The sequence below is a fragment of the Lampetra fluviatilis genome, chromosome 42 (genome assembly GCF_964198595.1).
Source record: "Lampetra fluviatilis chromosome 42, kcLamFluv1.1, whole genome shotgun sequence".
Lineage (NCBI taxonomy): Eukaryota > Metazoa > Chordata > Hyperoartia > Petromyzontiformes > Petromyzontidae > Lampetra > Lampetra fluviatilis.
Window position 1 is genome coordinate 780,912 of NC_136316.1, and position 68,179 is coordinate 849,090.

General features: G+C 61.2%; 1 protein-coding gene across 2 annotated transcripts; it reads left to right on the top strand.

The window, feature by feature from the left end:
- The first annotated feature begins 22,201 nt into the window (after nucleotides 1-22,201).
- LOC144946771 (zinc finger protein ZFPM1-like) lies at nucleotides 22,202-56,813 on the top strand. 2 transcript variants are annotated; one of them, XM_078875936.1, is made up of 6 exons: nucleotides 22,202-22,256; nucleotides 27,952-28,035; nucleotides 44,507-44,609; nucleotides 48,256-48,513; nucleotides 49,706-50,428; nucleotides 51,685-56,813. In XM_078875936.1, exons 1-6 carry the CDS (start codon nucleotides 22,215-22,217, stop codon nucleotides 54,384-54,386), a joined length of 3,912 nt encoding a protein of 1,303 aa, XP_078732062.1. In that variant the 5' UTR covers nucleotides 22,202-22,214; the 3' UTR covers nucleotides 54,387-56,813. The 2 variants fall into 2 exon arrangements, with proteins under 2 accessions (XP_078732062.1, XP_078732061.1); XM_078875935.1 differs by lacking the exons at nucleotides 22,202-22,256; nucleotides 27,952-28,035 and adding an exon at nucleotides 40,227-40,285.
- The last annotated feature ends 11,366 nt before the right edge of the window (nucleotides 56,814-68,179 follow it).

The window sequence follows — 68,179 nt, forward strand, 5'->3', positions numbered from 1 at the left end:
GCGGTGAGTTGAGGGAAGGTGAGTTGAGAGGGCGGTGAGTTGAGGGAGCGGTGAGTTGAGAGGGCGGTGAGCTGAGAGGGCGGTGAGCTGAGAGGGGGGAGCTGAGAGGGTGGTGAGCTCGGAGAGAGGGGAGCTGAGAGGGTGGTGAGCTGAGAGGGTGGTGAGCTGAGAGGGAGGTGAGCTGAGAGGGTGGTGAGCTGAGAGGGCGGTGAGTTGAGGGAAGGTGAGTTGAGAGGGCGGTGAGTTGAGAGGGCGGTGAGCTGAGAGGGCGGTGAGCTGAGAGGGGGGAGCTGAGAGGGTGGTGATTTGAGAGGGCGGTGAGTTGAGAGGGCGGTGAGTTGAGAGGGCGGTGAGTTGAGAGGGCGGTGAGCTGAGAGGGTGGTGAGTTGAGGGAGCGGTGAGTTGAGAGGGCGGTGAGCTGAGAGGGCGGTGAGCTGAGAGCGCGGGACCTCTCACCGGGACCTCCGCCACCCCACCACGGCGAGTGGGAATGGAGAGTTTGTGAGCGTGCGGAGTGGTGGCGCAGCAGATAGCGCGCTGCCCTTTGAACCTGGTGGCCCGGATTCGATTCCCACTCACGGCCAACATCGGTCCTGGGCCTCCACTGGGTCGACTCAGCATTAAATTAGTACCTGATGCGGTACGTAAGGGAGAACAAGGCGCCATCACACAGTGTCAGTTTGCAGTGTCGGTCATCATAGGCGTTTTCTAACAAGCACTTGGCCCAACAGTTTGTGGAGGCTACATGGGGGAATTTTGTCTGAGTGAGTCTGTGTGCGGTGATTGCACATCCAGCCCCATGCCCAACGTGACTCCCCCCTCCTTTCACCCCCCTCGCCCCCCCCCCTCACCCCCCCATCACCCTGGGCCACTCATCCCGACGTGAGTTACAGTCGCATCCCCAACGCCTGTGGGAGCGGAGGGCGCGAGGGAGAGTGCGGAGGAGGATGTGAGAGTGTGAGAGAGCATTTGCGAGTGTGTGGGAGTGAGTGAGAGTGTGAGAGAGAGTGTGTGTGAGTGTGTGAGAGTGTGTGTGAGAGAGTGTGAGTGTGTGAGTGTGAGAGAGTTTGAGAGAGTGAGAGTGTGCGTGTGAGAGTGTGAGTGTGAGAGAGTGTGAGAGTGTGTGAGTTTGAGAGAGCGAGAGTGTGAGAGAGTGTGAGTGTGAGAGAGTGTGAGTGTGAGAGAGTGTGAGTGTGAGAGAGTGTGAGTGTGAGAGAGTGTGAGTGTGAGAGAGTGTGTGTGAGTGTGTGTGAGTGTGTGTGAGTATGTGAGAGTGTGAGAGTGTGAGAGTGTGAGAGTGTGAGTGTGTGTGATTGTGTGAGTCATGTGAAATTTTACTGACACAGTGCCACACACTGACACTGACACACTGACACACACAGACACACTGACACACACTGACACACTTACACACAGACACACTGGGACACTGACACACTGGGACACTGACACACTGACACACTTACACACACTTACACACACTGACACACTTACACACTGGGACACTGACACACTGGGACACTGACACACTGACTGTGTTTACCGTGTGTGTGTTTACCGTGTGTGTGTGTTTACCGTGTGTGTGTTTACCGTGTGTGTGTTTACCAGCTGTGTGTGTTTACCGTGTGTGTGTTTACCGTGTGTGTGTGTTTACCGTGTGTTTGTTTACCGTGTGTGTGTTTACCGTGTGTGTGTTTACCAGCTGTGTGTGTTTACCGTGTGTGTGTTTACCGTGTGTGTGTTTACCGTGTGTGTGTTTACCGTGTGTGTGTTTACCGTGTGTGTGTGTTTACCGTGTGTTTGTTTACCGTGTGTGTGTTTACCGTGTGTGTGTTTACCAGCTGTGTGTGTGTTTACCGTGTGTGTGTTTACCTTGTGTGTGTTTACCGTGTGTTTGTTTACCAGCTGTGTGTGTTTACCGTGTGTGTGTTTACCAGCTGTGTGTGTTTACCGTGTGTGTGTTTACCAGCTGTGTGTGTTTACCGTGTGTGTGTGTTTACCGTGTGTGTGTGTTTACCGTGTGTGTGTTTACCTTGTGTGTGTTTACCGTGTGTTTGTTTACCAGCTGTGTGTGTTTACCGTGTGTGTGTTTACCAGCTGTGTGTGTTTACCGTGTGTGTGTTTACCGTGTGTGTGTGTTTACCGTGTGTGTGTGTTTAGCGTGTGTGTGTTTACCGTGTGTGTGTTTACCGTGTGTGTGTTTACCAGCTGTGTGTGTTTACCGTGTGTGTGTTTACCGTGTGTTTACCGTGTGTGTGTTTACCGTGTGTGTGTTTACCGTGTGTGTGTTTAACAGCTGTGTGTGTTTACCGTGTGTGTGTTTACCGTGTGTTTACCGTGTGTGTGTTTACCGTGTGTGTGTTTACCGTGTGTTTGTTTACCGTGTGTGTGTTTACCTTGTGTGTGTTTACCGTGTGTGTGTTTACCGTGTGTGTGTTTACCGTGTGTTTGTTTACCGTGTGTGTGTTTACCGTGTGTGTGTTTACCGTGTGTGTGTTTACCAGCTGTGTGTGTTTACCGTGTGTGTGTTTACCGTGTGTGTGTGTTTACCGTGTGTGTGTGTTTAGCGTGTGTGTGTTTACCGTGTGTGTGTTTACCAGCTGTGTGTGTTTACCGTGTGTGTGTTTACCGTGTGTTTACCGTGTGTGTGTTTACCGTGTGTGTGTTTACCGTGTGTGTGTTTACCAGCTGTGTGTGTTTACCGTGTGTGTGTTTACCGTGTGTTTACCGTGTGTGTGTTTACCGTGTGTGTGTTTACCGTGTGTTTGTTTACCGTGTGTGTGTTTACCTTGTGTGTGTTTACCGTGTGTTTGTTTACCAGCTGTGTGTGTTTACCGTGTGTGTGTTTACCAGCTGTGTGTGTTTACCGTGTGTGTGTTTACCGTGTGTGTGTGTTTACCGTGTGTGTGTGTTTAGCGTGTGTGTGTTTACCGTGTGTGTGTTTACCAGCTGTGTGTGTTTACCGTGTGTGTGTTTACCGTGTGTTTACCGTGTGTGTGTTTACCGTGTGTGTGTTTACCGTGTGTGTGTTTACCAGCTGTGTGTGTTTACCGTGTGTGTGTTTACCGTGTGTTTACCGTGTGTGTGTTTACCGTGTGTGTGTTTACCGTGTGTGTGTTTACCGTGTGTTTGTTTACCGTGTGTGTGTTTACCTTGTGTGTGTTTACCGTGTGTTTGTTTACCAGCTGTGTGTGTTTACCGTGTGTGTGTTTACCAGCTGTGTGTGTTTACCGTGTGTGTGTTTACCGTGTGTGTGTGTTTACCGTGTGTGTGTGTTTAGCGTGTGTGTGTGTTTACCGTGTGTGTGTTTACCGTGTGTGTGTTTACCAGCTGTGTGTGTTTACCGTGTGTGTGTTTACCGTGTGTTTACCGTGTGTGTGTTTACCGTGTGTGTGTTTACCGTGTGTGTGTTTACCAGCTGTGTGTGTTTACCGTGTGTGTGTTTACCGTGTGTTTACCGTGTGTGTGTTTACCGTGTGTGTGTTTACCGTGTGTTTGTTTACCAGCTGTGTGTGTTTACCGTGTGTTTGTTTACCAGCTGTGTGTGTTTACCGTGTGTGTGTTTACCGTGTGTTTGTTTACCAGCTGTGTGCGCGTGCGGTCTCCTACCCATCGTACCCCCCCACCTCTCGCTTGCGCCCAACAAGGTCAAGAGAAACAAACACCAATCACTCACCAATCACTCACCAATCACTCACTCGCCACCGCACAGATCTCGCGATGAGATGGGCGATAGCGAGCTATGGAAGGAGGGAGGGAGGGCGAGGAAGGCAGCGAGGGAGATCTGGAGTCTGAGCAGATGTGGCGGGGAGATAGCGAGGGATGATGATGCTGCTGCTGATGATGTTTATGACGAGACGCAGGTGTCTGCGAGCCGCGGGGACGTCTCCTCGCCGCTTGTGCTTCGTCAGGGCGCACGCTGCCGCTGCCGCTGCTGCTGCTGCTGCTGCCACTGCCGCTGCTGCCGCTGCTGCTGCTGCCGCTGCTGCCGCTGCTGCTGCTGCTGCCGCTGCTGCCGCTGCTGCTGCTGCTGCCGCTGCTGCTGCCGCTGCCTGCGGAGTGATCGCGCGATTGGCACGGGCTGGGGCCGCTTGCTAGCGGCACAGGCTGGCGGGACGGGATGGTGGGGAATGTGGAAAATTCCACATTCCCCACTATCTGGAGCAGGGAATCACTCGGGACTCCGCTCGCTCTGTTCGCTCCGTGAGCCTCAGTGTCACAGCTGCAATCCCGCCACGAATCACGGGACAAGTCACCCTCGATGCGTGGTGATGCCGCGTGTCTTTCTCTGTGTGTTGAGTGTCTCTGTGTGTCTCTGTGTGTCTCTGTGTGTTGAGTATCTCTGTGTGTCTCTGTGTGTCTCTGTGTGTCTCTGTGTGTCTCTGTGTATCTCTGTGACTCTGTGTGTCTCTGTGTGTTGAGTATATCTGTGTGTCTCTGTGTGTCTGTGTGTGTCTCTGTGTGTTGAGTATCTCTGTGTGTCCCTGTGTGTCTCTGTGTGTCTGTGTGTGTCTCTGTGTGTTGAGTATCTCTGTGTGTCCCTGTGTGTCTCTGTGTGTCTGTGTGTGTCTCTGTGTGTTGAGTATCTCTGTGTGTCCCTGTGTGTCTCTGTGTGTCTGTGTGTGTCTCTGTGTGTTGAGTATCTCTGTGTGTCCCTGTGTGTCTCTGTGTGTCTGTGTGTGTCTCTGTGTGTTGAGTATCTCTGTGTGTCCCTGTGTGTCTCTGTGTGTCTCTGTGTATCTCTGTGTGTCCCTGTGTGTCTCTGTGTGTCTGTGTGTGTTTCTGTGTGTCTGTGTGTGTCTCTGTGTGTTGAGTATCTCTGTGTGTCTGTGTGTGTCTCTGTGTGTCTGTGTGTGTCTCTGTGTGTTGAGTATCTCTGTGTGTCCCTGTGTGTCTCTGTGTGTCTGTGTGTGTCTCTGTGTGTTGAGTATCTCTGTGTGTCCCTGTGTGTCTCTGTGTGTCTGTGTGTGTCTCTGTGTGTTGAGTATCTCTGTGTGTCCCTGTGTGTCTCTGTGTGTCTGTGTGTGTCTCTGTGTGTTGAGTATCTCTGTGTGTCCCTGTGTGTCTCTGTGTGTCTGTGTGTGTCTCTGTGTGTTGAGTATCTCTGTGTGTCCCTGTGTGTCTCTGTGTGTCTCTGTGTATCTCTGTGTGTCCCTGTGTGTCTCTGTGTGTCTGTGTGTGTCTCTGTGTGTCTGTGTGTGTCTCTGTGTGTTGAGTATCTCTGTGTGTCTGTGTGTGTCCCTGTGTGTCTCTGTGTGTCCCTGTGTGTCTCTGTGTGTGTCTGTGTGTGTGGAACGGTTGGCAAACCCGGCACCCGTTATTTGATTCCCGCTCAGGGCGAGCAACACCGGTAACGATTATCTGAACCGTTCCTGGGTCTCCCTTAAGTCGCTTCAGACTCCAACGAGTACCTGGTGCGGTGTGTAAACATCACCACTGCGGAGACAAAGGCGGCCGCGCGCGGTGTAGCCCACCCACCCCCTTGTTTTCCGTGCCAGCCTTAATAGGTGCTCCTCGCAAACAGCACTTGCTCCAACAACCTGTTAAAGGCACAGGGGGCGGGGATCTTTATCTTTGTTTGTCGTGTGTGCGTGTGTGTGACCAGAGTTGTGTAACCTTATTGACAGCGGTCACGCGAGCGCCGTGCAATCCGTTCATCATCATCACCGCCGCCCTTCGCCGCTCTCAGCCTGCGAGCGCTTCTCTGCCGGACGATGATCTCCTCATCGTCCGCCAGGAGAGCGCTCGCACGCTCCTCATTGTCCCCCAGGAGAGCGCTCGCACGCTCCTCATCGTGCGCCACAAGAGCGCTCGCACGCTCCTCATCGTGCGCAGGAAGAGCGCTCGCACGCTCCTCATCGTGCGCCACAAGAGCGCTCGCACGCTCCTCATCGTGCGCAGGAAGAGCGCTCGCACGCTCCTCATCGTGCGCAGGAAGAGCGCTCGCACGCTCCTCATCGTGCGCCACAAGAGCGCTCGCACGCTCCTCATCGTGCGCAGGAAGAGCGCTCGCACGCTCCTCATCGTGCGCCACAAGAGCGCTCGCACGCTCCTCATCGTGCGCAGGAAGAGCGCTCGCACGCTCCTCATCGTCCGCAGGAAGCGGTCGAGTCGGCGGAGCCGGAGCTGTGACGGGCGAGTTTGAGTCGTGCTCCCGAGCGATGGCACGCTCCGCTTCTCCCCGCTCGCCATCCCCCTCTCGCGAGGGGCCGCGTTGCCGATCCACCGCTGGATGGAGGCCTCCTCCTGCCATCGCCGTCCGTCGCTAAGGACGCCGGCGCAGTCAGCCGTCCGGCTCCGGCGCGCGAGCATATTCGCCGCTCCGTCTCCGTGCGTTGTCGAGAACGTGGCCTTCCCCCAAGGGCCCCGCTCGCTTCCCGGAAGTCTGCTGGCCCGCACGAGCCCAGCCCGCTCCTGTGATTGCGGGCGTGCGTCTCTCCCGCTCTCCGTGTTGGCGTGGCCCAGCAGTGCCTCGCGGAGCCTCTCGGTTCCGGTGGCCGCCGCCGGCTCCGACTGCGGCGTGCGGCCTTGACCGGAGCGCAACTCCGAGCCGCCTGCTGCACCCACAGCGGTGTGGACGATCCCCTGACGTCGAGCGCAAGAGTAGGCCGTTGTGTGCCGGTGCCGGGGTCGTCATTTTTGACGTGACAATGGCACCGTCACTCCGTCGGGATCCCACAGCGGCAGCGACAATCAGCGCCCCCCGACCAGCACGCTGATGCCCCCGGGTCGCTCTTGCAAACGAGACTCCACCCCGGGCAGCTCTCGAGGTCTCAGCCCACCCGGCGGTTCAACAAAATCAACGTGAACTCTCTCCGACCTTTGTTCCATGCCGCTCTTTTCGGCAGCGTCTGCATTTCTGCCCCACGCGTCCTGGCGATGGGTGATGATGCCGATCTCTCTCCTCGCGGGGGGGGGGGGGGGGTTTCGCTGCCTGATTTTCCCGAGCGCTGCTCCTCCCTGCGCTCCCTCCACCTCTCCGCGTCTCCGGCGGCGCGATGCCGTGGCTCGTGTCGACCCAGCGTCTCCCTCGTGCCGCGTTAAGACGTGAGCCACGGGGGGTGCGGAACCTGCAGCCCGCGGGTCAACCGCAGGTCAACCGCGGGTCAAACGCGGGTCGAACGTGACTTCATCTCGCACGGCCTGTGGCCAACGTGGGCACCGCCACTTCGAGTGCGGCACGCAGACGACGTCCATCCGTCACCGCACGAGCGCCGGAGCCACGTCGGAGCCGCCCGGAGTTGGGATGGGGGTGGAGATTGTCGACCTGGCAGCAGGGCCGCGTGTCGCGCCGTTGCCCTCTGCCCGCGTTGTGATCGCGTGGCGATGTTGGCGTTGTGATCGCGTGGCGATGTTGGCGTTCGTGCCAAACGTTCGAGCTCCGACGGTGGCGCCCGAAAGTCCTGACGCGGTGCGGGAGAGGTTCGACGCACGGCAGCGATTGGCAGCTGGCAGCAGAGCGCGCAAAGCAGGATCGAGAGGCAGGAAGAGGATTGGACAATGGCATGACCCTCGCTGTGAAGGGAAGTGAACGGGGGGGGGGGGACGCGATGGCCGAGGGTGGAGCGTGACAGCTGAGCTGCAGCCAAGGGATGGAGCGCACCCGAGACACGCGGAGAGAGAGGGAGCCGCACGTCCGGCGCGGAGACGGAGCGATGAGTGAAATCAGCTCGTCGAGCGCTTGGCGGAGGCCTTCATCCAGCAGTGGATTGACCGTGGCTGCTGCTGACGCCGATGACAGTGGCGAGGTGCTGGTGGTGTCTGTGCCGCCGTGGGCCCAGCGTGGTCCCTGCGTAACGGGACGCGCGCGGTAGCGGACGCGGTAGCGGACGCGGGGAGCCATCGCCGCGCGGGGTTTATGGCCCCAGCAGCGAACGCCGCTGCCGCCGCTGGGGCTGTAACTCCGTGACGACACCCGCCCGCCCGCCCGCGGTGCGCTACGCGGCATTCTCACAATGCGAGAGCAGAGTGTGTGCGGCGTGTGTGTGTATGTACGTGTGTGTGTGTGTCCACATGTGTGTGTGTGCGTGCGTGCGTGCGTGCGTGTGAGTCCATGTGTGTATGTGCGTGTGCGTGCGTGCATGTGAGTCCGTGTGTGTGTGTGTGCGTGCGTGTGTGCGTGTAGCGTGCGTGTGTGTACGGGGAGCGGTGGTGCTCTACGAACGTGGCGACCCGGGCTCGATTCCCGCTCAAGGTCAACACCGGTCACGATTATCTGAACCGGTCCTGGGCCTCCCCTAGGTCGACTAAGCCTCAACTGAGTACCTGGCGCGGTGTGTAGTAAACATCGCCACTGGGGAGACAAAGGCGGCCGGGCGTGGTATTGGCCACCCATTCCATCGTGTGCCGCACGTGCCGGCCTGTATAGGTGCTCGCGAACAGCACTTTCCCCTACAGTCTGCTAATGCTATACGGGGGGGGGGGTCTTTGTGTGTGCGTGCACACACACACGTGCACACACACGCGCACACACACACACGCACACACACACCGTGTACACGTAAGCACACACGTGGGGGGGGGCAAGCCGTTGTCACAGATTGCAACACGTGGCCTCGCTATCAGCGAACTCATCTGGGCGACTGAAAATAGTTTTGGCCGCGATAAGGAGGAGGGGAGAGCGGTGCTTCTGAGATAGTGGCGGGCGGCGTGGGTGCTGGGTGAGCGGCAGGGCGAGTGGAGCGAGTGGAGTGCGGAGCGGTGGGTGATGATTGGGAGCGGGGTGGGGGTGGTGAAGTGATGTGAGCTCTGGGTTGGCAAACAGTGCGAGTCACGCAAAGCACGCGGGGCGGGAGGAGGAGGTGGGGGGGGGCAGAGACACGATGGTGCGGGAGCTGCATCGGGGCGTCCCGTGTGTGTGTGTCAGCGTGTGTGTGTGTGTCAGCGTGTGTGTGTGTCAGTGTGTGTGTCAGCGTGTGTGTGTGTGTCTGCCTCGTTTCAGGTTGTACGCGCGTGCGTTGTAGTTTCAGGTTGTACGTGCGTGTGTGTGTGTCAGCGTGTGTGTCAGCGTGTGTGTGTGTCAGCGTGTGTGTGTGTGTGTCAGCGTGTGTGCGTGTCAGCGTGTGTGCGTGTCAGCGTGTGTGTCAGCGTGTGTGTGTGTCAGCGTGTCTGTGTGTCAGCGTGTCTGTGTGTCAGCTACCACGTGTCGCACGAGCGGCTCTCCCCTCGATGATGATGATGAGCGATGTTGACGATGGTGGTGATGGCAGCGATGTGATCTCGGTCAGAATACTATCTCACGGGGGCAGGCTTCGGGTTAGATGTTGGGGTCAGGTTTGGAAAAGGGGGGCATCGATGATCGTGGCAATCCCCCCCTCCCTCCCACCTCCTCCGCGCTGCCCGGGAACTATCGGGGGGATCATTATGCACAAACGAGGCGTGGTATCGGCCCTCTCCATCACGAGCTGTTTGTGTTCTTATCGGGCAAATACAGTGGTGGGAGTCAACAGCGTGGGGTTGTCATGGGGACATCGTAGGAAAAAGGTCAGCGTGGGCCCCTATCGCATCGCGAGCGAGAGGGGGGAAGGAGGAGTGGGAGTGGGAGAGCGGTTGCGAGTGTTGGGGAAGAAGTGCCGATGAGCGACGGAGGAACGAATTCACCCCCCTGCTCCCTTCCCCCAGCCGTCCGTCCCTTCCTCCGTCTCGTTCATCCCGTCAGTCACGTGGCCCCCCCCCCCCGGGGGCCGCGTCTTCTCCGCGTTGTCTCGACGCGAGCTCAAACCCCGGGCCGCTTTCCGACGTTCGCCGTCCCGTCGGCAGAGGCGGCAGGGCTCTGCTCGAAGCCGGGCTCTGCTCGAAGCCGAGCGCCGCTGAACTGCCCAGCGTTTAATAGGCGAGGGGGGGGGGGGGGCCCTCCCCCCTCTCTCCGTGAGGTCTGGGTACTCCTCGTTCGACGCTAAACTCCGCGACACGCAACGCACAAAACTATCGCGGCGAGCGTCGTTGCCGAGAATATTTGGTCGTCCTCAGCGCGGCGGCAAATTCGCCTCCTTCACGGACACTCTGTTCTCCTGTCGACGCGGCGGTGGTCCTTGCGTTCCCGAGGAACACCGCGTAGTGGGAAACATCGCGTTGTAATGAAGCGTGACGCGTGAGATGCGCACGCAGGCCGAACAAAGGCCGAGGCGCGTGGCTAGCAGCCAGAAGCATCCAGCAGCATCCCGCCCCCTCGCCGAGGCAGCCGCACCGCCGCTTGTTCCTGCTCGCGCGACGTCGTTCCGGTCACTCGATGCGCGTTCTGAAAACGCGCTGCAGCAGCAGCAGCACGGACTGCACCTGCCTGTAGGTCCACAACAACAAACACATCCCGCCAGGTCGGCTCTTGGTGCTGCCTGGTTGACGCTCTCCGTGGGTGTTGGGACAAGCGGCTCGGAATACGCGGCTGATGATTCATAGCGTTCATCATCATCGCCGCCATCATCATCATCGCCGCCATCATCATCACCACCATCATCATCGCCGCCATCATCATCATCACCGCCACCATCATCATCATCGCGTTCATCTCATAGCGTTCATCATCATCACCGCCATCATCATCATCATCGCATTCATCATCATCACCGCCATCATCATCATCATCGCATTCATCATCATCACCGCCATCATCATCATGATCGCATTCATCATCATCACCGCCATCATCATCATCGCGTTCATCTCATAGCGTTCATCATCATCACCGCCATCATCATCATCATCATCATCACCGCCATCATCATCATCACCGCCATCATCATCATCATCGCGTTCATCATCATCATCACCGCCATCATCATCGCGTTCATCATCATCGCCGCTATCATCATCATCACGTTCATCTCATCGCGTTCATCATCATCATCATCATCGCTGCCATCATCATCAACATCGCGTTCATCTCATAGCGTTCATCATCATCACCGCCATCATCATAATCACCGCCATCGCTAGCCCCCTGCCCCGCGCGAGTGAATGAGGGCGCGAGTGAATGAGCGGCACACACTCGCTGTGTATAGCTCGTGAGGGCAGATGGCGGAGATCACACGTGGCGCTGCCTGTGTGTTGCATTAACAGCTTCACAGTTTCATCTCCCGGGCGGATATCATCTCTCCCAGCCTGACAGCTCCCCGACTCTCCCATCATCTCCTCCCATCTCTCTTATCGCTCCCAATTCTGCCGTATCTCCCATCTCCTCCCATCTCTCTCATGTCTCGTATCTCTCTCATCCCTCTTCACCTCTCCCATCCCTCCAATCCCTGCCCTGCCTCGCAGCTCTGCTGCTCGCGCCTGAGACCGGGCAGGTGCTCGGCACGCGGCTGCGGCGTGTGGGTGGGTGGGGGTGGGGTAGAGAGTGGGTACCCCAGTAAGAACGTCGCTGACGCAGCGATGGTCATCGGGCGTTCGGTCTTGAGCCCCCTATCTCCAGCCCCCCTCCCCCGCTTCCCCCTTAGAGGGGTGGGTGGTGGTGTGGGGGGGCGGTTGCCGGACGGAATTGAAACCGCGTGGCTCCGGGAACCGGTCGCGAGTCCCGGTCGCGTTGCCTCACTGCGTTGCGTCGTCTCCGGCGGACGCGTGGCGTCACAGTGGGGGGGGGGGCTAGGGGGGTGGTGTCACACTCAGTGGGGGGGCTAGGGGGGGTGGTGTCACACTCAGTGGGGGGGCTAGGGGGGGTAATTATTAGCTGCGGTCTCTCCCCCCTCCTCCCCCCACCAGACGCGGGTGTTGTGCAACTCCAAGGGGCAGGTGCCACGATAGGGAGAGCGATAGGGCCGGGGGCTTGCGTGGGAGGGATGTGGATTACGTCCCGGCCGGATTTGATAGCGGTGATTAGATTGGGTTAGCAACCCCCCTCCCTCCCCCCCCCCCCCCGTGAGGTCACTCCTCGTGCTTCACCCTCCTCCCTCTCCCGGCTCTTCCTCTCTCCACCTCGTCAATCCCCTCCCCGCCTCCCCCTCCTCATCCTCCTCCTCCGCACTATCGCCTCTTCCTCGCACTCCTCTGCATCCTCCTCCATGTCCCCCCCCCCGCTGTTCTCACAGCAGCAGCAGCCTCGTCGAGTCCGGGTGGAGTGAGCGCGCGGTAGGAGGGGGGGTGGAGGGTGGAGGGGGGGGGATGGAGGGGGGGGTGGAGGAGTCTCGCCTGTGAGTGAGACGGTGCGAGCCTGCGTCGTGAAGCGCGCTGCTGCTGGTGGTGGTGCAGCGGTTAGCGCTACGCTGCGCTACGAATCCGGCGACCCCAAGTTCAATTCCCGCTTACGGCCAACACCGGTGACGATTGTCTGAACCGATCCTGGGCCTCCCCTAGGTCGACTCGGCCTCAAATGAATAGCTAATGCTATGTGTAAAAACATCGCCACGAGGGGGAGACAAAGGCGGCCGGGCGTGGTGCGGGTTTAATGGTTCATCATGGCCAGAACCCCAGGTGGGCCTGTTACCCGTGGCTTTTACTCCGGGTTCTCTGCGTCCCTGCCAGAGCTGATCACACCACCGCTAGGCAGCCGCGCCACGTCTCGGAGCCGACACAGCGCGTCGCTGCAATTGGTGATCGCACACGGAGAGCAGCGACATCGCCCCCCCTCCCCCCCTACTGCGAGCACGTGGCAGGAGGGACCCTCGTGAGCAAGGAGTTGTGAGGCTCTGCGAGGCTTTCGCGGGCAAACGAGCTGAGCCATCGGTGACTAGGCACGAGCGGGTGGCACGCTTGGCACACGGGGTCACAAGTCAGGGGTCACAAGTCAGGGGTCACAAGTCAGGTTTCACAAGTCAGGGGGTCACAAGTCAGGGGGTCACAAGTCAGGGGTCACAAGTCAGGGGGTCGCAAGTCGTGGGTCGCAAGTCGGGGGTCGCAAGTCAGGGGTCGCAAGTCAGGGGGTCGCAAGTCAGGGGGTCGCAAGTCAGGGGTCACAAGTCAGGGGTCACAAGTCAGGGGTCACAAGTCAGGGGTCACAAGTCAGGGGTCACAAGTCAGGGGTTACAAGTCAGGGGGTCTCAGTGATTTGCGCCGTGGCCGACTCGCCGGACACTGCACCCCCCCCGCTCAGCACCTCCCCCCATTCTTGTCCCCCCCCTCTTGCCCCCCCCCTCTTGTTCCCCCTCTTGCCCCCCCCAGCCCCCCTCTTGCCCCCCCATTTGCCCCCCCCCAGCCCCCCTCTTGCCCCCCCCCCAGCCCCCCTCTTGCCCCCCCCAGCCCCCCTCTTGCCCACATCCCCCTCGTTCGGGATTTGCATATTAGATTAGGACGTGTCCGTCTCGCGGCGGCGGGGAGGGAGGGAGGGAGGCGAGCGAGCGCTCTGCTCTCCGTGTTATCGTCGCGTCCGCGGGTATAATGAGGTTTTTGTCATATTTGGACGTTGGTCACCCAACTGGCCGATAAGCGCACGGGATAAGAAGAGACACAGGAATTCGCGATATGCGTGGGAGTGTTTTCGCTCCCTCTCCCGCGCTGGTGCAGCGGCCGGGACGCGGGACTGCCCGCTCCATTCGGCAGCATCGCCCCACCGGACTTCACTCCCACGTCCCATCTCATGAACCCTTCCTGTGCGCGCGCCCGCAACGTGTCATGTGGGGAGCGATGGGGGCAGCGGTTAGCGCTACGCTGAGCTACGAACCCGGCGACCCGAGTTCGATTCCCCGCTCGCGGCCAACACCGGTGACGATTGTCTGAACCGGTCCTGGGCCTCCCCTAGGTCGACTCAGCCTCAAATGAGTAACCGTTGCGGTGTGTAAACATCTCCACCGGGGAGACAAAGACGGCCGGGCGTGGTGCTGGCCACCCACCACCCTCGTGTGCCGTGCCGGCCCTCACGGCTGTTCGCTAGCGGCACTTGCCCCAACAGTCTGTAGAAGGCTACATATGTCAGGGGGATCTTTGTCTTTGTGTTATGAAATCTCGCGAGTAGGCGGCTGTGGTGGCGATGTCTGTAACAGCAGCGACGGTAATGCCGCAGTTATCTCTGCCTTGTTCAGTCACCCCAGACCCCCCCTCCTCCTCCTCCCCCCGCCCCAATCCTCCCCCCTCCCAACGTCCTCCCCCTTTAATTCATTCCTGTAAAGTCTTGTGAACGCGACGCGCACGGAATGGTGCGAGTGTGCGCGTGTGTGCTAGAGAGGAGTGCGCGCGTGTGCGCTAGAGAGAGTGTGCCGTATTGTGGGGGGGGGGTATCTGAGCCCATTTCTGGGCATCGCCTAGGTCGACTCAGCCTTAAATGAGCACCCCGTGCCGGTGTTGATAAACATCGGCGCTGGGCGGAGGGGGACAGAGAGCGGAACGCAGCGTGGTAGCTGCGGCTGGCGCCCCCAGCCCCTCCGTGTGCCGTGCCGGCCTTCTTCGTGGGTGCGACCCGCCGCCGGCCCCCGACCCCGACGGCCCCTTGAAGCTCCACGGGGGCGGCGGCGTCTGTCTGTGGCGCAGTGGCCAGCGAGTCGTGCTACAAACCCGAGTGCGGTTCCCGCCCATTGTCAATATCCGTGACCAGTATCTGAGCCTCCCCGAGGTCAACTCAGCCTCACATCGATGGTAGTACCTAGTTAGTAGTACCTAGTTAGTAGTACCTAGTTAGTAGTACCTAGTTAGTAGTACCTAGTTAGTAGTACCTGGTTAGTAGTACCTGGTTAGTAGTACCTGGTTAGTAGTACCTAGTTAGTAGTACCTAGTTAGTAGTACCTAGTTAGTAGTACCTAGTTAGTAGTACCTAGTTAGTAGTACCTAGTTAGCTGTACCTGGCGCGCGGTGCGGTGTCAACACGAGGGACACAGACGCGGCCAGGCGTGGTGCTACCCCCCCGCCCCCCCCCCCCCCCCGTGTGCCGTGCCGGCCTTCGTGGGTGCTCGCTCACGACACTTGCCCCAATAGTCCGCTAAGGCCATCCAGGGGATCCTGGTTTGTTGCGTGTCTGGAGTGACTATCCACGGGGACACGACATCAGCTGTTCCGTGAGCCGCTCCGTCTGCCTGCGACGTAGCGCGTGCTTCCAGAGCTCGTGGCGGCGGGGGGGGCACGCTCCTCACAAAGTCGCTCGGCTGCGGTGGTTCACTCAGCATCCGCCTGCCGTGAGTGTCCCCCTGGACACACGCACGTGTGCGTGCGTGCGTGCGTGTGTACGTGCGTGTGTGTGTGCAACTGCTGCTCCTTAGCCACACACACGCCACCACTCGTCACAGTCAACTACGTGTGTGTGTCTAAGGAGCAGCAGTTACACACACAGTAGCAGTGACACACACACGTGTGTGTGTGTCACTGCTGTCAGTGCCAGCAGCAGCAGCACTGCTGGAGGCTGCCCTGCTCGAGGACGTGGCTACCTGGGTGGGTGGTGGCAGCTGTGATTTAATTATCATCGCCTGCAATGATTTGTTGCAAAACGGGACAGTGCGGTTACCGCAGAGCGCGTATCGCACAGGACACTGCGATATCTACGCATCTCGCTATCTTCCGTGCGCGCGCGCGTGTGTGTGGAGAGCGGTGGCGCAATGGTTAGCACACAGGGCTATAAACACGGCGACCCAAGTTCGATTTCCGGCCGTGACCAACATCGGTGGTTTCGTGATTTTGGACCCGGTCCTGGGCCTCCCCTAGCTCAATTCAGCCTTAAAACAAGTACTTTCAGCAGTAGGTGAACTCTTTAATTACTGGGGAGACAAAGGTGGCCAGCCGGGCGTGGTGCTGGCCAACCTTCCCCGATGCTCGCTAACGGCACTTTCCCCAACAGTCTGTTTCGGCTATACAGGGGACCTTTGTCTGTGTGCAGGTGTATATAATCCATAATAGTCGGTTAGATCGCGTAAAAATATAAATGTGTCATTAAACCCGCCACCACTCGACACAGACAACTCGTAAGGGTTGTCACGTAAACAGAACGTGCAAATTCGTCACTAGTACAGCACACCGGTGTGTTGGAGAGCCAAGCCACAACATTTACAATCTGTATGTGTGTATAACTGCTGCTGTGTACATACGTCTGCAATTAGGTATGTCTATATGTGTCTATATGTGTGTTTGTGTGTCTATATGTGTGTTTGTGTGTGTCTATGTGTCTATATGTGTGTTTGTGTGTGTTTGACTCCCGGCCACACAGTTACACAGTCCTGGCTCCCACATTATTCAACATCATCTTCGACCGTGTCATTCGAGAAGCCTTCCATGGCTGTACCAGTGGCACAGATACAATGGGAGGCTGATTGATGCCCGGATTCGGTCGAGGGATGGCTCCCTACTGGTCAACCATGTTACGGACGCTGATGATCTGGTGGTTGCTGCTCACTCTGAGAATGAGTTGGAGGTTCTGCTGAACCTGGAGCATGCCGATAAAAGGTGGGGCCTTACTATCAGCCCCACCAAAACTAGGCACCAGCCTGGGTATTTTGTATCATCCATTACTCCAACGCCCTCAACTCCCCATTGGCGATCAAGCAGTTGTGGAGAGAGTTGTCCATTTGTGGGCAGTGTGCTTTTGACCTGCTCTGGTTTGACAGCAGAGGTCTCACTCCGAATCAGTCGAGCGGCATTATCTTTTCATCGGCTGCGTAACGCCGCTGTGTGGAGCTACCTACCTGGTCTGTCGCTCGGCACGAAGCTTCGGGTCTTCTCGGCCACGATCATTCCCTCCCTTCTCTACACTTGCGAAACGTAGACCCCCCTAATGGAACATCTTCGCCGGTTAGAAACATTTAGGCTGGCCTGCCTACGATTCCTCCTGGGTTTAACCAGGCTGGATTGTGTGAGCTCACAAATCCTTGAAAGATCTGGATACATTCCCATCACTGAGCTCCTCCAGCAGGCAAGGCTGCATTGGCTGGGTCATGTAGCCCGCATGCCCAGCCACCGAATTCCCAAGCAGCTTCTGTTTGGCCAGATAGAGGGGGATAAAAGGGCACGACATGGGCTGCAGAAGAGATGGACTGATGTGGTACAGGAGGATCTGGAGCTGAGTTGACTTGCCAAAGATTGGTCCCAGCAGTGTCAAGATCGGCCTCTATGGAGGAGGCTCGTGAAGGACGCTACTGGTCACAACGAGTGGAGTGCCAGGGAGCACAGTTGGAGCATCTAGCAATAATCTCAGTCAGTCAACCCATGGCACCTAGACCTCTTCCGGGACCTCCTGTCAGCGAGCCTTCAACACTTCACGTGGCCTCAAAGTGCACCTCGCTTGGCACAGGCGCCCTGGTGACGTCATCACCACTTAGTGGCGAATGGTGGTTGTTGTTGTTGTTGTTGTGTGTGTGTGAGCACTCGTTATCTGATGCTGCTGTTGCTCGGGGAAGTCGCTGCTGCTGTTGCCGCGATCTTGGCGCCCACTCTCAGATTGAGACAAATGCAGAAGTTCCCTTCCGCGCTACCGGGAGGTGAAGAAAGCGCGCACACACACACGTGCACACGCACGCGCACACACACACGTGCACACGCACACACGCACGCACACGTACAAAGACAAAGACCCCCCCGTATAGCCTTGACAGACTGTTGGGGTAAGTGCTGTGAGCGAGCACCTAATGAAGGCCATCGCAGGACACGATGGGTTGGATGGCCAACACCACGCCTGGCCACCTTTGTCTCCCAAGGGGGTGATGGTTACACACCGCACCAGGTACTCATTTGAGGCTAAGTCACCGTCTTGGATTCCCAGGACTGGGTCAGATAATTATCGTAACCGGTGTTGGCCGTGAGCGGGAATCGAACTCGTGTCGGCGGGTACGTAGCGCAGCGCGCCAACTGATGCGCCACCACTCCCCACGTACACACACAGACGCGCACACACACGACGCGCACACAGAGACGCGCACACACAGACGTGCACACACAGACGCGCACACAGAGACGTGCACACACAGAGACACACACAGAGACACACACAGAGACACACACAGACGCGCACACACAGAGACACAAACAGAGACGCGCACACACAGAGACACACACAGAGACGCGCACACACAGAGACACACACAGAGACGCGCACACACAGAGACGCGCACACACAGACGCGCACAAACAGGGACGCGCGCACACAGAGACACACAGAGACGCGCACACACAGACACACACACACAGACACACACACACAGAGACACACACACACAGACACACGCACACAGAGACACACGCACACAGAGACACACACACACACAGAGACACACACACAGACACACACAGACACACACACACACACAGACACACACACACACACAGACACACACACAGACACACACAGACACACACACACACAGACACACACACAGACACACACACAGACACACACACACACATAGACACACACACACACAGACACACACACACATACACACACCACACAGACACACACACACAGAGTCTTCTCTGCATGGAGCCGGCTCCGTGGGAATGTCGCCGTCTCTGTTATCACGCGCGACACAGAGAGGAGAGAGAGTGGGGGGGGGGCTTGCTGGTGCCCCCCCCCCACTCTGCTGTCCGCACGATGCCCGTCTCCGTTCGAGCCTTCACCTTGGGAGGGCGAGCGAGCGAGCGAGTGGGGGGGGGGGGTGTCCCCCCGCAGCGGTTCAAGGGGGGGGGGGGTATTGTGTCTCCCTCCGCCAGCCCAATTCAGTTCTCGCGGACTGCGCACTCCGTGGCCCCAGAAGGTGGGGGGTGGGGGGTGGGGGGGGGATCTCGTGATCGCAGTCTCGGGGTTGTTAAGGCACGGCGGCCGGGGGGGGGGGCTGTGGATGTGAGCGGCCAGGGAGGGGGCAGTCGAGCTGGGGAAAGGGGGGGATGGTGGTGGGGATATAAGCTGCCTGGTATGCAAAGCGGGCGGGCGATAGGGATCTGCTTGTCATTATGCTCTCATTTTCATGTCTATTTCCTTAATGAAGAAAGCCCGGATCAGACTTGGCCTCGCCGGGTCTGTGCGGGCCGATAACTCGCTCCCTGCGCCTCTCTCTCTCTCGCACGTTAATCCGCGGCAATTACTACGCCCGCGGGCAATCAGGCCTGATGCTCCACCAGCAGCACCTCCACCACCAGCAGCACCAGGCACGGCGACTCCACCGCGCTCGGTGATGCAAACGGGCAACGGCGCACCTACAGAGACGGGGAGAGTGAGCGGGAGAGAGCGAGAGAGAGAGAGTGAGCGGGAGAGAGCGAGAGAGTGAGAGAGAGAGAGAGCGAGAGAAATGGCATTGCCTCCGCCGCCCTGCATGTTATTCCCACTTTGGGAATGCGTCTATCTGCGGGATGGAGATGATCGGGGTGGGGTGGGGTGCGAGTCAAGTTCTTAGATTTATTTCTCCTTGCTGCCGATGCCGCGACTGGCGTTTTCATCTCCACTTTATTCCACCTCGGATTATGCAAAGCAGATTAACTCGGCCCGAAAAAAAATGAAAGAGAGAGTGATGGAATGGAAATTGCCGTCTTGAGGAGGAGGAGGGGGAGGAGGGGGAATCGGTGAGCGGCGCCGGGAGGGGCCGCGGAGACCGCCGAGGTTCGTCCGTCCGTGATCTCCGTCTCTCACTCGAGACGGACGGAGACACGCGGGGACACGCGGGGACACGCGGGGACACGCGGGGACATGGAGACCCATAGGGGGGCGGGGGGGGGCGACACACGGAGACACCCGGCCCATAGGAACCCCGTCTCTCATGGGAACCCAGCGACGCGACATTTCCACCCACAGGGAACGCTCATCATCATCCCCTTCATCAGCGCCCCCATCATCATCATCCCCATCATCATCACCGCCGTCATTGTGCCTCCGCTCGGGGCAGCAGTGGCGAGAGTAGAGCCGATGAAAACTCGTGAATGCGCGAGACAATGGGCAGCCCCGGGGGGGCATCCAGGGCGCCCAGCCCGGGCACAATGACTCCCCAATGAAGTGTCCACATCCGGAGGAGAGGGGGGGGAGATGGGGGAGCCACTCCCCCACATGAGGAGGGCTGCAGTGAAAACATCCGTGGCGCGGGATGGAGGCAGGGGCAGCAGCAGCCTGCCCTGTCTCCCCACGCTGCCGGCCCTGCTTGAGACGAGACACTGCTGGGCAATAAACAGCGATACGTGAACAAATGCACACGCAAAGACAAAGGTTCCCCGTATAGCCTGAATAGACTATTGGGGCAGCACCACGCCCGGTCGCCTTTATCCCTCACCGGTGTTGGCCGTGAGCGGGAATCGAACTCGGGTCGCCGGGTTCGTAGCGCAGCGTAGCGCAGCGTAGCGCTAACCGCTACATGACCGCTCCCCACACACACGACACAACACACAAAAACAAAGATCCCCGTTGTAGCCTGTAACGGACTGTAGGAGCAAGTGCCGTTAGCGAGCGCCCATGAAGGCCGGCACGGCGCACGAGGGGGAGGGGGGGGGCAGCATCACGACTGGCCGCCTTTGTCTCTCGAGTGGCGATGTTTACACACCGCACCAGGTACTCATTTGAGGCTGAGTCGACCTTGGGGAGGCTCAGAACGGCTCAGATAATCGTCACTGGTGTTGGCCGTGATCAGGAATCGAACTCGGGTCACCGGATTTGTACACTACCACTCCCACCACACACACCACACACACAACACACACAGAACCGCCGTTCACCACTAAGTGGTGGTGACATCAACACAGCGCTCGTGCCAGGCTAGATGCACTTTGAGGCCACTTGAAGTGTCAAAGGCCCGCTCACAGGAGGTCACGGGACAGATCCAGGTGCCATGGGTTGACTGAGATGACTGGCAGATGCACCACCTGTGCCCCCTACTGTGCCAACTCGCTGTGCCTTAGCCGCCCGGCGCTCCGCTCGTTGTTGTGAGCGTCGCTCCCCTGCGCTCCGTTGTTGTTGGAGGGCGACTGCCTCCAACTCCTCCGCAGCGTCCTTCACGAACCTCCTCCACTGAGGCCGATCTTGACACCGCTGGTACCAGTCATCGGCAAGTCCACTCAGCTCCACATCCTCCTGTACCAAATCACTCCATCTCTTCTCTAGCCCGTTCCGTGCCCGTTTAGCCCCCTCCATCCAGCCAAACACACACCACACACATCACACACAACACACACACACATCACACACACACATCACACACAGGTGCATTTTGTTAAGATAATATTGGTATTTGGTCGTTCTTGCCGTGTTTTTGGTGCCGTGTGGTTGGTGGTGGTGCAGTGTGGTTGGTGGTGGTGGTGCAGTGTGGTTGATCGTGGTGGTGGTGGTGTAGTATGATTGTGGTGGTGGTGTAGTATGATTGTGGTGGTGGTGTAGTATGATTGTGGTGGTGGTGTAGTATGATTATGGAGCGGTGGTGTCATAACGGGGTGTGTGGACAGGGCTCACCAGCTCGGACGGTGGTGTGTCGTAGGCGGTGAGGGCAATTCTTTTACCGATAGATAGGTTTGGCGGTGGCGGTGGTTGTTGATGAGGAGCGCTCTCTCATTGACTCATCGGTGGATGAGCTGACACGACACCAATCGGCGCGTCGGCACAACGCTTGTGCACATGCCCATCGAAGTGTTTGGCTGTGCTGGGTGGTGGAGGGTTTATAATCGCAGTGACCACGTGGCATAAACATGTGACTTGCTTGTGACGTCACTGGGGAGGGAGGGGCTTAGCGGCACGTGCTTCCTGTTAAGGTACAGTACATAGTCGATATACAGTAGAGAGCGGTGGCTGCTATCGTGAAAGTTGTCGGCTTTGCTCCCGAAGTTGTCTAAACAAGATTTACATGGGCTAATAAAGCTTCGTTTACCGTTATTTATCGATGCGAGACCACATCCTGAGTGTAAATCACCCTGAGCTGCTTAATTAGTGAGGTGCAGAGGGAGAAAGTTAATTAGACGCCAATCAACATCAAGCGTGAAGCATCGTCTTGGTGGCTTAATCATGTTGAGTGGTTGAGGTGGTGGTGGTGGTGCTCTTTGTGGTTGCGTTAGTGGTTGTGATGGCGATGTCAATGATGTTGATGATGATGATGATGTTGGCGGTGATGGTCATGTCGTCGTCGATCAAGTTTATGTTGATGGTGGTGATGTCGGTGATGTTGATGGTGGTGATGTCGGTGACGTTGATGATGGCGGTGATGTCGGTGATGTTTATTTTTATGGTAGTGATGTCCGTGACGTTGATGATGTGGGTGATGTTCGTGGTGACGGTGCTGCAGGCTGCGTGGGGGAGGAGGATGACGACGGCTCTCTGGCGGAAGTCCCTGACCTGGGGGGCACGGAGGGGGACACGGGGGGCACGGAGGGGGACACGGACACCGATGATCGCGACCCCTGCTCCTCCGACCCCGATGACGATCGAGCCCCGCCCAGCAGCGCTGCCGACTCACCAGGTGAGAGAAGGGGCGGAGAAGTGAGGGCTGCGAAAGAGGGGGGGTAGTAGGGCAGGTGAGGGGGTGGGGGGTAGTGTGGCAGGTGAGAGGGTGTGGCAGTGTGGCAGGTGAGAGGGTGTTATTGATTGTGATGGAGCAGAGCGGCCGTGTCGCGCGGGCCTGGGGCTGCGTGCACAATGAGGGGGAGGGGGAGGGGGCGGCTGAGCTCCAGCCTCCTGCCATAGCAGGAGGCTGGAGCTCAGCCACAGGTGCAGACACAAGGTTCTGTGTCGCCCCACTCTGCACGGCATTCCGTCTATCTGATGAAACCCGCCGGCCGAAACATCACCTAATTAATATATTCCTCCCCCTCGTCTGATACCCAACTCGCCTCTCGGTAACTGATATGGCAGCCCCAGCCCCAGCAGTGGAGCGGTCGCTTGGTCGAAAGCCGCTTTGTGCGGTCCATCGCCGGGTCGGGTCGCTTAGAGGTCACCCTTTTGACCCTTGTGCCGTGGGTGGTCTTTGGCGGAGGAGCCCGGGGACCCCGCACGATCGGGTCGCTTTGCCAACTCCGAAAGCTGCCGCGCAAATTACCCTGGCGTCTTGCCGATTGAACGTGGGTCCTCGTTCGACGCAAACCCCCATAATGCAGCGTGCGCTGTGGAGAATACGACTCCTGTTGTCCGCAACGACTCGCACAGAGACCCCTTAGCCGACGTGTTGAGTTGACCGTTGGGCTTGTGCGCCACTGCCAACCACAGCAGCATCGACAGATAGTTTATTTGATTTCAGAGAGCCCCCCACCGCCCACCGCTCACGTGTAAACTAGCGCTCTCGGACGGGAATTCATTTCCCCCTGAATATTTTCCGGGTCGCTGGGAGCGCCGGAGTCACGTGACCAGAAGCATCCACCGCCACGGCCTCCTGTCTTGCCGTGCCCCCGCCGAGAGAGGTGGGCACGCTAAGCGGCGGGCGCGTGCCTCCGGTGCCGCCGGCAGCGCCGTGCCCATTGCTGGCGGAGACGGGCGGAGCCTCTGGTGTCCGTGCCCTCAGATCGACGGCGGTTGGTCGGCGCGTCGCTGGTCGCGGCCGAACGGGGCGCTCGCGACGAGGGCGCCGAGCTGGCGATGACTCGTTGAGTTCACGTAAATCACTTGCGCCAGTCGGATGTTCAGGCGTGGGTCGGGGAAGTGAGACGCGACGCACACGAGGCCGGCAAAGGCCAGACCGAGAGAAGGGGTTTTTGGAATCGTGGGGATGAATCGGATTTTGCGGGACAAGGGCGGCTCCCAGCATGCGCACTTTGGCCACTCGGGCAACGCGACGATCGCTGCGATTGTCTCGAAACTAACGCGAGCATCGCACGCGCACGCACAGACATACACGCACCCACACAACAACAACAACTGGTTGTGCCGTCAGCATGCAGCTTTTACTAGGCAAGGTGCACCTTGAGACCCCGTGAAGTGCGGAAGGCTTGCTGACAGGAGACCACGGGACAGACCCAGATGTTATGGGTTAACCGACTGAGATGACTGTCAGATGGACCACACATGCTTCCCACTGGGTCATCTTGCAGTGTTTTAGCCGCCCGGTGCTCTGCTCGTTGTTGTGAGCGTCCCTCTTCTGCCCTCCATTGTTGTTGGAAGACGACTGCCTCCAACTGACCAGTGGCGTCCTTCACGAGCCTCCTCCAGAGGCCGACCTTTATACCTGCTGTCATTGGCAAGTCCGCTCAGCTCCACATCCTCCACGCCCGTTTAGCCCCCTCTCTCCGGCCAAACAGAAGCTGCTTCATCATGCGGTGGCTGCACATGCAGATTATATGACCCATCCAGCACAGCCACCATGCCTGGTGGAGGAGCTCACCGATGGGACTGTGTTCAGAGCTTTCAAGAATGTGTAAGCTCCTGGCTCCTGGTTAAGCCCAGGAGGGATTGCAGACAGGCCAGACTTAATGTTTAAAATCAGGGGAGATGCTCCTTCAGAGGGGTCCAGGTTTCACAAGCATACAGAAGGGGGGGCATGACTGACCGAGAAGACCCAGAGCTTTGTATGGAGCGATAGGTCAGGTAGCTTCTACACAGGGTTGCATCCACACAAAGAACCCCCGTATAGCCTGGAACAGACTGTTGGGGCAAGTGCTGTTAGCGAGCACGTATGAAGGCCAGAACGGCACACGACGGGGTGGGTGACAAGCACCACACCCGACCGCCTTTGTCTCCCCGGTGGCGATGTTTACACACCGCACCAGGTCCTCATTTTAGGCCGAGTCGACCTAGGGGAGGCCCAGGAACGGTTCAGATAATCTTCACTGATTTTGGCCGTGAGCGGGAATCAAACTCGGGCCGCCGGGTTCGTAGTGCAGCGTAGCGCTAACCGCTATACCACCGCTCCCCACACACACACACGTACACAAACACACACAACCACGTGTACACAACACACACACACGTACACACACAACCACGTGTACACAACACACACACACCTACACACAAACACAACCACGTGTACACACACGTACACACACACACACTCACGCAGGTGCGTACAAGAGACACGCATCTTTGTATTTGCACGGGGAGAGGATGCGGGCGCGTGGGGCTATTCATGAAGGGTGACCGCAGGGCAGGAGGGGGTGGGGGGGCGCTACTTGCCGGCCCCCCGCCACGGGCGGAACGAAAGCAAAGCAGCCAGCGCTCCGTCACCGCCACCGTTGATCCCACGGCCGGGGAAATTCATCTGCTCCCCCCTCCACCCCTCCACCCCTCCACCCCCGGCCTTGTTCCCCCGCCGCGGCGCGCATCGGAGCCCCGCCGAGGCTTTGGTCGGCCGGACGTAGCGCGGGGTCACGGCTCTGTTGTCGGGACATTCAACACGGCGCACTTTCTGCCAGCAGCAGCAGCAGCGTGTTGAGCGATTGCAGGGCCGCACCTTGTAACCCGCAGGAGCCGCCGCGGGTGAATTGGTCGGCGCGGCAGACTTGCGGTCCACGGTTTTCGCCAGTTCAGCCTCCCATCATCTCCCTTTACCCTTACGGTGCTGTTCGTTGCTGGCCTGCGCTCGGCAATAAAAAAAAAAACCTTTCTTAAATGCCCTGCCCCCACCTCTGTCCACCCAGCGGGACAGCACAGTCTATCGGCAGGTCACGTGCAGTAGGGTGAAGTGTGGGTACTGCCACCTCTGCTAAGACGTGCTGGCCTGCGCATGGAAATGCCATAGCCGTATCAGCCTATGGATCCACTTGTTGTTATTCCGCTTGTTTACCTATAAAAGTCTCACCGAGTCTCAGGACTCTTTTTAAAGAGGGTCCTTCCAAGGGGGGGTGGGGGCGTTGTTGCTATGCAGACTCCCCACGCAGTCCTTTGCAGGTTTGGCCAATTCCCGGAAAACATTGCCTGGCAGAGAGCGACGCCGCGTCTCGACGGACAATCGCAAAGCGGCCCGGGAGGTGTCACGGCCCGGCACCGCTCTGCTCCTCTGCCCCTGCCGCTCCGTTCCTACTCCCCCGCCCCCTCCTCTCCAGCCAGCTTCTCCACCCCGTCCGATGGGATGGGCCGCGATCAGCAGTTTTCTGACGAGGGTTTATCGTACGCGCTGGCTTAAGTACGACTCTTGCGGCGTTTCTCTCCCCCGTTTTGCGAAGGAAAACCGGCAGGGCCTTCCTTGTTAATCCCGTGATGTCAAGGCCTGGTTGTGAGGCCCCGCTGTAGGCCCAGCTGTGAGGCCCCACTGTAGGCCCAGCCGTGAGGCCCCACTGTAGGCCCGGCCGTGAGGCCCCACTGTAGGCCCAGCCGTGAGGCCCCACTGTAGGCCCAGCCGTGAGGCCCCACTGTAGGCCCGGCCGTGAGGCCCCACTGTAGGCCCGGCCGTGAGGCCTCACTGTAGGCCCAGCCGTGAGGCCCCACTGTAGGCCCAGCCGTGAGGCCCCACTGTAGGCCCAGCCGTGAGGCCCCACTGTAGGCCCAGCCGTGAGGCCCCACTGTAGGCCCAGCCGTGAGGCCCCACTGTAGGCCCAGCCGTGAGGCCCCACTGTAGGTCCAGCCGTGAGGCCCCACTGTAGGCCCAGCCGTGAGGCCCCACTGTAGGCCCAGCCGTGAGGCCCCACTGTAGGCCCAGCCGTGAGGCCCCACTGTAGGCCCAGCCGTGAGGCCCCACTGTAGGCCCAGCCGTGAGGCCCCACTGTAGGCCCAGCCGTGAGGCCCCACTGTAGGCCCGGCCGTGAGGCCTCACTGTAGGCCCGGATGGCACCCGTCCCGGCGGCTCGGCCCGGTACTGCGCCCCCCATCGCGGCTTACTTTCGAGCGGCCATGGGAACGCGGTGCTAATTGCTCGGGGGGACCGACGAGAAGAGGAGACGTGGGAACGGGGGGGGGGGAGTGTTTGGGGCGAGCGCCCGGGAGGTGGGGGGGCGGTGAGGGGTGGCTCCCCGGCCCCCCCGTGCCCTGCGTGCCCCGATAGCTGCAGCGCGCCTTGAGGTTGCGATAAGATTAGCGCAGCCCTGGCGCCTCGAGATGAAACAACCAGAAGACAGTTTCAGTGGAAAGAATTACTTCTCCAGCGCCGTGTTCCCACCCTCTTCCCCCCACCCCCCCTTTGCTCATCCCTCCCCCCGCCTCACCCCCTCATCTCCCCCCCCCCATCTCATCCTCAAACCCCGATAAGCCCTGGTGCTCTCGAGAGCTCTGTCTCTGTGCCGCTGTGGTTCACAATTTGCCGGTGTTTGTCTCGGGGTTCGTTTGCTGCTGCTACTGCAGCTGCCGACGCGACTGCCGATGCTACGACTCCTGCTGCCACGGCTGCTTATGCTGCTGAGAATAATGAGCCTGCTGCTGCTGCTGCTGCCGCTGTCACAGCTGCTGATGCTGCCACTGTTGCTGATGTCGCGGGGGCGGCGCGTTTGTCTCTGACCGTGACGGTGTGCGGCGGTTGACCAGGAACGCTGTCCTTGCCGTACGATGACGAGACGAGCGCACGTCCTTTTTTAATGTCCTCAGAAGAGGCTGATTTCCCCTTCTCACTAGTGGGGCCTAGTTAGGCACCGTCAGCTCCTCGTGGACGGCCACAATGGCTCCCATGATCAAGCTGAATGCACACGCGCTCACCTTATACACCTCATACTACCAGGCGAGGGCCCGTGGCTGCCCAGGGGAATCTCGCCGAGCCTCAAGACTCATTCGCAGGAGGGATCCTGCGTCGGGATGTCTTGGGTACCCCGAGTAAAGCCACGCTCGTGCTGGGATAGCGTGGCCCTGCGTGCAGGTTCATGATCCCTGTTGCTCTATTACTGCCTCCGTGAGCGAACTACCGCGCCCCTCGCCCACCCCACCCTCACCCACCGCCGTGGGTGAATGGGGAAGTCTTCGCTGGGCATTGCCACGTCAGTCGGGGCTGATGATTCAAGCCCTTCCAGTGAAGTGTCACAGTTCGTCGGTGGCGGTGTTGTATTGTTTGTCGCAGCTTGGTGATGGTAACAACATTGGTGCTTGGTGGTGATGGTGGTGATGGTGGTGATGGTGGTGATGGTGGTGATGGTGGTGATGATCGTGGTGAAAATTGCAATGATAGTGATGGTGAAGATGGTGATGATGGTGATGGTGGTGGTGATGATGATGGTGGTGGTGATGGTGATGAGGATGGTTGCGAGGACGATGATGATGATTATTATTATTATTTTGACCCCTTTCTGCGCCCCCCCCCCACCCCCCAGTTGCGGTCGATGCCGGGAGACGGTCACCTTCGGAAGACGAGCGCGACCAGGAGTCACCACGTCCACAGCGGTGGGCACTACCGGGTGAGCGTGACCTCGACCTCGCCCCTCACTCACCCACACACAACAAAGACAAAGATCCCCCCTGTAGCCTTAACAGACTGTTGGGGCAAGTGCTGTTAGCGAACACCTATGAAGGCCGGCACGGCACACGAGGGGGTGGGTGGCCAGCACCACGCCCGGCCGTCTTTGTCTCCCTAGTGACGATGTTTGAGGCTGAGTCGACCTAGGGGAGGCCCGGGACCGGTTCAGATAATCGTCACCGGTGTTGGCCGTGAGCGGGAATAGAACTCGAGTCGCCGGATTCGTAGCGCAGCGTGCTGACCGCTGCTACACTACCGCTCCCCACTTTACTCGCTCACAGACACACGCACTGACACACACACTCAGACACGCACTGACACACACATTGACACACACATTGACACACGCACTGAGACACGCACTGACACACGCACTGAGACACGCACTGAGACACGCACTGAGACACGCACTGAGACACACACTGACACACGCACTGACACACACATTGACACACACATTGACACACACTGACACACGCACTGACACACACATTGACACACGCACTGAGACACACACTGACACACGCACTGAGACACGCACTGAGACACGCACTGAGACACGCACTGACACACGCACTGACACACGCACTGACACACACACTGACACACACACTGAGACACTATACTATTGTTGCGTATGATGGCAATGTGTTCAAGATCTTAATGCCAATGTGGAGGACTGCTCACCACGAAAGGGCTTCAGGAGAGAGACGCTGGGTGTCGCTTTGCTGTTACTCCTGCGTTGAAGGAGTGCAGGTCACAGTGGTTGACTGTCTGGTCCAGAGTTCGGGTTGCATGGCCACAATCAGCACTGTGGCTACTCTTTAAATGTTCGTAAATTTTCATTCACGAATAAGATGTGCCCATCGGCCTGTTGATGTTCTGACCCACACACTGATGCACTCACTGACACACTGGCACACACACCGACAGTTAATGTGTGAGAGCGTGTGTGCGTGCTTGCGAGTGCGTGCGTGTGTGAGAGCGTGCGTGCGTGAGCGTGCGTTCGTGGGTGTGAGCGTGCGAGCGCGTTGGTCAGCGAGCCGGTGAGCGTGTGTGACTGTAGGCGTGCGGTTGTGCGTGACCGTGCGTGCGTGCGTACATCAAGATCGGGCGAGCTCAGTAGCCGCGATGGCCGTTGCACCAGGCCACAGGCCTCTCGTGTGGTCACGCAGGGCAGCGAGCGCACGGAAACGAGATCTCGCGTCGCGGTTCGGCGCCATCCACCGGCGTCCTGCACAGTGGCATAGCACAGAGAGAGGCACAGCAGAGAGAGAGTGGTACGAGAGAGTGGCACAGCAGAGAGAGAGTGGTACGAGAGAGTGGCACAGCACAGAGAGTGGCACAGCACAGAGAGAGGCACAGCACAGAGAGTGGCACAGCAGAGAGAGTGGCACAGCACAGAGAGAGTGGCACGGGAGAGTGGCACAGGAGAAGGAGTGGCAAGGGAGAGCGACACGGGAGAATCATACAGGAGAGAGAGTGCCACGGGGGAGGGGTACGGCTGAGTAGCACAGCAGAGGGAGAGAGTGGCACGGGAGAGTGGCACGGGAGAGTGGCACGGTGCCACACAGGGCGTGCACCCAGTGATTGTGCGTTGACCTGATTGGCGGTGTTGTCAGCGCCGGACGCTCACCGGTAGCGGTGATAATGGCAGTCGTGGCGGTGATGGTGGCGGTGGTGGTGGTGGTGGCGATGAAAGCCCCGACCGAGGCTCCGACTCGGTGCCTGCTGTTTTCTTTCGTGGAATATTGCTGGGTGCCTGCGCCAAATATTAAGAAGTGCTGACACAGCGACAAGAAATGTGGAGAGCTCCTAATCTCTGGGGTGGGGGGCGAAGGGGTGGGGGGGGTGGGGGGGCTACCGGGGCGGGGGAGGGAGGGGGTGGCACGGGGGCACCTCTTTGGCATCCTTCTGTGCTCCTCACTCGAGAGCCACGTGAACCGGTGACTTCCGCGCGCCGGGCGTGGTCAATCCGCTGCTGGATGAAGGCCTCCCTCCCCAAGGCGCCGCCGCCACCTCCCACGAGCCTGCGATACAGCGCTCTGCTCGACACACGAGCCGACTTCATCGCTCCATCTCCTCGCAGGTCGTCCTCTCGGATGCGTTCCATTCCTTGCGTTCTAATCGACTATGGTCCCTCATCATCATCATCAGCCGTGGTCAATCCACTGCTGGGTGAAGGCCGTCCTATGCCGTGTCTGTCGTGGAACGAGCGGCTCGGCAGGTTCTGAGTTTTTAAACAATCCTGGTGGTGGGGTTCATTCATCCCACGTGTGTACGTCTCTCGCACCGTACGTGGGCAACCTTGCTCATCGGAGGTGGCGGTTGGTGGGTGAATGGGTTGGTAGTTGGTGGGTGGGTAGGTGGGGTAGTTGGTGGGTGGGTCGGTGTGGGGTGGTAGTTGGTGGGTGGGTAGGTGGGGTAGTTGGTGGGTGGGTCGGTGTGGGGTGGTAGTTGGTGGGTGGGTAGGCGTGGGGTGATAGTTGGTGGGTGGGTAGGTGGGGTAGTTGGTGGGTGGGTCGGTGTGGGGTGGTAGTTGGTGGGTGGGTAGGTGGGGTAGTTGGTGGGTGGGTCGGTGTGGGGTGGTAGTTGGTGGGTGGGTAGGTGGGGTGGTAGTTGGTGGGTGGGTAGGCGTGGTAGTTGGTGGGTGGGTGGGTGTGGTAGTTGGTGGGTGGGTGGGTGGGTAGGCGTGGGGTGGTAGTTGGTGGGTGGGTGGGTGGGCGTGGGGTGTGTGAAGGGGAGTGGGCAGAGAGAGGAGCGGCGTGCGGCGCTCCGTCCGTCACACCGCTGGGAGAACGTTCATTCGGCGTGGAAAAGTCGACGTTTGTGAAACAAAATAAAACTCGCGATGGAGGGGGGAGGGGTCTTGTTTTTTTTAGCGCCTCGATAAGGATCCGGGTGGGGGGGGGCCGAGGAGGGAGATGGCGGCGGTGGCGGCGGCGCTGTTCGGGGTTGCGGTCGCGTTTCCGCGTCGCTCTATAAACTCCAGCGCGCCGCTGATTTATCGCGTCGATGTTGCGTTAGTGGTCGTATCGCCTCTCCTCCCCCCTCCACTACCGCCCCCTTCCCCAACCGCCACCCCCCTGCACCTCCGGCAGTAGTCACGAGGAGGGGGGGCTGCTGGGCGCGTTGGGGGTGAGGGCGACGTTACCCCCCCCACCCCCCCTCACTCTGCGGTCAGCTCTGAGGTTCGCTGGGTCGGCGATGACGGTGGTGGTGGTGGCGATGGCAACGATGGTGTCGCGATGGTGGCCGCGGTGGTGTTAGTGATGATTGCTGATAGTCACGCCGATGGTGAGGCCGAGGGAAATAGCGTCACGATCATGATGGTACGGTGATGATGGTACGGTGATGATGGTGGGGATGATATTGAGCCCTGATAACGCGACGGTGGTGGTGGCGATGATGATGTCGCGACGAGCTATCGCTTGGATAGAATCGTCGCGCGTGATCGCCCCCGACGAGCGTGGTCCCCCCCCCCCCGCGGCCGATGGCGACGGCGCTGGCGACGGCGCTGGTGACGAGCGCTCGCGCCGGAGGAGCGGTAGGGAAGCGGCGACGAAGCCAAACAAGCGCTGGGCGGTTGTGTCTGGCTCCGCTCCAGAGCCCCGGGACCTGCGGCCGCTTCCCCCGGCGGCGGCAAGGCTCTTGTTCCCGGAGTTGTGCTCCCAGCTGCCTGCCGGCGGAACTCTCGACCGACCGGAGGCTCTAAAGCGCGCCGTCCGTCCGCGCGTGTGCCCGTGCGTGCGACCTGGACGCGCGTGTGCCCGTGTGCGCGCGTGTTTTTTGGTGTTAGGTTTCACTTTTTTAAGGAAATTCTATCAAAGGGTTTGGTGAGCAGGAAGGGGATGCGATTCACCACTGCTGTGTGCGTGTCTGTGTGTGTGTCTTTGTGTGTGTGTCTGTGTTTGTCTGTGAGGAGCGGTAGTGCAGTGGTTCGCGCGCTGCATTGCGAACAAGGAGACCGAGTTCGATTCACTGCCAACACCGGTGACGGTTGCCTGAACCGGTCCTAGGCCTCCCCTAGGACGACTCAGTCTCAAATGAGTGCCTGGTGCGGTGCGTAAACATCGACACTCCGGAGACAGAGGCGGCTGGGCGTGGTTCTGGCCACCAATCTCTTTGTGTGCCGTGCCAGGCTTCAAGGGTGTTCGCTAACAGAATGTTAAGGCTATACGGGGGATCTGTGCGTGTCCGTGTGTGTACGTGCGTGCGTGTGTATCTGTACGTCTGCATGCATTTCTCGCATCAGTAGCAGGGACCCCCCAGGAGTGAACGCGCAGGGGGAGTAGCGCACTCCCAGGGCAGCCGTGCCGATCGCGCGCCCAGCGGGTCGATCGGCGGTACGGGAGACGCGCAGCGGCACCCGCAGGGACGTGCGCCCTTGGCCGCCCGTGGTGCCGTCTCACGGCAGAGCCGGCCATTGTGAGCCCCCCCCCCCCCCCCCCGTTAACCACGAGTCGCTCGCCGTGCGGCGGAGCGGAGAGCACGCCGTGCCACCCGTGTGGCGACGTGGGCACCCGTGCCCTTGGACTCACCGCGCGCTCCCACCCCGCCACCCCCCCCCCGTCCCCGCCGCGGTGTCCGCTTACCATCAGATCGCGTCTCTGTGGCTGCCGCTGCCCGGACAGGAGGCCGCTGTCTCCGGAAGACAATGGCCAAGGCCGTGCGCCGCCATCCCCGCCATGCCCACCGTGCCCCGGCCACGTCCTGCCCGCGCGTGAGCGCGTGCGTGCACGTGCATGCACGTGCGTGCGCGTGCGTACACGTGCGCGTGCGTGTGTGCGTGCACGCGTACACGTGCACAAGTGCGTGTTTACGTGCGTGTGTGTGCGTGTGTGTGCGTGTGTGTGCGCGTACACGTACGTACACGCTTGTGCGTGCGTGCGCACGCAAGTGCACGTGCATGAATGTTACTAATCGTAACGCCGTGACACGCAGTGTAATGCCATACGATGCCGTATAATACCGTGTTCACATTACGACCGCTGCCACCACGGCGTTAGTGGTCAGCAGCAGCAGCAGCGCTGGGTTCGCAATGCAGAGGTCGCCGGTTCGACTCCATTCCCCGGCCCGGGTGGCTGAAACAGACGCTGCGAGTTTCTTAAATCCCCGCTCCTGCCTCTCCTGGCGCTGTCCACCCAGCGAGCAAAGCTGAGCTCCACCGCAGTTTGGGGGGCGTCAGCAGATGGCGCGCGGTGGGGGGGGGGTGAAGCGTGGCTACTCCCGCCTCTTCCAACGAGCGCTGGGACAAGTGCTCTTGATTGGGGGGGAGGGGCCCATACCAAAGAGGTTGAGAATCCCTGCTGGACACGATCGACGGTGATTTAACTCGCAACGAATTGCCACGATTCAGGTCGATGATTCGGGGCCAGCGATTCGAGTCCCGTTGCCTCACAGGGGGAGGGAGGCGGGGGGAGGGAGGCGGGGGAGACAAAGGCTGCCGGGCGTGGTGCTGGCCACCCACCTCCTCGTGTGTCGTTCTGGCCTTCATAGGTGCTCGCTAACAGCACTTGGCCCAACAGTCTGTTAAGGCTATACAGGGGATCTTTGTCTTTGGTGTGAGTGTGGGATCGGGGTGTGTGTGATGAGTGTCATGTGGTGGCTGTAGAGAGTGGAACGATCGCACTGCCCACGTAAAGGTCTCATTCCCAATGAGTTGAGTGGCACTTTTCATCTGTCACGTAACGCTGTGCGGAAGATACCTCGCCTGTCTCTCCACGTTCGTGCCCTCTCCTCTCTATGCTTTTGAAAACGTGGCCCCTTTTGAGGAAATATCTGCACCGTTTTGAAATATTCCGGCTGGTCTGCCCACAATCCATCCTTTGGTTAAACCAGACTGGATTGTATGAGGAGCTCACAGATCAATGAAAGATCTGGACACAGTCCCATCAGTGAGTTCCTACGTAAGGTTAGGCTGCGTTGGCTGGGTCACGTAGCCCGCACGCCCAGCCACCGCATGCTCAAGCGGCTTCTGTTCGGCCGGATCAAGGGGGCTAAACGGGCGCGGCACGGGCTAGAGAAGAGATGGAGTGATTTGGTACAGGAGGATGTGAAGCTGAGTGGACTTTCCGATGATCGGTACCAGCGGTGTCAAGATCGGTCTCTGTGGAGGAGGCTCGTGAAGGACGCTGCTGGACAGTTGGAGGCAGTCGCCCTTTTACACTTCACATGGCCTCAGAGTGCACCTAGCTTGGCACTTTGAGATCGAGATCTCTCAGCTCGCGATCCGTATTTTCACTATCGGCAGGGCCCAAAAAAAGCGAAACGTGTCAACCCCAGCCTCGCACCGGGCAGGCACATGCGTGCGCCTGTGTGTGTGCATGAATGTGTGTGCCTGAGCGCGCGCGTGTGCGTGTGTGTGCGAGCGTGTGCTATTTTTTGTTTTTGTTATAATTAGGGGGGGAAAGTTAACGATCTAATTTTATTTTTTTTCCGAACTCTCCCTGCAAGAATTTATCTTATCGAACAGAATCTGCAATCTAGAGCAAACATTTCCTGTTGTGACTGGCACCGCGCGGAGATTTCAGCTGAGTGCAGCCGAATCGAGCCGAGCTGAGCAGAGACCCCGCTTCCTGCTCCCCCCCACACCAACCCCCTACCCGCCCCCACCCCCACCGGACTGCCTACCCCCCACAATCATCACCTTCCTAAGCACCCACCTGCCTACCCACCTCCCGGTTAGCCTACCCAATCGCCTGCCTACCTAATCGCCAGCCTATCCATTCGGCTGCCAACCCACCTGCCTACTCGCCCACCTACCTACTCGCCCACCTACCCATTGGCCAGCCACCACACATAGCTGCTGCTGCCCTTTCTCCACTGAGCTGTCCTCACCCCTACCCCCCACCGTCTCACTCACCCCCCCACTCACCTGTCATCTCACTCGGTCACCCACACTCACCAACTCACCCACCCACCGCTCACCCCCCCCCCTCGTCACCCTCCCTCCCCGTGTCGCTGGGACACGTGGAGCGGTCAACGCTGCGTGGTTTCCACGCTGCCACCGCCTGTTCCCAGAGCCCCCCCCAATCCCGTGCCCCCCACCCCCTCCCCCCCCTCGCGGTCTCTGCTGGCCGTGCTCGCGGTCGCCCGGAGTGGGATCCGTGGACACGGCGGCGGTGACACAAACCCGAGGGGCTCGGCGAGAACAGGAGAAGGAGCTCGGGGCAGTCGCTGGTCCTCTGTGTGGAAGGTGCCATCCTCCTCCTGCTGCTGCTGCCACTGCTGCTGCCACTGCTGCTGCCACTGCTGCTGCCACTGCTGCTGTCACTGCTGCTGTCACTGCTGCTGTCACTGCTGCTCATTCTTCTGCTGCTGTCACCGCTGATGTTACTGCCGCTGCCGCTGCTGAATAATCATCGACATGGCACGGTGCTCGTGCTGCCATAATCACGTTCACGCACATTGGTTCCCCGTAATAGCCTCAGCAGGCACTCGCTGGGACTAAGACAAAACGAAGATCCCCCGTGTAGCCTGCACAGACTGCAGGGGCAAGTGCTGTTAGCGAGCATGGCGCACCGGAGGGGTGGATGGCCGGCGCCACGCCCGGCCGCCTTTGTCTCTCCAACGCTGATGTTTACGCACCGCGCCAGCCGTTCATTTACGGCCGAGTTGACCTCGGGGTCAGCGGTTCAGATATATTCGCCACCGTTATTGGTTCTTGAGCGAGAATTGACCTCGGTAGCCCAGCGCGCTAACCACTGCGCCTCCGCTCCCCGCGCACGTACTCCCACGCGCTCCCCCTCTCTCTCTTGCGCTCGCCACAGGGAGCCGCGCTCTCCCCGCACGCTCGCAGATGTTCCGTCAGATCCCCGCAGCCCCACAATCATCCGCGCTCTCTCCTCGCAAAATCCGTCTCGGCGCTATCGCGCGCCGTGACAAATGAGCGCCGCGCTGTCTCCCGCCGCCGCCGCCACGCCGCGCCGTTTTGTTTATTTTATGCGTTATTTACAAATTGCATCGACGACAACAACAACAACAACGGCGGCAGCACGACGGGAGCGGCGAAAAGACAGCGGGATGGGAGCACGGCCCCCCCCTGCCCCTCCTGCCGCATCCGCTGCAAGCTGAGACAGACAAACACAATGATGGGGGGCCGGTGGGGAGGGGGGGCGGTCGGGAAGGGGGGCGGTGGGGAGGGGGGGCGGTGGGGAGGGGGACCGGTGGGGAGGGGGGGCGGTGGGGAGGGGGGGCGGTGGGGAGGGGGGGCCGGTGGGGAGGGGGGCCGGTGGGGAGGGGGGGCGGTGGGGATGGGGGGCGGTGGGGATGGGGGGCGGTGGGGATGGGGGGCGGTGGGGATGGGGGGCGGTGGGGAGGGGGGACGGTGGGGAGGGGGGGTCGGTGGGGATGGGGGGCGGTGGGGAGGGGGGGCGGTGGGGATGGGGGGCGGTGGGGAGGGGGGGCGGTGGGGAGGGGGGGTCGGTGGGGATGGGGGGCGGTGGGGAGGGGGGGCGGTGGGGATGGGGGGCGGTGGGGAGGGGGGGGCGGTGGGGAGGGGGGGCGGTGGGGAGGGGGGCGGTGGGGAGGGGGGGCGGTGGGGAGGGGGGGCGGTGGGGAGGGGGGGCGGTGGGGATGGGGGGCGGTGGGGAGGGGGGGCGGTGGGGAGGGGGGGCGGTGGGGAGGGGGGCGGTGGGGAGGGGGGGCGGTGGGGAGGGGGGGCGGTGGGGATGGGGGGCGGTGGGGAGGGGGGGCGGTGGGGAGGGGGGGCGGTGGGGAGGGGGGGCGGTGGGGAGGGGGGGCGGTGGGGAGGGGGGGCGGTGGGGATGGGGGGCGGTGGGGAGGGGGGGCGGTGGGGAGGGGGGCGGTGGGGAGGGGGGCGGTGGGGATGGGGGGCGGTGGGGAGGGGGGGCGGTGGGGAGGGGGGGCGGTGGGGATGGGGGGCGGTGGGGAGGGGGGGCGGTGGGGAGGGGGGCGGTGGGGAGGGGGGGCGGTGGGGAGGGGGGGCGGTGGGGATGGGGGGCGGTGGGGAGGGGGGGCGGTGGGGAGGGGGGCGGTGGGGAGGGGGGGCGGTGGGGATGGGGGGCGGTGGGGAGGGGGGGCGGTGGGGATGGGGGGCGGTGGGGAGGGGGGCGGTGGGGAGGGGGGGCGGTGGGGATGGGGGGCGGTGGGGAGGGGGGGCGGTGGGGATGGGGGGCGGTGGGGAGGGGGGGCGGTGGGGATGGGGGGCGGTGGGGAGGGGGGCGGTGGGGAGGGGGGGCGGTGGGGAGGGGGGCGGTGGGGAGGGGGGGAAAGGAAAGGGGCAGCCGGATGGTGGAGCGACATCGCAGGATGTGGGGGGTGGGGGGGGAGTCAGAACGAGTCGACGCTCACCGTTCGGTGGCGTTGCCGTGCGTGTGGGTTCAGGTGTAGTGGCGGGTGGTTGCTGTGGTGGTGGTTGCTGTGGTGGTGGTGGCGGTGGTGTTTGTGGTGGTGGTTGCTGTGGTGGTGGTGGCGGTGGTGTTTGTGGTGGTGGTTGCTGTGGTGGTGGTGGCGGTGGTGTTTGTGGTGGTGGTTGCTGTGGTGGTGGTGTTTGTGGTGGTCGCGGCGTTGGTCGTATTTGTTGTGGTCGTGTGGAGGCTTTGTTTCAGGTGGTGCCTGCGTTTCCGCTGTTGGCGGTGACGGTGGTTGTGATGGCGGTGGTGGCGGTAGTGCCCGTGTGTTTAAGTTGGTGGCGGGCCGCGCCAGGCATCTGCGGCTGCTCGCCTCGTCGCCATGGCGAGCTAATCTCTGTTTTGACAATGTGTGCTCGCCTGCCGCTTGCGCAGACTTTATCTGCGTGGTGTTTTGAGACGATGGTTCTGCGCAGACACCCCTGGTATTAAACAAACACGTCCCTCCTCCTGCGTCCCGTCCGGGACACGCGCCGTTTCAGCTCGCGCCCGCGGGCGCATTAGCGCAGTTGCCGAGAGCGGGCCGCATCTGTACGCCGAGCAGGGCAGGAACGAGCGGCGCTCTGTCGAAGTGCGTAATAGATGGAGCGAGGTTGTGAGGCGCTTTGAGATGCCCCGGGTGTAATGGGCGCTCTCTCGAAAAACAACGAAGTGCTAACTTGGGGAGAAGAGACGGCGATGATGGGAGGGAGGGAATTCCAACGTGGAGAGGAGCAGTGCAAGGGAAGAAGTGTGTGAGTTAGTGGGTGGGTGAGTGAGTAGGCGGGTGAGTGGGTGAGTGAGTAGGCGGGTGAGTGTGTGAGACGGTGAGTGAGTGGGTGAGTGGGTGAGTGGGTGGTGTTGTGACCTGCAGTGTGGTGGTTGAACACCGTACGGTGGATAAGGCGACACTCTCGGTGTCTGATCACGACCGAGTCCTCAAAATGCGTGGAGGAATCAATGATTGACATGCACAGGAACGGTCACCATGGCAGTAGCGATAGGCGAGCGATAAGGAGGCGACGGACCGCCGGTGAGCGACTGGAGGGAGTCGGCGCTGGACCATCAGTGGCCCCTGATGTTGGGTCTGCACGTGAGCACGAGGTCACGGGTGGGCGTGCGTGCCAGGCTAGGTGCGGGTGACGTCTGTGCGTCGCAGCTGCCGGGGAGGGTGGTGGTTGCTTCTCACCACGGTTGAAAGGGAAGAGGGACGTCACTTGAGACGGTGGAGGGGGGGGGGGAGTGGGGGGGGTGGGGGAGTGGGGGGGGTGGGGGGGTGGGGCGGGGGGGGGCAGCCCCCCGCAGCCCCCGCAGCCCCCCGCAGTTTAAACAAACACAGCAGCACTGCTGCTGCGGGTCACGTGACAAGTGCTGCGATTGCCTGTGTGGTCGAGCAGGGGTCAGGACCCCCACAGGGGGTGAGAGGTCACTCGTCTGTGACTCGACCCGTCATCCCACTGGGGTCGATAAAATAGGTACCAATCTGTGGGGAACTCAACAGTGGTTGTCCTGTAGATAGACTGGCCCCTGCCATCGGAACGTGGAATTGCCACCACTGGCTTTGCCGGGCTGTAAGCAAGAAGATGATTAGCCAATGCCTCAAGTGGATGAATGTTGAGATGTCACTTGACTGATGGCATCCAATCGCAGAGCGAGGGTCACAGCAACAGCTGCGTGTAAAATCGCAGGCAACAGTGGCCTCTCGTCGTCGTCGTCGTCATGGCGCTCATCATCAGCAGCCACGATCCAACCACTGCTGGATGACGGCCTCCCCAAGCTGCTGCCACCTCTCGCAGGCTTGCAATGTGACGACCCATCTAACACCGGCGCACGGGCGGAATCCCTCGCCCCATCTCCTCGGTGGAGGTCCCCTGGTTGCCCTCTCGGGCCGTGCCACGGCAACTCCGTTCTGGAGGAGGGTAGAGGTTCGTCGAGACAATTTAATTTTTGGGTACAAATCTGCCACTCAAAGCGTCGTCGTCGCCACATTAATATTCAAGTGTAAAGAATTGTATACAATGAGAGAAAAATCTACTATCTATAGTTACCGCACTAACGAATGAGTGACTCTCTCAGACACACACACGGTGTAGCCGGCATTGGCCACACACCCCAGTGCCAAACATCATCTGCAGTTCACTCGGTTGGGATCACACGCAGCAGCAACGGTGCCCCTTCGGCGAAAACTGGGCAGGACTCTCCTGAAACTCGTCCTGAGACTCGGCGAGGCTGTGCCGGGTGAACGAGCTCGGGAACGCCTCACGTGAATGAGCGAGCACGTCACGTGAACGAGCTTGCGTGCACGTCACGTGAACGAGCGTGCGTGCACGTCACGTGAACGAGCGTGCGTGCACGTCACGTGAACGAGCGTGCGTGCACGTCACGTGAACGAGCGTGCGAATGCCTCACGTGAACGCGCGAGCGTGCAAGTCACGTGAACGAGCGTGCGTGCACCACGGCTAAGTTAAGAAATGCATTGGGAGTGACACACACTGCTTTTTTAATGTCTGCCTTGATATTTATCTAATAAAGCGTGGTCCGTTATGGGAGTGGCGCCTTGGCTCCCCCATGTCTCCGTGCTGCCGTGTCTCCTTCTCCCCATGTCTCCCCCCTGTGTCTCCCCCAGGTCTGTCTCCAGGTATCCATGAGATGCGGATGAGTTGAGCACTAACGACCGCCGTGTCTCTGTCTGCAGAGGAGCTGAGCGCCAGCGAGGTTCCGCTGGAGCGGTGCCGCGTTCGCAGTCGGCGCCAGCTGCTGCCGGGGGTCACGTGGGGGCCCTACCCTGGGGTCATGCGACACGGGGGGCACGGGGGGCATGGGGGCGACGGCACGGAGGTGACTGCCTGCACCCACACCCCGCACGTGTGTGTGGGGTGTGGTATTGTGTCCGTGTGGCACGTGTGCGCGACTATGGCATTGTGTCCGTGTGGCCGCGTGTCCGTCTGGCGGTGTGTTTGGGGTTCTGTCTCTATGTGGTTGTGTGTGTGTGCAGTTGTGTGTGTGTGTAGTTGTGTGTGTGTGTAGTTGTGTGTGTGTAGTTGTAGGTGTGTGTGTGGTTGTGTGTGTTTGTTTCTTGATGACGGTTGCTGAGGACTGGCCCAGAATGCCAAGCAGCCAGCAACAATCAGCACCCTTGAAGGTGTAATTCGTTAGAGTGTAACACATTTCTTGATTTGAGTGAGGTTGTTATAAGAACCTGAGAAGAGAGAGACGATGATGGGAGGAGGGAATTCCAGAGTGGAGCAGTGTGAGGGAATGAGCAGAGAAAGAAGTGTTGTGACCTGCATTGCGGTGAGTGGACGAGTGGGGGAGTTGGTGGATGGGTGAGTGAGTGGGTGAGTGTTGTTGTGATGCACAGTGTGGTGGTGTAACACTCTGTAGATATAACAGACTCGTCTGGCACCCACGAGACTCGTTGAGTCTCAATCACGGCCGAGCCAGCCCCCCCGGGGCCCCCCCAGGGCTCCCCGGGGCCCCCCAGGGCCCCCCAGGGCCGTGTGTATAGATCTCTGCTCGATGGAGGCGGCGGTCCGATCCCCGCGGTGCGAGTCCCGAGCGCAGACCGAGTTGGCACGAGACGCAGCGCAGCTGTAACCCCGCGAGCGTGCCGCGCGGGGTGACGGGGCCGACCTGCGGGGGGGGGCGGGGGGTAGAGGGAGGGGGCTCTCTGTCTCGCTCTCCCTTTCGTTGTGTGTCTCCCTTTCGTGCCAAGAATGCGATTCCTCCGTAATCTTTTCCACTGGATAGCCGCGCTGGAGTTATCATTACAACTGTGGCCCTTCTCACGGTGATAGCCGGGTGCTGGCTCGTGGCGGGCGGGCTGGAGAGAGAGGGAGGGAGAGCGTCGCATCAGCCATAGATAAATAAATCTGCGTGTTTTTGTCGTTTGTGTCTGTTACCCCCGCTCACCCGATCTAAGCAGCGACCGCCCCCCCCCCGAAAAAAAAACGCTCGCAGAATCTCTCGCTGTCCACGCGACCCCTCGCTCATTCCCGCCGAGTTGTCCGTGCGTCGCCCCGCCGCGGCGGCGGTGGCGGCGGGGCGCTCGGCACGGAGAGGGGAGGAGCGGCGAGGAATCCGCGTCGTGGGCGCGGCTGGAAGTTTGCGAGGGCGGGGGGGGAGTGGAGGCCCGCGCGGATCTCTCTGTGACTAACTCTGCCCGGCCGCTATCAATTATTTCATTCTATTATTCTGATTTGGCTTCGGAGCGGTGGTGGCGGGTTGCGGGGGGGGGGTAGATAGGGATAAATGTGGCCGATAACGAGGGAGACGGGACGGTCCGTCCGCCTGCCCGCCGGGGTCTGGAGTTCGTCATGGCCAGCGCAGGGGGCTCACACGTCCGCCACGCCGGCAGGGTCCCCTTGGCGGGGTCCTGCCGACTACCGGGGTCCGATAGTCGGGTCTGATCGCCGTGGTCTGGCTCATGGGGTCTGGCTAACGGGGTCTGGCTCACGGGGTCTGGCTCACGGGGTCTGGCTCACGGGGTCTGGCTCACGGGGTCTGGCTCACGGGGTCTGGCTCACGGGGTCTGACTAACGGGGTCTGACTAACGGGGTCTGGCTCACGGGGTCTGGCTCACGGGGTCTGGCTCACGGGGTCTGGCTAACGGGGTCTGACTAACGGGGTCTGGCTCACGGGGTCTGACTAACGGGGTCTGACTAACGGGGTCTGGCTCACGGGGTCTGGCTCACGGGGTCTGGCTAACGGGGTCTGACTAACGGGGTCTGACTAACGGGGTCTGGCTCACGGGGTCTGGCTCACGGGGTCTGGCTCACGGGGTCTGTCCAAGGCCGTCCGAAGGCGTCGGCGCTATCGGTACGTGGCTGGCGCGTCGCCGCGTCTGGAGTCGTGGAACCCGGGCAGCGTTGAGAACCGGCGAGCAGACCTTGAGGAGAGCGATGCAGCGCTGTGGTCAGAGTCACGGGACCGAGGAGGGGGAGGAGCAGGAGGAGTCTTCGCTCATGGGAATTCAGAATGGAGCTACGGAGTAAAGGGGGGGGGGGGGGGTGTTAGGTGGGCGGAGGGGTGTGGTGGAAATCAGAGGGAATTTAGGAGGGGGGGGCAGGGAGGCAGGCAGAGGTGGGGTGTGGGTGGGGGGGTGGCCTTGGTACCACACCAGCTGATAAGGGCTCCCCTCTCCTCCCACTGAACTAAAGGTGGGGTGCGGAGAGAGAGGAGAGAAAGCATGAGACACACACACGTACAAAGACAAAGGTCCTCTGTATAGCTTTTGCAAGTGCTGTTAGCGAGCACCTATTAAGACCGGCTACTATCTCCGTCCGCCTTTGTCTCCCCAGTGGTGATGTTTACACACCACACCAGGTACTCACTTGAGGTTAAGTCGACCTAGGGGAGGCCCAGGACCGGTGCATATAATCGTCACTGGTGTTGGCCATGAGCGAGAATAAAACTCTCGTCACTGCGTTCGTAGAACAGGCAGTGGCGAGTCGACCACACACATACATACAAAGACAAAGATCCCCGTATAGCCTTAACATACTGTAGGGGCAAGTGGTGTTTGCGAGCACCTATGAAGGCCGGCACGTCACACGAGGGGGTGGGTGGCCAGCACCACGCCCGACCGCCTTTGTCTCCCCAGTGGCGATGTTTACACACCGCACCAGGTACTCATTTGAGGCTGAGTCGACCTAGGGGAGGCCCAGGACCGGTTCAGATAATTGTCACTGGTGTTGACCGTTAACCGCTACACTACCGCTCCACCCACACATACATACCACACTCACGTACACACTCCCACACTCGCACAGGCACACACACACGCACGTGCCGCCACGGACACAAAATCATCTCCGTAAGAAACATCAAAAACATTTCCTCAGAGCAACAGGTCTGTGGCGTCATCTCTCGCTGCACTAATGCATCTCGCTCCGCCCACTCTGCCCGCTCCGCCCACTCTGCCCGACCCTCCCACTGACGGTGGTGGTCGTGGCAGCGGTGGCGGCGAAGGTGGTGATGGTTCCTTTAAAAGGAGTCCACGTTTTGCGTGCACAGGGAAGGAAGGGCATAACCGCGGCCGAGACGACCCAGGAGCTTCGTGCGGAGCGACAGGCCGGCCAGCTTCGACGCGGCGGCGTTAGGCGGCTGATGAAGAGACAATGCCGCTCGACTGATTCGGAGCGAGATCTCCGCTTCCAAACCGGAGTTTGTCATAATCACACTGCCCGTGTTCAGAAACTTCCCTCCATAATTGCCCCCCTCACTCGTGGGGTGGAGTATTTGATGACATGAAGTCCCGAGGCAGGTGCTTTGTTTTGTGAGACTGATGGTCAGGCTCCCATCCCGAAGTAGCACGTGTCAGGTTCAGCAGCAGAGTCGTCACCATTCTGTCTGAGAGTGACCAGTCATTATACTACCAATCATCGGCCATTTTGGGAGCCATTCCTGGACCGCACCCCGGAATCGGATGTACCTGTACCAGATGTACCTGTGCCAGATGGAAACTCCTCCGGTACAGCCATAGAAAGTGTCTCAAATTACGGAGGCAGAAAATAAGTTAAATAATGTGGCAGCCAGAGGACATCCCTGTCGCACCCCTAGGTGAACAGCAAATGCAGCTTTACGCGTGCCTGCCCACCATCATGAAGGTCCTCATTGACTGTGAGCAGAGGATCAGGGACCCCGAAAGTACAAAAGTGGTGGTGGTTAAAAACTAATTTCTTTAGAACTGATGTTTGTGTTTCGTTTGTTGTCCTTCCCTGCACCTCCGATTAGCACGGTTGGCTACGTACAGTGCAAAAGACGTTCAACATACAAACATACATGGTGGCTGCTGGAGTGGCAGTGATCTTGTTGTTGGTGGCGGAGGCGGTGGTGGTGCTGGTGGTGGTGCTGGTGGTGGTGTTGGTGTTGGTTGTGGCGGTGCTTAAGGGGTTGGCGGCAGTTGCGATAGTGGACGGTAGTGGCGGTGATAGTGGGTCATAGTGGTGGTGGCGGTGTGGGTGGTAGTGGGTGGTAGTGGTGGTGGTGTGGTGTGCAGTGTGCAGTGTGCGTCAACTACACGGGGGGGTGGATCTTTGTCTCGCGTGCGGTGTGCAGCGGGCGGCGCTGGCGCGCCTGCCGGTGCCGGGCGACTGCTGGCTCCGCGCGCTCGAGGTCACGGACGCGGAGGAGCGGAGCAACTGCGTCGTCTTCGGGAAAGGTCGGTCCCGCACGTCACGTGACCCGGCAGCCCCCTCCTCCCACCATGGAGCACCCCCTCCCCTCCCCCCGCCCCACCCACCCTCCTCCGCCCCCTCCCACAATCCCCTTCCTTTCTCACTTTCAAAGGACTCTTGTTTTCCGTGTCTGTCATAGTGAGGGAGGAGGGCTGGAGGGCTGGAGGAAGGGAGGAAGGGAGGAAGGGAGAGGAGGGTGTTTGTTTTGAGAGCTGTCTGCTGCGCTAGCACGAGGGCCGGGCCCTGATAACGCAGCAGCGGCAACGATCGCGGATCTCTGGGGCTGGAATCGTTGAGACATTATCAACGTTCATCACGACCCGAGGGGGTGAAGTCTAATGTACACTTTTTTAATCACTGGGGGGGGCATGACGGGAAAACGTACAATGTACCCTGTGTCGGGGTCAAGAGGTCATCGTGGCCAGTGCCGTCATCGCCTCCTTCCACCTGCCAGGTGCCGCATTCGTTAAAACAAAATAACTGAGCGGGCGATTCTCCTCCTTCGCATGCGTGGGGTGCCACGGTGGCTAGGAGATGTTATCTACCTCGCCTGGTATACAGGAGGTCGTGGGTCCAATGCCGACCCTGACGCCTGTTGTGAATTTGAAGTTTGAATGTTCTCTCTCCCTGTGGTTGTGTGGATTTATCTCCAGGCCCTCCACGTTTAGAATCAACATGCGTTGGCTGCCATACATTCCCACGTGATGATGAGAAGCCACTTCGTTGAGCTGTCGTTTGGGGCCAGGTCGCTTCTGAAAAAGAGGCAAGATAACTCAGTGGGGCCTTATCTGGCAAAATAAAAATAGAAGTAAATCGTAAAGAATATCTGATCCTCCATACCTAGAACAATAAAAGTGTTTCTGTACACAGCCCATCAGCCACCGCCGCCTTCTGGGAGTTTCGGTCGTCTTGGTGCAACCCAGGCAACGGTTTTCGACATTCAGCGTCTCATCGGCATTTCTCACTCGCCAATTGCACGCCGCCACGGGTGAGGAGCGCGCTGGACTTGCAGTCCAGATTTTGATCTCCCGGCGCGACAGTTGTAGCAATGGGGCAGGCTGCATCCCCCCAGCGGTGTAAATGGGTCACACCACAGATAGCCGCCCAGCAAGCCGCGTGCGGTGGGGTAAAGTCTGGGAACTGCCACCTCTTCCAAGGCAGTCTGGCAAACGTGGAAGTGAGAATCAAAGTGATCTGCTGCTGCTCAAATGAGCTCGGTGCTCATCGTCTGTTCATAGCCCTGAGCCAGTGGTGGAAATTCCACGTTCCCATGGCGGGGAATGAAAAGAGTTGGTGAAACACTACTCTCTAGAGGGGCCCCCTAGAGCTCCCTGTAGTGCAGGCCGCTCCGCTAGCGGAGACGTGAGCAGGGAATTGCAGCGCTTCTCCTTTACCCCCTTCGTCCGAGCGGTGTGGCGCGGTGTGGCACTGCGTGGCGCGGCGTGGTGTTATTGTGCCCGCAGCACACCGCGCTCCGGCTTGCGATACCTAAGCCGCTGCGGCGGCAGGGCACGTTTCCCAGCGGCGATAAGCGGAGCTTGAGTCTGAAGTTTCTGCTGCTGCATCCGTTCCAAAACAAACACAGAGAGTGACTGGAATTGTGCGCTGAATTCAGCGCTTTCCGGACTAAGAGGTTCACTCCTGTTTCCTTGATTTGACGCGGATAAGCCTAAGCTGCTCTTGTAAGAGGGGGCGCTCCGAGTTGTAAACCGGAGTCGTTACGAGGATTTTTTCACTGTTTTCTCTCCAAGCGTTGTTCGTTTTCTTTGGCCGGCTGTCGCGAGCGATAGCCGGCGAGCGAGCAGCGCGGACCAACGCGCGCTCCACCCTCCACAGCGCGCCCACAGCAGCTCCCTAACCCAAACCCTCGCCTGAAACCCAAACCCTCGCCTTGAACCCAAACCCTCACCTTGAACCCAAACCCTAGCCTCAAACCCCAACCCTAGCCTTGAACCCAAACCCTAGCCTCAAACCCCAACCTCAAACCCCAACCCTAGCCTTGAACCCAAACCCTAACCTCAAACCCCAACCTCAAGCCCAAACCCTAGCCTCAAACCCAAACCCTAGCCTCAAACACAAACCCTAGCCTCGAACCAAAACCCTCACCTCAAGCCCAAACCCTAACCTCAAAGCCTAGCCTCAAACCCCAACCTCAAACCCAAACCCTAGCCTCAAACCCAAACCCTAGCCTCAAACCCAAACCCTAGCCTCAAACCCTCACCATAGCCCAAACCCTAACCTCAAAGCCTAGCCTCAAACCCCAACCTCAAACCCAAACCCTAGCCTCAAACCCAAACCCTAGCCTCAAACCCTCACCATAGCCCAAACCCTAACCTCAAAGCCTAGCCTCAAACCCCAACCTCAAACCCAAACCCTAGCCTCAAACCGAAACCTAATGTCTAACCCTTACTCTGATCTCTAACCTTTTCCCTAACTCTGACTCTTACCAGTAACCCTAAACTCTACCCCTAATCCTAAACCAAATCTTAACCCAAACTCTCATCCTAACCCTAACCTCTGACCCTTGCCCTGAGGGAGAGGCAGCGGCGAGTGGCGGGGCGCAAGGAGACACCAGCCTGGGTGGCCTCAGCCAGCGTTTAATCTGCGAAGGCCCCAGGCTGTAGGAGGAGGGGGAGGGGGGGGGGCGACTCGTGCACGTGAACAAGTGTTAACGGCACCCCCTCCCCCCCGTGACCCTCACCCTGCCCAACCCTCACCCTCCCTTGACTCTCACGCCCACGCTGGTGAATTTGCACTGAGAATTATTCTCCCAGGGTAGAGAGGGGAGATGAGCTAGACGGGGAGCAGTGGAGGGAGGGGAGGGGAGGGGGGGAGCATGGTGTAGGAGATGGAGGAGGCAGGGAGGGAGAGTAGGGAGGGAGAGGAGCGGGACCTGCTGTAGGGCAGGAGACAAATCTCTTTGGTTTGTGTGAGTGGGAGGAGAGAGCAAGTGGATGCCGTTGCGATGAGCCAGCAGCGGGAGATGCTGATAAGTGGATCACGTATCCCAGCGCGCAGAGGGAGGAGGCCAGGGGTTAAACGCTCCGCTCGCTGATAATGCTCGGCCCGAGTCAACAGCTCGTGCCCCCCCCCCTCCTCTGTAAACCGTGGTCCCCTCCGTAACGAAGAGCCGGGTCCGCGGTTAATTGTCACGGTGGCTGGCCGTGCCACGGCATCTCTCTTGGGAAGGGGGGGAGGGGGGCGGTGAATCTGTGTCGCGACACCATGAGTCGGCGTCACGGCCGTCACAGGTGAGAGGAGGGCCTCTTTGTCAGCGGACACCTGGGCCATGACAGCGACGCCTCCGGGCATGAGAATCCACTTCCAAAACAACCCACGTGCCGTGACCCCTCCTTCCCAACCCCTCACCCCGACCCCACACCCCGACCCCTCACCCCGACCCCTCACCCCGACCCCTCACCCCAACCCCTCACCCCGACCCCTCACCCCGACCCGAATGTGGCTCTTTGTGAAGCGTCATGTGATGAGGTCCCATTTCTCCTCTGTGTAAATTCAAATTACTGCTGCTCGTCACGAGTTGAGCGTGTACCCTCGTGTACCCGCGTGTGCCCACGTGTAACCTGGTGTTACCCGCGTGTAACCTGGTGTTACCCGTGTGTGTCCGCACAGGAGGGCAGCTGTGGTGCTCTCTGACGCGAGCCGTAGCCGGCGGAGAGGAGCTCGTGAGCTACCGGTTCGGCGGGGCCCGCGGGGGTCCGACCGGCAACGGCGCGTGGGACGGGGGGCCCACCGTGAGGCCGCCCGTGGAGGCTGCGGTGGTGGCGGCGGCACCGGCGTCATACCCTGAGCTGCGCGCGCCGCACACGGTGGTGCTGCTGCCCCAGCAGGCCTGCCTGGCATCGCTGATGCCCACCGCCATCATCAACAGTACGCGCCCCGCACCACGAATTCGCTCACCCGCTCACTCGTTCGGCCACTCACTCACTCAACTATTAACCCAATCACTCGCCCACCCACCCACCCGCCCACCTACTAGCTCACCCACCCAGTAGCTCAACCACCCACTAACTCACCCACTCACTCACTCACCCACTCACTAACCTACCCACTCGCTCACCCACTCCTTCGCTCATCCACCCACCCGCGTGTCTAGCACCTATTAAAACATTTTTAAGTGCGGCCGGGAAATGTGGGATTCATAGTGGCCGTGTCGGAAACGCCGAGCCAGCACCGCCGATTGCCTGGGCGTGAATCCGCATTTCGGCTGCCCGTCATGACACCGCGTAGCGAGTTGATGGTCTCAGCCTGGTCGGCCATTGGCTGTGAAACAACCCCCAATAGGAGTCACTTGTGCCTCTTCACCCCGTTCTGTGAACCTTCCCACGTCGCCTCCGAGTGAGTGGATACGAGAGGTCACGGGAAGGGGCCACCCGCAAAGCCGAGTCGTCAACAAATCCACCGCGGTCGGCACTCGCACCGCCTCCCGACAAGCCAACAGAGCGAGTAATTGGCCAACGTTTCGGGCAGCGGCCCTTGTGCACGGCGGAGAACGGAGCTCCGCGCACCGACCGAGGTCGGGGCGGCACGAGCGGCGGCGCATTTCGCCGCCCGCCGTCCACGGCCACTCCTGCCTGGACAGTCTCCTCCACTTGGCCGTCAGACTCGTGGAGACCGCTCTGAAGCCCATCTCGGCAACCGCCACTCCTCCCCCCGCCCTGTCCAATCGCATCTCCGGCACGCTCGCCCGCCACGTTCTCTCGCTTTACCCCGGTGCTCCCCGTCACACTCGTCCCACACGTTTGCGGAATCCCACCTCTCGGCTCTCTCCCGCACGCCTGCGTGGCTTCTCGCGTCTCCGCCACGACGTCGGTTCGCTCTAAAACAGAAGTGCCCTGCGCGCCATCTGCTTCGCAAGCAAGCATTTCAGATTTTCGTGAGGACGTTCAACCAGATTAGGCCATCGTGTGCGATGGTTAAAATTTGCAAAAATTACACCGCACACAGAAACTGGGAGTGCAGGGCTGCGATTGGCTGGGTTCGTGGTGGTTTTGGTGGTGACACTGCTGTGTGTGGTTTGTGGTGGTGGTGACACTGCTGTGTGTGGTTTGTGGCTCTGCAGAAGACCTCTTCCCGTGCAAGTTCTGCGGGATCTGGTACCGCAACGAGCGCAACCTGCAGGCGCACCTCACCTACTACTGCGCCGGGCGCAACAAGACGGGAGGAGGCAGAGCGGCCTCCGACGGGGGCAGTCCCCCCACGTCGCCCACGCACGGGGGAACCCACGCGGGCGCGCCCACGCACACGCCCACGACCGTGCACACGCCCGCTCACACGCCCACGCACGTGCACGCGGGCGCGCCCGCTCACACGCCCGTGCACACGCCTACGCACCCGCCCACGCACGTGCCCGCTCACGCGCCCGCTCACACGCCCACGCACACGCCCACACACGCGCCCAGCCGCTCGCCCACGCACGCGTCTGTGCCCGCCGCCACACGCAAGGCGGAGCCCTCCCCCGCTCGCTCGCCAGCAGCTTCGCACGTGGGCACGCACGTGGGCACGCACGTGGGGACGCACGCGCCTTCCCCTGCGTGCAGCCCCCTCTGCTCTCCCGGCCGCTCGCCGCCGGCCGCGACCCCGCCCGCGACCCCGCCCGCGACCCCGCCCGTGACCCCGCCCGTGACCCCGCCCGTGACCCCGCTCGCGACCCCGCCCGCGACCCCGCCTACCGCCACATCCCCGGCCGCCCCTGCCCGGGTCACCCCGGCCACTGGGAGCTGCCCCCCGGGGACGCCGCCCTCCGTGGGCCCCGGCCAACACAGGGACTCCGACCCCGGCGCAGGTGAGCAGCGTAGACTCGCACACAGAGACCCATAGACTCACACACAGAGACCCATAGACTCACACACAGAGACCCATAGACTCGCACACAGAGACCCATAGACTCGCACACAGAGACCCATAGACTTACACACAGAGACCCATAGACTCACATACAGAGACCCATAGACTCACACAGAGACCCATAGACTCACACAGAGACCCATAGACTCACACAGAGACCCATAGACTCACACAGAGACCCATAGACTCACACAGAGACCCATAGACTCACACAGAGACCCATAGATATATACCCGAACGGTCTCTCACCATCTGCTCTTCCACTTGGTCATCAGACTCGTGGAGGCTACCCTCCTGCCCCCGCCCAGCCCAATCGCGGCACGCTCGCCCGCCACGTTCTCTCGCCGGCCTCCGAGTTGCTTTTTCCGGTCCTCCCCCGCCACACTCGTCCCACTCGTTTGCGGAATCCCACCTCTCCGCTCCTCCCCGCACGCCTGCGTGGATTTCTCCCGTCCCCGCCACGACGTCCCCAGCGGGAAATTTGGTTCCCCGTAAACCAGGACACGCGCGGGCCGAGCGAGGAGACGGGACTGTTTATCTCGTGGCGTCGTGTCTACTTGTGTTTGTTTTCCACGGCAGTCGGTTGCGGTTGTCGTGTCCATCGGCCGGCGAGCGTGTGGTTTGCGAAGCGCGTCGTGTAATCGGGCAGGGGTGGGGAATTGCGCCACGTGGGAGGCCGCGGTTCTCAAAGCGCCGCACGTCGCATCCCACCCCAACCGCTTGCCCTGCTGCGGTCTGGCCTAGGGGACCCCAAGTGGCAGCCATCCCCGCGCGGCTTTAGGTGGGGTACATTGGCACAGGCCTACGAACGGGTAGATTCCGCTGGCGTGGTCTGATGTTGCGGATTTCCCAACCAAGGAAATGAATAACGGCCGGGGGTTCATTAGCGACGTCTCCACCGAGTTCTCCGGAGTCTAAGACGCACGTTGCCCTACCCGGCAAAAGCCTGGCCGGGGGGGGAGGTTGCGGCTTATAATCTGGTATCTGCGCGTTGGGACCCCAGATCCGTGTAGAACTGACACCAGGCGCGTAGATTTGATGTGCATCTCACTCTCTGGAGAACACGGCGCTTGGCAGCAATAATGGAGCGCGGTGGTCGAGAGTGAGGTCATTTCCACGCCCCCCCAGCGGGCAGGAGTGCGATGGCCGGTACTGAACCCCCCCCCCCCCGCCGCGCTGTTTTCCCCCCCGCAGGGGCGGTGGAAGCGGAATGGAAGATCAAGGGCCCCTCCCCTCGTCCCGCGTCGCCGAGCGCCGGCTTCCGGCCTCAGCCGCGCCCTCCGGCCACGCCGCCGGCCACGGGCGATCCGGGCCGGCCTGACCCCCATGCGGGGGCCGGCGACCTCGGCGACCCCGGCGACCCCGGGGTCGGCCTCCTCGCGACCCCCGGCTGCGCGGTGCCAGACCGCGGGACGATGCGCGGCGGCGGCGACGACGAGGCTCGGCGGGGAACGCCGGGCGTGGACCGGCGGGCGGCGGGCACCAGCGGAGGGGGACGAGGCGAAGGCAACAGAGACGGCGCCGGCCACGAGGGCGGCGCCGGGTTCGCGGGAGACGAAGCGGGTCGCGGGTTTAAGCGAAGGCGCGGCGACGAGGAAGAGGAGGAGGGCGCGGAGGAAAGTCGGCTCGCGGACGACGTGAACCGGCGCGCCTGGGACGCTCAAACGGGCGGCGGCGGAGCCGATACAGCGACCGGCGCCATCCGCGTGGTGAAGAGGGAGGCGGGGGCGACGCCTAAAGGCAGCGACGCGGAGGACGATTGTGCGCGAGCGCCGTCCCGCTCGTCCCCGTCAGCCATCCCCACCGTGAAGCTGGAGCCGCTGAGTCCGCAGCCGGTGGCGTCGCCGGTGCAGCAGCAGGCCAAGGGGCCGAGCGGCGGCGTCGCCCTGGCCTCCGTCTTCCCGCCTCACTACTTCTTCATGCCGCACCTACAGACCACGGACGCGCAGGCCTCGGAGATGCTGGCGCGCATTTCGGAGTTGGCGCACCACCGCCTGCAGCGGCAGGCGTCCGTCGCTTTCCCGGCGCAGACCCATCCGGGCGCCATCGCCGCCGCCGCCGCTGGCGGCCCCTTCTTCGCGGCCCGCGGGGCCGGCGGGGGCGTGACGTGCGTCGAGTGCAACATCAGCTTCAGCAGCCTCGACAACTTCATGGTGCACAAGCAGCTCTACTGCGCCTACAGGCAGCAGCGCCAGCAGCAGCCCGTGGGGAACGGCACGGCGAGGGACAGGCCGGGCCGGCAAGCCGGCAAGCCGGCGCACTGCTCCCCCGCCGACAAGAGCGGCTCCCCCAGCCCGACGGTGCCCGCCCGGCAGTCGGCGCCGGCGGTCGCGGACGGAGGCGGCGTCGCCCCCGCCCCGGCGAAGGCGATCAAGGCGGAGCGGGCGGAGGAGCCGGCGCGGGCATCGGGGGACGAGGGGAGGGGCCCCGAGGGGTCGCCCCCCTCCGGGGCGGACACGGCCGCCGATGACCCCGCGCGGACGACGTGCGACGCCTGCAACATCACGTTCAGCCGGCGCGAGAACTACGCCGTGCACAAGCGCTACTACTGCGCCACGCGGCACGACCCCCCGCCCAAGCGGCAGGCCCACGGCGGACGGGCCGCGGCCGCCGTGGCGCCAGCGGCGGCGACGGTCGTGGCCGTCTCGCAGAACCAGCAGCAGCAGCAGCGAACGCGCAAGAGGCGGCGGGTGTGCGGCGCCGCGCACCCCGAGGCGGCGCCGGGCGGCAGGAGGCTCGCGGACGCGGCCAGCCCGCCCGGCGAGGACGCGGCTAAGCGGCGCCGAGAGGAGCGGACTCCGTCCTCCTGCTCGTCCTCCACGTCGCCGGCAGCCTCCACCGCCTCCTCATCCTGCAGCCCCCCGCGGTCCACCGCCTCCGCCGCCGCCCCGGGGGTCGGCGCCCACGGGGCGGCGGGGAGCGCCGGCGTCGCCCGCCGATCCCCGTACCCATCGCCGCCTCCGCCGCAGGACGCCGACGCCCCCATGGACCTGAGCAGAAAGACGGCGGCGCCGGCGGAGCAGCCCGCGGCTCCGCAACGCTCGCCGGAGACGCCCGCCCGGCTCAGCGACTACCATAAGTGCGCGTCGTGCCAGATCACGTTCAGCCGCCTCGAGAACTACCTGGCGCACAAGCGCTACTACTGTTCCGCCACCACCGCCCGGCAGCCGGCGGCCGCCGCCACGCCCGGCGGACCGCCGCCGCTGGCGGCCGCGCTGCTGACCGGCAACGGCGCGTCCCCATTGGGCCCCGGCGTGCCGGTCCTACCGTTCGCTCTGAACTCGGTCGTCGCCGCTCCGGCCGGCAGAACCGCGCCGCGGGGAACGCCGGCGGCGGCGTCGGGAGGAGGAGGAGGAGCGCACGGTTGCCTGCTGTGCCCGGAGGTCCCGACGGACCTGGCTCGCTTCCCGGGCCTCGCGCCGCTCGCCGAGACGAAGCCGGCGCTGTGCCCGTACTGCGCCTACGCCTGCGGCTCGGGCGACGGCATGGAGGAGCACCGGCGCCGGCACCACGGGGCCGCCACGCCGGGGCCGCCGCCCGAGGCCCGCGGCTCGCGGTCGCCCACGCCGCCGGGACGCGGCGCGGACGGGGCCGCGGGAGACGACGCGGACGGCGCCGCGGAGGGGCCCGCGATCGCCGGCGCCGCCGCCTCGCCCGGACCGCTCGCGCCCAGCCCGCGCCCAGCCCCGGCCGGGCGGGGCGGCTCGCCGGCGCCGGCGCTCGGCCCCCCGCACGCGCCGGGCAAGGCGGCGGCCGAGCCGCCGGCGCTGGCGAACGGCGGCGGCGGCAAGTACTGCCGCCTGTGCGACATCCAGTTCAGTAGCTTGTCCAACTTCATCGCTCACAAGAAGTTCTACTGCGCCTCTCACGCCGCCGAGCACCACGCCGTCAAGTGAGGGCCCGCGCCGGCGGCGCCGACCGCGCCAAGCCGTTCCGCCGGGGCCCCGGGGCGCCCGATCGACGGTGGCGGGGAGGAGGGGCGCGGGGGTCGACGGGCGGCGGAGGGGGAAGCCCTCTCGCCACGGGGAGCGATTATTTATTTGTCTCCGCGCGCTCCCCGGACGCGCCGCCTCCCGACGGACGCGCACGCCGATGGCAAGATTCTGCCGAGTCGTTGTGAGCGGGCGGGGGGGGGGCAAGAGGAGGGGGAAAGAGCGGGAGGCTCCCACGGCGATCGATACGTGCGGCGGCGGCGGTGACAGCGCCGTCGCAGCTGACGCGGCCGCCAGATAAGAGGTCACCACGCGGCGTCCATCGCTAGGGGGGTGGGGGCCACGTCCACCGCCGAGGTCGATACGTCCACCCGTGGCGAGCGTTGGCGTCCATCGGCGTGTGGAGCTGTGGCCGCCGGAGCCGAGTGGAGGAGGCCGGCGCCGGTCTCTGACCGGACCCCGTGCTGCCCCCCTTGGCTCGCACGGGATGAGTCCATCACCCTCTCGCTGAGCAGACTAACATTGGACTAGCCACCTTGGCCTAGGGCTCAAGGTGAGGGTTTAGAGCTCGGGGCTTAGGGCTGTGATTTGCCCAGGGCTGGAGTTAGAGTTTAGAGTTGGAGCGTGGGATGTTGGCAGGGGTAAGTTGTGGTCATGGCTAGGTTAGGGTTATGATTAGCGGCTAGGGTTATGATTAGCAGTAGGGTTAGCGGTTAGGATTAACGGTTAGGGTTATGATTAGCAGTAGGGTTAGCGGTTAGGATTAGCGGCTAGGGTTATGATTAGCAGTAGGATTGTCGGGTAGGGTTAGCGGTGAGGGAGTGCTCACACAGGCCTTGCTGGGTACCCGCGTGAGAGGCTGGAGCCTTCGCTCGGCCTAACCCAGCACTCTGAGGCGGCGTGCCGGCGTGAGGGGACGAGAGCACGATGGGCACGGGAGAGACGCCTCCGGAGTGGGGTACAAGAGGTATTCTCGTGTCCGTCGGACCGATTCATTTTTCACAACTTTGTGGGTTTTTTGTTGTTCCACTTGCATGAAGAGCGCTTATTTGAGCCACAAATAATCACTGGAAACCAGCGACACCCCCCCCCCCTCCCCCATGAATTACACAGCCCCCCCCCCCTCTTGGATTGACAAGCCCCCCCCCCTCACCCGCTCGCGCCCCGCTCGGAGGCTCTCGGGAAGAGGCGGGACGGAGCCGTTTCACGGCGGACGCGAATGACCAATGCACTGACGATGCGGTACCGGCCGTGCCGGGGGGACCGGGGTAGTCCGGCTCCCAGTGGACTGGCTCCGCGCCGGGGTTTCTTCATCGCCGCAGCACAGGCAGCAGCAGCGTACCCCCCCCCCCCACTACAGACTGCCGGTGCAGTGAACAACACGCGACCCGGACTTTGGCTCCAGATGGACCAGGATCCACAAGCAAAAGCCTGCCACCTCACGGCCTCTTCCTGGAGCTGGCCATGGTGAGCCGAGGGCACGAGGCAGAGTTCAGCGGGAGCTCTGCTCATCTCGACTTGCTCACACGGAATACGGAGAGAGAGGTTCGAAGAAGAAGAAGCTGTGACGATGGCGATGGCGACGGTGGTGGTGGTGGTGGTGTCAGGCCTGGGTCTGAGCTGCATCCCAACCCAGGGACGCGTCTTTGTGTCCACGCCCGGGTGGGTGGGTGGGTGTCTGAACCCTGGGTCTGGTGTTGAACCCGGAGTTATTTTGCTGCTGGAGCCCCATTCGAGTCCTCGTGTGTCTCCCCCTCTCGCTGTCGTTCCCCGCGGGTTCTCCACAGCCGGCGGGCAGCCTGTGTCGGGTTGTTGAATGCGTCTGGGAGTGAGTGCGGAATTCCATATCTGTGGAAGCTTAACGGATAGTGGTTGATTGTGTGTATATGCGTGTGTGTGTATGTGTGTATGGTGGGGAGTAGTGTAGCGGTTAGCGCGCTGCGCTATGAACCCGGCAACCCGGGTTCGATTCCCGCTCACGGCCAACATCAGTGCAGTGACGATTATCTGAACCGGTCCTGGGCCTCCCCTAGGTTGACTCAGTCTCAAATGACTACCTGGAGTGGTGTGTAAACATCGCCACTGGGGAGACAAAGGCGGTCGGGCGTGGTGCTGGCCACCCACCCCCTTTGTACCGTTTTGGCCTTCATAGGTGCTCGCTAACAGCACTTGTCCTTACAGTCTGACACGGGAGATCTTTGTCTTTGTTTTGTGTATGCGCGTGCATGTTGTTTGTGTATTTGTGTGTATGCGCGTGCGCGTTGTGTGTATATATGCGCACGTGTGTGTGTATATATGTGTGTGCGTGTTGTGTGTATTTTGTGCGTATGTGAGTGTTTATGTTATTGTACGGTATTTTGTGCCATAAAACACTCCACCCCCTCAACTCCCCATTGATGTTGGGGAAATTGCGGAGAGAGTGGAGAATTTTCCATACTTGGGCAGTGTGCTTATGACTCGCTCTGGTTTTACAGCAGAGGTCTCACTCCGAATCAGTCAAGCGGCATCTTTTCATCAGCTGCGCATTGCTTTGTGGAAGCTACCTGGTCTGTCGCTCCGCACGAAGCTCCGGGTCTTTTCGGCCACGGTCATTCCCTCCCTTTTCTGTGCTTGCAAAACTTTGACTACCCCCCCCTCCAATGGAACATCTCCGCCAGTAAGAAACATTGAGGCTGACCTGTCTACCGTCCATCCTTTGGTTTAACCAGACTGGATTGTGTGAGGAGCTCGCAGATCAATGAAAGATCTGGACAAAGTCCCATCGGTGAGCGGCAGGCAAGGCTGCGTTGGCTGGGTCATGTAGCCCGCATGCCCAGCCACCGCATGCCTAAACAGCTTTTGTTCGGCCAGATAGAGGGGGCTAAATGGGCGCGGCACGGGCTAGAGGAGAGATGGAGTGATGTGGTACAGGAGGACGTGGAGCTGAGTGGACTGGCCGATGACTGGTACCAGTCGTGTCAAGATCGGCCTCTGTGGAGGAGGCTCGTGAAGGACGCTACTGGCAAGTTGGAGGCAGGAGCAGTGCTCACAACAACGAGCGGAGCGCCGGGCAGCTAAAACACAGCATGGTTAGCACAGTAGGGGGCACAGGTGGTGCATCGGCCAGCCATCTCAGTCGACCCGTGTCACCTGGGTCTGTCCCGTGACCTGCCAGCGGGCGTTCGACACTTCACGTGGCCTTAAAGTGCACGGAGGCCGGCACAAGCGCCGTGGTGACGTCACTTCTACTTAGTGATGAATGGCGGTTGTGTGTATGTGTGTGTATGTATGAGTGTGTATGTTGAGTGTGTGTGTATGTGAGTATGTGAGTGTGTATGTGCGTGTATGTGTGTGAGTGATGTTGCTGTCTGCCCCCCAGCCTGTGTTTTTTGTCTTCACGCAGAGTCAGGCGCCCCCTTGTGCCGGCAGCCAGAGACCCCCCCGCCCTCCCTCCCCCCCCGCCCTCCCTCCCCCTACCGGGCCCCTAAACCACGGAGTCTGGGGGGGGTCATCACTTGACCTTCACCCCCCCTGCCCCTCCCTACAGCACTTGCGCGGCACAAGCCGCCTCCTCCCCCCCGTCCCCCTGCACCCCCCGCACGGACGCACGTGTGGTCGCCTCTCCTCTTTGTATACAAAAACCCTTTACACGTAAATAAACACCTCTGTGCCAGGCACCGTCGCTGTCTCGGCGTCTGTCTCGCTGTCCGCGCGGGGGGGGTGGAGTTGGTGAGGGTGTGTGGGGGGTGGTGGTGGTGAGGGTGTGTGGGGGGGTGTGTGGGGTGGTGGTGGTGGGGGTGGAGGTGGTGAGGGTGTGGGGGAGGTGTGGGGGGTGGTGGTGAGGGTGTGGGGGGTGTGTGGGGGGGGTTGGATGGTGGGGGTGGAGGTGGTGAGGGTGTGGGGGGGGGGTGTGTGGGGTGGGGGTGGAGGTGGTGAGGGTGTGTGGGGTGGTGGTGGTGAGGGTGTGTGGGGTGGTGGTGGTGGGGGTGGAGGTGGTGAGGGTGTGTGGGGTGGTGGTGGTGAGGGTGTGTGGGGTGGTGGTGGTGGGGGTGGAGTTGGTGAGGGTGTGGTGGGGTGTGTGGGTTGGTGGTGGTGGTGGTGGGGGTGTGGGGGGGTGTGTGGGTTGGTGGTGGTGGGGGTGTGGGGGGGTGTGTGGGTTGGTGGTGGTGGGGGTGTGTGGGTTGGTGGTGGTGGTGATGGGGGTGTGGGGGGGGGCACGCTGCCCCCTCGTGCTGCAGGAGGCCGCTGGCTCTCGTCGAGCTCCCTCACCTGGGGGAGCGGGAACCCCACGTGACTTCGAGAACCCCACGTGACTTCGCATCTAAACTCGCTGAACACGTTTTTATTGATTATTTGACCAGGTAAGGCCCCCAACGGAGCTGTTATTGCTCTTTTTTTCAGAAGCGACCTGGCCACAAATGATAGCCCAACGAAGTGGCGTATCGCGTGGACATTTATAGCAGAAGCTAAATACTGTAGACGCGTGGTGATGTGGATTCTAAATGTGGAGGGGAAATCCGGAGGACCCGGAGAAAAACCCACACGACCACGGGGGAGATCTCCGAATCTACAGCAGCAGGCGTCAGGGTCGGGATCGAACCCACGACTTGCTGTACACCAGGCGAGTCCATTAACATCTCGCCACCGTGGCGCCCGACAATCGCCGGCGGAGGGGGCGAGCGATGCCCACGGGACGTCTCCGTCGGCCCAGACCCAGCGTGGCGCAGCAGCGTGGAGCAGCAGCCCCGGAGCGCACTGCGGCTTCCCCCACCTCTCCCCGTTCTGCTCGGGCTCACTGGGGGAGATCTCGGGCTCACTGGGGGAGATCTCGGGCTCACTGGGGGAGATCTCGGGCTCACTGGGGGAGATCTCGGGCTCACTGGGGGAGATCTCGGGCTCACTGGGGGAGATCTCGGGCTCACTGGGGGAGATCTCGGGCTCACTGGGGGAGATCTCGGGCTCACTGGGGGAGATCTCGGGCTCACTGGGGGAGATCTCGGGTTCACTGGGGGAGATCTCGGGCTCACTGGGGGAGATCTCGGGCTCACTGGGGGAGATCTCGGGCTCACTGGGGGAGATTCCGACCCCCCCCCCCCTGCGGTAGGCGCGGCTTTAACGTCTCGCGCCTCGCAGCAAGAAGAGCCTGGGTTCGATTCCCCCGACTCGAACGCCTTTGTGCGTGGAGTGTCCGTGTCTGCCCCCCAACCGCTCCCCTGTTCTGCGTGTGACTGAGCGTTGAGTGTGAAGAGAGCGGTGGCGCAGTGGTTGCCGTGCCGCGCTATGAACACCGGACACCCGAGTTCGATTCCCCGCTAACGGCCAACAGCTCCTGGGTCTCCCCCTAGGTCGACTCAGCCTCAGATGAGTTCGTGGTGCGATGTGTAAATATCAGCAAATGGTGAGAAAGGCAGTCGGGCGTGATGCCATGTGGGTCTTCATAGGCGCTGCTCGCTCACAGCACTTGCTTCCAGAGCCTTTGTCTTTGAGTGAGTGTAAGGAGTTTGTGTTCTTGCATGGGTTTCCTCTGGGTTCTCCAGTTTCCTCCCATAGCTCTACCACACAATGTAACTGCAAATTGGGCTAAACAACATCGCAGTGCTGAAAACATGTTACCTGCAAATCACTCATTTGGCGTCGCACACAGCAGCAGCAGCAGCAACAACAAACCCCCTACCCGCTCCACGACGAAATGATTGGCAAGACTCCCCTGACAAGGCCCTGAGACTCGGCGAGGCTTTCCCGGGTGAGCACGAGGAATCATAAATCATGAATGCCTCGTGGAACCTGGGACCACGGGCTCCCGCAGTGTCGGCAACCTTCACCAACACCAGAGGGCGCCCTCACCGCACGCTCTCTCTCTCTCTCTCACCCCACGCTCTCTCTCTCACCCCACGCTCCCTCTCTCACCCCACGCTCCCTCTCTCACCCCACGCTCTCTCTCACCCCACGCTCTCTCTCTCACCCCACGCTCTCTCTCTCACCCCACGCTCCCTCTCTCACCCCACGCTCTCTCTCTCACCCCACGCTCTCTCTCTCTCTCACCCCACGCTCTCTCTCTCACCCCACGCTCTCTCTCTCACCCCACGCCCTCTCTCTCACCCCACGCTCTCTCTCACCCACGCTCTCTCTCTCACCCCACGCTCTCTCACTCACCCCACGCTCTCTCTCTCACCCCACGCTCTCTCTCTCACCCCACGCTCTCTCTCTCACCCCACGCTCTCTCTCTCACCCCACGCTCTCTCTCACCCCACGCTCTCTCACTCACCCCACGCTCTCTCTCTCTCACCCCACGCTCTCTCTCTCTCTCACCCCACGCTCTCTCTCTCACCCCACGCTCTCTCTCTCACCCCACGCTCCCTCTCTCACCCCACGCTCCCTCTCTCACCCCACGCTCTCTCTCTCTCTCACCCCACGCTCTCTCTCTCACCCCACGCTCTCTCTCTCACCCCACGCCCTCTCTCTCACCCCACGCTCTCTCTCACCCCACGCTCTCTCTCTCACCCCACGCTCTCTCACTCACCCCACGCTCTCTCTCTCACCCCACGCTCTCTCTCTCACCCCACGCCCTCTCTCTCACCCCACGCTCTCTCACTCACCCCACGCTCTCTCTCTCACCCCACGCTCCCTCTCTCACCCCACGCTCTCTCTCTCACCCCACGGTCCCTCTCTCACCCCACGCTCTCTCTCTCTCTCTCTCACCCCACGCTCTCTCTCTCTCTCTCTCACCCCACGCCCTCTCTCTCACCCCACGCTCTCTCTCTCACCCCACGCCCTCTCTCTCACCCCACGCTCTCTCACTCACCCCACGCTCTCTCACTCACCCCACGCTCCCTCTCTCACCCCACGCTCTCTCTCTCTCACCCCACGCTCTCTCACTCACCCCACGCTCTCTCTCTCTCACCCCACGCTCTCTCTCTCACCCCACGCTCCCTCTCTCACCCCACGCTCCCTCTCTCACCCCACGCTCTCTCTCTCTCTCTCACCCCACGCTCTCTCTCTCACCAAACGCTCTCTCTCTCACCAAACGCTCTCTCTCTCACCCCACGCTCTCTCTCTCACCCCACGCTCTCTCTCTCACCAAACGCTCTCTCTCTCACCCCACGCTCCCTCTCTCACCCCACGCTCTCTCTCTCACCCCACGCTCTCTCTCTCACCCCACGCTCTCTCTCTCACCCCACGCTCTCTCACTCACCCCACGCCTTCTCTCTCACCCCACGCTCTCTCTCTCACCCCACGCTCTCTCACTCACCCCACGCTCTCTCTCTCACCCCACGCCTTCTCTCTCACCCCACGCTCTCTCTCTCACCCCACGCTCTCTCACCAAACGCTCTCTCTCTCACCCCACGCTCTCTCTCTCACCCCACGCTCTCTCTCTCTCACCCCACGCTCTCTCTCTCTAACCCCACGCTCTCTCACTCACCCCACGCTCTCTCTCTCACCAAACGCTCTCTCACTCACCCCACGCTCCCTCTCTCACCCCACGCTCTCTCACTCACCCCACGCTCTCTCACTCACCCCACGCTCCCTCTCTCACCCCACGCTCTCTCTCTCACCAAACGCTCTCTCACTCACCCCACGCTCTCTCACTCACCCCACGCTCTCTCTCTCTCACCCCACGCTCTCTCTCTCACCCCACGCTCTCTCTCTCTCACCCCACGCTCTCTCTCTCTAACCCCACGCTCTCTCACTCACCCCACGCTCTCTCTCTCACCAAACGCTCTCTCACTCACCCCACGCTCCCTCTCTCACCCCACGCTCTCTCACTCACCCCACGCTCTCTCACTCACCCACGCTCTCTTACTCACCCCACGCTCTCTCTCTCACCCCACGCTCTCTCACTCACCCCACGCTCTCTCTCTCCCCCCACGCTCTCTCTCTCACCCCACGCTCTCTCACTCACCCCACGCTCTCTCACTCACCCCACGCGCTCTCACTCACCCCACGCTCTCTCTCACCCCACGCTCTCTCTCACCCCACGCTCTCCCCCCACGCTCTCTCTCTCACCCCACGCTCTCTCACTCACCCCACGCTCTCTCTCTCACCCCACGCTCTCTCTCACCCCACGCTCTCCCCCCACGCTCTCTCTCTCACCCCACGCTCTCTCACTCACCCCACGCTCTCTCACTCACCCCACGCTCTCTCTCACCCCACGCCCTCTCACTCACCCCACGCTCTCTCACTCACCCCACGCTCTCTCTCACCCCACGCTCTCTCTCACCCCACGCTCTCTCACTCACCCCACGCTCTCTCTCTCACCCCACGCTCTCTCTCTCACCCCCACGCTCTCTCACTCACCCCACGCTCTCTCTCTCACCCCACGCTCTCTTTCTCACCCCACGCTCTCTCACTCACCCCACGCTCTCTCTCTCACCCCACGCTCTCTCACTCACCCCACGCTCTCTCTCTCTCACCCCACGCTCTCTCACTCACCCCACGCTCTCTCTCTCTCACCCCACGCTCTCTCTCACCCCACGCTCTCTCTCTCACCCCACGCTCTCTCACTCACCCCACGCTCTCTCTCTCACCCCACGCTCTCCCTCTCACCCCACGCTCTCTCTCTCTCACCCCACGCTCTCTCTCTCACCCCACGCTCTCTCACTCACCCCACGCTCTCTCTCTCTCACCCCACGCTCTCTCACTCACCCCACGCTCTCTCACTCACCCCACGCTCTCTCACTCACCCCACGCTCTCTCACTCACCCCACGCTCTCTCACTCACCCCACGCTCTCTCTCTCACCCCACGCTCTCTCTCTCTCACCCCACGCTCTCTCTCTCACCCCACGCTCTCTCTCTCACCCCACGCTCTCTCTCTCACCCCACGCTCTCTCTCTCACCCCACGCTCTCTCACTCACCCCACGCTCTCTCACTCACCCCACGCTCTCTCTCTCACCCCACGCTCTCTCACTCACCCCACGCTCTCTCTCTCACCCCACGCTCTCTCTCTCACCCCACGCTCTCTCTCTCACCCCACGCTCTCTCTCTCACCCACGCTCTCTCTCTCACCCCACGCTCTCTCTCTCACCCCACGCTCTCTCTCTCACCCCACGCTCTCTCTCTCACCCCACGCTCTCTCTCTCACCCCACGCTCTCTCTCTCTCACCCCACGCTCTCTCTCTCTCACCCCACGCTCTCTCTCTCACCCCACGCTCTCTCTCTCACCCCACGCTCTCTCACTCACCCCACGCTCTCTCTCTCACCCCACGCTCTCTCACTCACCCCACGCTCTCTCACTCACCCCACGCTCTCTCACTCACCCCACGCTCTCTCACTCACCCCACGCTCTCTCACTCACCCCACGCTCTCTCACTCACCCCACGCTCTTTCTCTCACCCCACGCTCTCTCACTCACCCCACGCTCTCTCACTCACCCCACGCTCTCTCACTCACCCCACGCTCTTTCTCTCACCCCACGCTCTCTCACTCACCCCACGCTCTCTCACTCACCCCACGCTCTCTCACTCACCCCACGCTCTCTCTCTCACCCCACGCTCTCTCACTCACCCCACGCTCTCTCTCTCACCCCACGCCTTCTCTCTCACCCCACGCTCTCTCACTCACCCCACGCTCTCTCACTCACCCCACGCTCTCTCTCTCACCCCACGCCTTCTCTCTCACCCCACGCTCTCTCTCTCACCCCACGCTCTCTCACTCACCCCACGCTCTCTCTCTCACCCACGCCTTCTCTCTCACCCCACGCTCTCTCACTCACCCCACGCCCTTTCTCTCACCCCACGCTCTCTCACTCACCCCACGCTCTCTCTCTCACCCCACGCTCTCTCACTCACCCCACGCTCTCTCACTCACCCACGCTCTCTCACTCACCCCACGCCCTTTCTCTCACCCCACGCTCTCTCACTCACCCCACGCTCTCTCTCTCTCACCCACGCTCTCTCACTCACCCCACGCCCTCTCTCTCTCCCCACGCTCTCACCCCACGCTCTCTCACTCACCCCACGCTCTCTCTCTCACCCCACGCCTTCTCTCTCACCCACGCCTTCTCTCTCACCCCACGCTCTCTTACTCACTCCACGCTCTCACTCACCCCACGCTCTCTCTCTCACCCCACGCTCTCTCACTCACCCCACGCTCTCTCTCTCACCCCACGCTCTCTCACTCACCCCACGCTCTCTCTCTCTCACCCCACGCTCTCTCTCTCACCCCACGCCTTCTCTCTCACCCACGCTCTCTCTCTCACCCCACGCTCTCTCACTCACCCTACGCCCTCTCTCTCTCCCCACGCTCTCACCCCACGCTCTCTCCCCACGTTCTCACCCCACGCTCTCTCACTCACCCCACGCTCTCTCTCTCACCCCACGCTCTCTCACTCACCCCACGCTCTCTCTCTCACCCCACGCTCTCTCTCTCACCCCACGCTCTCTCACTCACCCCACGCTCTCTCACTCACCCCACACTCTCTCTCTCACCCACGCTCTCTCACTCACCCCACGCTCTCTCACTCACCCCACGCTCTCTCTCTCACCCCACGCTCTCCCCCCACGCTCTCTCACTCACCCCACGCTCTCTCACTCACCCCACGCTCTCTCACTCACCCCACGCTCTCTCTCTCACCCCACGCCCTCTCACTCACCCCACGCTCTCTCACTCACCCCACGCTCTCTCTCTCACCCCACGCTCTCTCTCTCACCCCACGCTCTCTCACTCACCCCACGCTCTCTCTCTCACCCCACGCTCTCTCTCTCACCCCACGCTCTCTCACTCACCCCACGCTCTCTCTCTCACCCCACGCTCTCTCTCTCACCCCACGCTCTCCCCCCACGCTCTCTCACTCACCCCACGCTCTCTCACTCACCCCACGCTCTCTCACTCACCCCACGCTCTCTCTCTCACCCCACGCCCTCTCACTCACCCCACGCTCTCTCACTCACCCCACGCTCTCTCTCTCACCCACGCTCTCTCTCTCACCCCACGCTCTCTCACTCACCCCACGCTCTCTCTCTCACCCCACGCTCTCTCTCTCACCCCACGCTCTCTCTCTCACCCCACGCTCTCTCTCTCACCCCACGCTCTCTCACTCACCCCACGCTCTCTCTCTCACCCCACGCTCTCTCACTCACCCCACGCTCTCTCACTCACCCCACGCTCTCTCACTCACCCCACGCTCTCTCACTCACCCCACGCTCTCTCACTCACCCCACGCTCTCTCACTCACCCCACGCTCTTTCTCTCACCCCACGTTCTCTCACTCACCCCACGCTCTCTCACTCACCCCACGCTCTCTCACTCACCCCACGCTCTCTCACTCACCCCACGCTCTCTCACTCACCCCACGCTCTCTCTCTCACCCCACGCTCTCTCACTCACCCCCACGCTATCTCTCTCACCCCACGCTCTCTCTCTCACCCCACGCCTTCTCTCTCACCCCACGCTCTCTCTCTCACCCCACGCTCTCTCACTCACCCCACGCCCTCTCTCTCACCCCACGCTCTCTCACTCACCCCACGCTCTCTCACTCACCCCACGCCCTCTCTCTCTCCCCACGCTCTCACCCCACGCTCTCTCCCCACGTTCTCACCCCACGCTCTCTCACTCACCCCACGCTCTCTCACTCACCCCACGCCCTCTCTCTCTCCCCACGCTCTCACCCCACGCTCTCTCCCCACGCTCTCACCCCACGCTCTCTCACTCACCCCACGCTCTTTCTCTCACCCCACGCTCTCACTCACCCCACGCTCTCTCTCTCACCCCACGCTCTCTCTCACCCCACGCCTTCTCTCTCTCCCCACGCTCTCTCTCTCACCCCACGCTCTCTCCCCACGCTCTCTCCCCACGCTCTCCCCACGCTCTCTTCCCACGCTCTCTCCCCACGCTCTCCCCCCCCCGCTCTCCCCCCACGCTCTCTCCCCACGCTCTCCCCCCACGCTCTCTCCCCACGCTCTCCCCCCCCCCCGCTCTCTCCCCACGCTCTCTCCCCACGCTCTCTCCCCACGCTCTCTCCCCACGCTCTCTCCCACGCTCTCTCCCCACGCTCTCTCTCCCCACGCTCTCCCCCCACGCTCTCTCTCCCCACGCTCTCTCCCCACGCTCTCTCTCCTCTCCTCGTGGTCCCTGCCGCACCGGCCACCGGCTGTGAGCGCACGTGGAGCCGCGTCGAGTGCACGAACCGACCAATCCACTGCTGGATGAAGGCTCCCCCCCCCCCCCGCCCAACGAGTCGCCGTGTCTTACGGTCCAGCCAACCCCACCTCGCACCCGATCTCATTTCGTCGCTCCATCTCTGCGGCGCGCGTTCTCTGTCGGGCCGAGTTGTTCGTCTCGGCCAATCGGCTGTCGGCATCTCTTCTGGCCGTGACGAGTCCTGCCCAAACCAACTCGCTTCTCTTCACACCCTGCGCGATGTTTGAACCCTCTAATCCACGTCTTCCTCTAATCCACGTGTTCCTTTAAAACCACGTGCTCACACCTACGTGTCTCGGTGTCATTCCAAGCACGCGCCTCTGCGTGGTGGCGAGGGGAGTGAGAGACTCACTGGCGGGAGGGGTCCCCGCGTCAAGACTCTTTGGCAGATTCGCTTCGCAGGGAGCGATGTGCGCGCGACAGGAAACCCGCGCACCCGGAGAAGTCTCGCCGCGCACAGCGAGATGACCAACTATCGACGGTCTGCTAGCTCCGCAGACGGGAGCACGAGCCCGCTTGCTGTACTGCCATCTTCGCGGTCCCTTTGCCGCCCAGAGCTTGACCGGTGTCCACGTGATCCACCGACACTTGCATCCGCGGCGCTGGAGGTGTCCCCTCCTCTTAACTCTTAAACCGTCACTCCACATTCCCATGGCGACTAACAGGTAGCAGGCCCCGATCGGGAGTAGTCGTCCCGGAAAGCGCTGCGAGATGCGGGGTGGTCCCTCGGGCGCTGCGGTGGCGAGATGCGGACAACTTCGCCTGGTGTCGAGGAGGTCATGGGTTTGTTCCCGACCCTGACGCCTGTTGTCATTTTGAAGTTTGCGAGTCTCCTCTCTCTCCCCGTGGTCGCATGGATTTTTTTTTCCGGGTCCTCCCTTCACATTGAGAATCGTGCGTTTAGAGTATTTGGCCGCTTTTATTCTCCACACGCTGATGATGAGCTGCTGCCGCTTCATTGGGCTGTCATTTGTGGCCAGGTCGCTTCTGGAAAAGGCCGTAGAGCTCAGTACGCAAAACATTGTCTCGTAGTTTAATAATCCAGCTTTGATCGTGATGCGTGGAGCTTAGTTATTCATTCAATCATCATCAAGTGCACGTCATCAAACACCTTATCGTGCCATTTTCGATCATTATCATCAGTCTTTACCATCTGTCATCGTATTGTCGCTTCATCACCATCACTACATCGTCAGCATCGTTTCGTAATCTTCATCAAACGTCACCATTGGCCATCATCGTAATCACACCCTCGTCATCGACACCACCGTAATCGTGTTGCCATGTCCATCAATCATCACCAATCATATCATCAGTAATCCTTATCATCATCGAGTCATCAATCACCTCACCATCATCACCAACACCATCATCACCTCACCATCATCACCAACACCATCATCGTCTCGCTCTCGTCAGGTGAACTCCTCATGAGTCCGTGGTCCTCCCAGAGGGGGTCACCGCCGCTCATTTCGAATGCGCCGGGCGCTCTGTCGCTTCGCGCCCCTACTAAGATATTGGGGGGGGGGGGGGTTATTGTGGTGCGCCCCGGGTCCCTGAGTCATGTACCGGCCCCCCGCTGTGCGCATGCGCGGCCCGGCTCTTTATTGGAGCGCGGCGTGAGCGGCGCGCGCCGCACTT

What these genes read in the sequence shown, in the direction of transcription:
- LOC144946771 (XM_078875936.1), top strand. Translation starts at nt 22,215, where the DNA reads ATGACGATCGAGCCCCGCCCAGCAGCGCTGCCGACTCACCAG. An exon ending in CAGCGCTGCCGACTCACCAG is followed by an intron (nt 22,257 to 27,951) that starts GTGAGAGAAGGG and finishes CCCACCCCCCAG; the next exon opens with TTGCGGTCGATGCCGGGAGA. An exon ending in GGACTCCGACCCCGGCGCAG is followed by an intron (nt 50,429 to 51,684) that starts GTGAGCAGCGTA and finishes TCCCCCCCGCAG; the next exon opens with GGGCGGTGGAAGCGGAATGG.